Source organism: Piliocolobus tephrosceles, chromosome 11 (genome assembly GCF_002776525.5).
Source record: "Piliocolobus tephrosceles isolate RC106 chromosome 11, ASM277652v3, whole genome shotgun sequence".
NCBI classification, from domain to species: Eukaryota; Metazoa; Chordata; class Mammalia; order Primates; family Cercopithecidae; genus Piliocolobus; species Piliocolobus tephrosceles.
The window spans coordinates 37,447,604-37,519,692 of record NC_045444.1 but is presented as its reverse complement, the minus strand read 5'-3'; the positions used below and the strand labels follow the sequence as shown (position 1 = coordinate 37,519,692).

Sequence of the window (72,089 nt, the reverse complement as noted above, 5' to 3'; positions counted from 1 at the left end):
AAAACAAAGATCCAAATATCGAATGAACACTCTCACTTTTATATTAATGTCCACATTTGTTCATGGAATACTGTGTAACTCTTCACTTGACCCTAACTTTAGAAACAGCCCATATAGCACCTCAAATTTGATATTAGCGAATAGCTATTCAAAATGCTATTATCTGTGTTAAGTGGAATTTTAGGTTTCATTGCCTAAAACCTAAAATGGAAGTAAAGTGGATTTTCTTGTCATCTACAGGAAATGTTTGATGTTATATTGGATGAAAATCAGCTTGAGGATGCATGTGAACATCTAGGGGAGTACCTGGAGGCATACTGGCGTGCCACCCACACAACGAGTAGCACACCCATGACCCCACTGCTGGGAAGGAATTTGGGCTCCACGGCACTCTCACCATATCCCACAGCAATTTCTGGGTTACAGGTATTGTCACTTTTTTGCTCATGCTTTTTACAACCTTACATGTAAGATTCTATGGGAACTTGATTAGGATGGAGACTGGAGTCATCCTTAATCTGAAGAGGGAATTGTGCACGTTATATTTAAAAATCTTAAATATTATCTAATTATGATCTATCCTAGAGAAAACTACCCAGAGACTGACAATTTCCTGAGAACTTTGCTCTCTGTGAATTTATAATGGATTTTACTTAGGTAAATTAACTCCTCCTATGTCTAAACTCTGCTGGGAAACTTAATGCCTACTCAATGTACCTGCCCATTACTTTTTTTAGAGACATAATCTCACTCTGTTGTCCAGGCTGGAATGCAGTGATATGATCATAGCTCACTGCAGCCTCAAATTCCTGGACTCATGGGCTTATGCAGTCCTGCTGCCTCAGCCTCCCAAATAGCTGGGACTACAGGCACATACCACACATGTGGATAGTTAAAAAAAAAAATCTGTAGAGACAATGTCTCACTTTGTTGCCCAGGATGGTCTCAAACTCCTGGCTTCAAGCAGTCTTCCCGCCTTGACCTTCCAAAATGTTGAAATTACCATCATAAGCCACCACTCCTGGCCCTTTCATTACTTCTTAATGCCACTTCTCAAGGATTACACAATAGCTAAGTAAGATGTATAGGTGCAGATAGGCCTTTCGACTGCCCTTAACTAATCCTGCCCCACCCAGGTTGCTAGGTCTGCTCTCTACCTTGCACAAGACAGTGTGGATATAAGTAGAGCTGCTCTGTTCAGAAACAGTAACTGATCCCTGAGTTTTCTCGGGGCTGTGCGGGGGCCCACCTTTGTAAGTGGCTGTGGCACATGTCTTTTAGGGAAGCTGAGGATGAACACAGGATCAAGAGGTTCTCTCTTCTGCTGTTCTGGTGCTGTACTCAGAGGTAGAGATAGGGAGCCAGAGACCTTATGGTACAAAATGGGCCTGCCTTTCTACATCAATTATTATTTACCATTCATCAAGTAGCTACTGGAATGTGGCCAAACCTGCAGCAATCTGAGGAACATGTAGTCAATTGAGCCCTCTTGTATGATGATGAGTTTTGTTTTAATGGATTATAATGATAGTCGTAATTGTCGATCATACAGAGTTAACTCTGAGATAAATGGCACTCTCTGAAATGCTATTATAGCTGTATTACTCTGTTACAAAATTGCATCTTTGTAAGCAGAAAAACTGCCATGCAAATGAATAGCTTTTGAAACTAGAAATGAACATGAAAAATGTACTATGGTAATGTACAGTACATATGCATGCATTGGGACTATTTCATGCCTTGTTTCACTTCCTGTGGGCTGATCTGAGTGTACATTACTGCTGACTAGTTTGGATTGGCTCTGAATTGTACATTACGGAGTGAGAAATAGATTCATGAAGCAATGCACTTCTGTAATGTAGGTGGAAATGCAGTGTTGCACTTTCGTATTGAATACAACAATCTTGACTCATCACTGCTAAGACATCCACCTAGAGTGGCCCTCCCTGTTTCACTAATGAGTTAATGTATTGCCCTTTATTCTGTGGCCTATTTCTTCTCCCAGTAACAATTGACACTTCATTGTGAGGCACCTGACTGAGGTTAAAGGCACAGTCTGTGACCTGTCAAATGAATTTCCTTCTGCCTGAATCTGAGTGTACTTTAGATGAGATGTGTCGGCCCATGATTTCACCGGGATCCTGTGCCTTAACTGATGTGACCTACCTAAACCGGTAGACACAAGTAGATAAATGTTTTCTCATAGTGAAGAAAAATGTTAAATAACATTTTCTGAGCCTTCAAATAAGTATCTTAAAATACTAATTTCAATTAATGGTATTAGAGGAATTTAGTTTATATTGGAAGATTATTTTGCAGGACATTTTAGTTGAGGAAGCAGATTTATAAATGTATCAATTAGCTGGCTTCATAATTATTGTATATACCCTTGGAAAGATTATTACATTAATGTAGGATGCAGAAACACTTTATTTTATGAACAGCACAAATAATAATTTTATTAAAATGTTTTAAAAGGTATAAGGAATACTCAGATCAAGGTGAGGTGTGTTACTTTAGAAAGAGAAATATTATATCAATTCAGGAGAGAAATAATAAATGCTATTCTGAACTTTATTTTCCAATAGTAAAATAATTTTCATTTTTGCAATAGAAATGGACTTATTAGACCTTCCTAAATATATTAAGTTCCATTTAACAGTTAGCTTTCAATTCTACATTTGTAATAGGAAGCATAGTCATTCAGCACTGTGGAATTAAACTCATAAACTGTCAACACTCTGGCATCTTTTCATGTTGTGTCCCAAATAAATAAGACCAGATATTCTGAGCAGACCATTGGTGCATCAGAATGCCTTATTAAGTCAGATATTTAGCATCTTATTGTACAGATCCTATGATTTTACATACATTTACATGTTTAGATGAATGAAGCTGACATTATTTAATCAATGAACTATCTGATATTTTTAGAGTCAGCGAATGAGGCACAGCAACCACTCCACAGAGAACTCTCCAATTGAAAGACGAAGTCTAATGACCTCTGATGAAAATTATCACAATGAAAGGGCTCGGAAGAGTAGGAACCGCTTGTCTTCCAGTTCTCAGCATAGCCGAGATCATTACCCTCTTGTGGAAGAAGATTACCCTGACTCATACCAGGACACTTACAAACCCCATAGGAACCGAGGATCACCTGGGGGATATAGCCATGACTCCCGACATAGGCTTTGAGTCTGATGAAACAAAAAATATTCATCTGTTGACAATTTGCCATAGCAGTGCTAGGATAAACCAATCATCTTAACTTGGCTAACATAGCACAGTATTTACTGTGCTAATGGGCTGCTGTCATTTTATGCTAAGTAAGGGGCAAAAAAAATTACATTATGCCCTTGAGTCTAGATGGATATTAGATGCCCGATCATATAGATATTTTTAAGTGCAACATTTACATGATAACAGTACATTTTGTTTTCTTCATAGATTTAGACACATCAATTTGTAATTTAGGGTACTTACAAGGCACATATAAAATAATTTCCCATGCTGGAAATTCCAAATGACCAGTTCCAGTTGGAACCAATTTATAAACCAATTCCTGTTGGAATTTGGGTGAATTGACTAGAAAGTCTACTTGAGCATGTTGTAATCAATTGAAAAATCTGGGAAAAAAAAAACTAATAAGAAAATAGAAATACCGATAGAAGCCAAATCCAGCTTTGGTATTTATTTGCTGGAAGCTAAATTTACACTTGAAGTTGGAGTGTATAAACATTTTAATATATGTTAATGTTGCCAGAATGACTTTTCAAACTTACCAAATGTATTGATAGTGCCAAAAAAAACTCAGAAATCTTAATGCAGAAATTACATAGTCTCCTCAGATTTTAATATTTTTATTTCTTTCCTGGCACAGCTGTTGTATTCAAAGTGTTTTGCTTTTTGTTTAGTCAGTACTGTTAGCTCATTTGAGGTTGGCAAAAACAAATACAAACAAGCAAAAATCCTCAAAATGTTTTCAGCAGTGAGAGAGAATAGTAAAGAGAAGCCCAAGCATAGCTGGTTATGTGAAATATAAAATGGGGTGTTGTTCTCCCTTTAATCAATCTGAGCACAACTACATACATCCAGGAATCTAAAGTCAGATAGTAAGGATGTGGTACCAATCCTCCCGAGTGTAATGCTAAGCACTTCCAGACGGGAATTCATCTATTTCACTTAATACAAACGCAGGGTCAGTATTTCCCGCCAACAAGATTGAGTATCTTTCCATTGCTTCTTTCATTCTCTGTCTTTGGATATCTGAATGTTCTGGCCCTTCAACAAATTCTTTAAATCATGCTAAGGATTTTTGTTTTATGTGGACACACTCAACTTTGATATTCAGGAGGTGTTTTTACAAAATGACTAATTGAAAAAAGTTGAAACAAGTGATTTTGAAAGCTTGCACCAAAAAATAAACTCATAGATTCAGAAAATATTTGTTGACTAAAATTGTAGCATTTTAATGCAGAAAATTATAAGGAATTTGGAGATTGAGCTGCCTTATTTCTAATCAACACTCCTCTTCATCTTATTAAGTCTTCACCATTTTTCCAGTGGCGATAATTATGGAATTGGTGACCTATGTTTTATATTATCAAGGAAGCCTTAGATTCACTATGATCCAAGAAATTATTGAAATTGACCCTTTTTACATAAATATCTTTTTAAAAATTGCTCTTGTTTCTAAATGTCCACAGTGCATGCATTTTCTAAAACTCCAATAAGTCCAGCCATCGAAGTCCTTTTCTGCTAGCACATGTCATGAAGCCTATTTTTGAAAATGATGATAATTAATTTTATAGTATCTTCTTTTCTCCCCAAGCCTTTCAATATTTAGGCACTGAAAGCATGTACCAGTTCAGTAATCTTGACCATGGAAAGAAGTTCCATATTACTGATGAATTATATATATATCTTGAACCCCATTACAACCTCACCACATCCCCCCTGCCTTTATGTTCACTATATGTACCCCATTATGAACCTGTTTAGCTGATAATGAGGATACCTATAATTCTGTAAGTCATTTCAAATATTTGATACAATTAAAAAATATGGGCTTAGTAAATTTTAAAAGTTAACATGTGATACTGGCTTGTGAGATTCTTCTGTCATCTAGTGAAGCTTATAAAACTTTCAGTTAAGACATTTTAAAAGAGTTATATCCATTAGGCACTTTAATAAACATATAACCTGCCATTACTGAATACTTTGTTAGAACACAGAAGAGCATCTTCCAGCAAACAAAAATATATTTATTACATGTACAGCACATACTTGCATGAGAAAGAAAACATTAGGCAAAACATTTTTCTATATGCTTTACTGGTTTCTTGTTTGTGCGCATTAAAGTATTTAATTGCAAAGAGTGCACCAAGGTGTATAAATTTAGACTAGACAGCTGTTCAGCTTTTTCTGTAGTAGCATTAGCAATTTGGTCATTTAACTATTTTAAGATATTTACATTTTATGGCAGGTAGCTGTAACAGCATTTACATATATTTCCTAGTCATCAAGATTACCATCTTCTTTCAACTTTTTAAAAGTCACTTGTTTTTAAAGGCCTCTTAAAGCCTTGTTTTTAGTCTTCCATGTCATGCCAATAAAGAGAGGCTCATTCGATACCTGTGCACAAAACCAATCTATCATTTACTGTCAGATGTCCATACCTGTTTTGCTTTGCATTCTTATTGAAAAGCTGACAATCTTGGAAAGGGTATAATGTATATTTTATTGATGGATATATTTAAATGTTTACTTTAATTTGTCATATTCTTTCCCCTTCCTTCTGTAATAAGTTTATCTTCCTCAAATAAGGGGATGTACATCTTATTTTTTTTAAAGACTTAAGAGTTTATTGTGTAAATGATACTTAAAATCTAGATATATACTAAATGAAAAGTTTTATTTTTGCCAAGCACACCAAGCACCTTTGAAAAATACATATTCCATAAATACTTTGTTTTTAATTAATTTCATTTAAAGATAGCAAATGATTATAGGCAGGAGAAACAAGTCTTTTACTGTTTGGAGGCTGTTTTAACTTACAGTATAAGCCACATACTAGAATTCTGTAATTTCAGTCACAGACATATAATAATATGGACTCATGTGACAATGTGGAAATGTAGTTCTGGAAAAAAAGGAATGCAATTTGTCGATCCTGATGTTAATTCTGAAGGGCATAATGTGACTCTAATAATATAACCAACAATATTATCTTGTTTAACATTTAAAGCAACACTTAGAAATGTTTATAAGTGATGGTTCTCTCTTATCTTTATACAGTTCTATTCGAGAGAAGGTTGAAATTGTTCACAATTTAGACTGATGGTCTTTCCTACTAAGAGTCTTAATTTTTTGACTATATAAGTCATTGCAGTTAGTCTTTAATGAAATTAATTTTATTAATGTGAAACAAATTCTGAGACAATTATTTGTTCCCTTTAAATGATCTGCTATTTAATTGTTGTTGTTGTTGCAAAATGTATTTTTGGAATGTTAACCTCTTTTCATACCTGCATACTTGAACTTGTCTTTTGTGTGGGGGCCTTAAAATTCATAATAGGAAGTGGAGGCAGTGAAAGGAAGTAAGAAAAGGAAATTATTCTAAAAGATGGTTTGCAAATTTAAATTCTTTAAATGAACATATCACAAAATGTTGTTAAGACCCAGGATGTCCATTAAGAATGTTTCTTGGCAACCTTAATTTGCATGTTAGTATATATTTTCTTAGTTATGCAGTTTTATTTTGGTATTTGCTTTAAAAATGTAATACCATTATAGAAATTACCCTATGTACTGATATATTTACTACCTCTTCTCTAGAGAAGACAATCTGTCTTTAAAGGGAAAAACACTGGTCAATAAGTAGTGATCAAAATTATCACTATTCTGGCTAACCTTGCTGCAAAACTAAATGCATAGAGTGTTAAAATATGCCTTCCCTTTAGATTTTAAACTGTTTCCAAAATGCTCTTTGACACCCCTTCATTTCTTCCACGTTAGTGAAGTTTTCTTTGAATTGGTCCACAGTTTATCATGAGGCAAGGTTAATTTAACAAGTAAGTCATCATAGGGAACAAAACAAACTGCAAGGGAATTGCCTTTGTGTGCAACTTGTTATAATATCCAGTTCTAAGTCTAAAAGAGTAGAAGTCCAGAGACTTCATGTTTAAGAGCAGCTGGTTTGCAAATTCACATTTTGTTGGTCCTTGACTTCTACAGAGACCCAGAGCATGACTTAGCTATTTACTGGGTAAGGATATGCATTATCTTGGACTCCCATGTAATTGGAATAAACTTCATATCAATGTTTCAAACAAATGCTGTGTACCCCTTATTCCTTTTATATTTCTGCCTTTGTCTTTTATGACAATGTTGCATGTTGTGTTTTTTTTTAAATTATATAAAACTCATCCTTGAATGACTATATGAATGAAAACTTTATAGGAAATTATGTAATAAAATCTGTTTTATTAGTTTCTTATACTTTAAATACTGTCAATATTTAAAATAACTGTTACTAAGTTACTTTCTCAAGCTGTGTCTATGGGGCAGAACAGTCCTCTTCTTTAAAATCATAATCAAACCAGTCAAGTCAATCCAGTTAGCTGTTAGACAGACAATAAGGATAACCTTCTTTTTGACTCAAGCAGTCAAGTTAGTCAAAACAGTAAAATTGGCTTATATGGGCCAGAACTACAGCATTCAAAAATTACTTTTAAAGATTTCTTCTTTTATTAAAATGGACTTTCTTAAATAAAATACATCCTCTGATAGCAACTATCTCTTTTTACTTATAGATGATTAATTCTAAATGCTTCATGTAATTGAGGGACATTATGAGAAGACTAGAAAGTATCTCATCAGATAATCCTAAGGGCTGTAACTTCTACTTGCCATAAACAAAGTATAATTAAGAGTGAGTAGCAATTGGTTTGGGGAGTCATAGTTATGTATGAAACTTTCTTTTGTTTCTCATGATGTATGTAAAATGTTTGCAGAAGGATGGTAGAAATTGTTACTAATGAATTTAGAGTGGTTTGGGAGAATACACTGATACTTCCTCATTTGAAAATTATAAGGAGTTAAAAGGGGAACTAAGAACCAGTAGTGGCTGGCCTCTAGCTTTTCAATACTTTGTAAGTGTTCTTGGTTATGTTTCGAACACTTAAATTTCTCAACAAATGGCTATGTCTATATTTATGTAGGGGCCACTCTTGTCCTACTTGCATGCCACTTTCACACACTTTTAACTGAAATCGGTGTGAATTCTGTATGCACAAGGGGTGTATTAAAGATGTGGGATCATTAACGCTATGTTGTTGCATACTATTTTTCATATGCCTTACAATATTTTCTGGGACGTTATTAAAATGAAAGCATTTTATTGCCAAAATAAATCTATGTTGTTATTTATAATCTGCATTAGCAGTAGACAAATAATGTAGCAAAAACATATTGTACAGTACAAAATTATAAAATATATATTTTGCCAATATAAAAAATAGATTGAGGAGAAAGAAGCACATTTGTTATAGCACAAACTTATAACAAAATCCACTGTTAAATTTGGCAGTCATATTTTTTAAAAGTATGTTGATTTAGTTCTATCAGATTTACTTCATCTACCATCTTTTTAACTTGCTGCTTGATACTGTTCCAGCAATTTATTTCATAGCCTTGCAATCTGTGGATGTAATTTCTTTTGTTTTATTCCCTTCCATAAAGTTTATTAAATTTTATTTTGTGATAACACTCATACTATATTTTCTCTTCTTATTTCTTCTCTTTCAATAACAACAACAGAAAGTCACAGCAAGTGAGCTCATAGGGCTCCTCTGAATTTTGGACATGTTTGAAATTTTCACATTTTTCACAGCCTCAAGTCAGAAAGATCAATAAAGATGTCCCAACCACAAAGAATTATATTACTTAGGGATTCTTTAATTTGTTTTGTACTGAATACTACTTTGAAACATAATTTAAAGCCATTAGCTGTGTTTTTGTAGGGATGGTGGGAGGGAATAAAAAAATAAATGTATTAACATAAAACATACTAAAACAGAAATATGGCAAAATGATGTAAAAAGATTTTTCCTACTATTCTGAGGGCTGTTGAAATCCCAGGCTATTGCTATATCTCCATTGACAACGTGGGATAAAAAAATGCCTTTGTCAAATAATTTTTTTTCTTTCTTTCTTTAAATTTTAATTATTTTAATAATGTGTCCCCTTTTATTTTTCCTATCTAGGTATGTGTAGCATTCTACAAGGCATGCTGGGTAAAATATACTATGCAAATGTGTACAGTGCTGCATGTTTTGTTCTCCCTCTGCTTTAGTGGCTTTAAAGAAAAAAATGTGGTGTTATTTTTGTGAATAAAAACATTTAACAAAGAAAATGCAGAGTGCATGCATAGAGTATCCTCATTTCTATGGATTTGTTTTATGGAATTTAAATGTGTACAAAACAACTGCATTACTTTTTTTCTTTTATATAATAAATGAAAAACACTGAAACCAGCGTTATACCTCTCCTTTATATTATTCTAGAAATATATTGAAGAAATACTGGAAATCAGTAGGTAGCCTTTTATGAAAAAAAAAAAAGTCTAAACATTTATCCTAAAAATGGATTAAATCAAATGACGATTTTCTGAATACTCTGCCAGGTGCTATGAGTGATCACAAAATAAGCACTGTATCTGGAAAGAGTTTATAAGTTAAATACACACGCGTGTGAAATAAAATATATTAGAATACATGTGCAAAATAGGATTGAGTATAGAAAAATATACTAGATGAAGTATTGTTCACAAGTCATTCACTCCAAAATGATTAATATTGCAGTTAATCAGACATTTCCAAAGCTATCTTGTACCTATAAGAATTCCATGGTATGTATTCGGGGTCAATTGTCTATGTTTAAAGACTTGATTGGAATTTGACTTTTCTGTCATTGCACTGTATAGGAGATTCAAAAGAAATATGGACTGTGTTGATTATTATCACTGCATTAGGATTATACAGTGATTTATTAGAGTCAAGTTATTTCACAATTATCACATTTAATTCATCTGATCACCCAGGAAAGTAGGCAGGGCATGGATTATGAGATACAAATACAAATGAAGAAACCAAAGCTTATTGAAACTTCTCTCTCAAAAGAATTTTTCTTTCTTTTTTTTTTTTTTTTGAGATGGAGTTTCACTCATGTTGCCCACGCTGGAGTGCATTGGTGCGATCTCGGCTTACTGCAACCTCTGCCTCCCGGGTTCAAGCGATTTTCCTGCCTCAGCCTCTTGAGTAGCTGGGATTACAGGCATGCGCCACCACACCCAGTTAATTTTGTATTTTTAGCAGAGATGGGGTTTCTTCATGTTGGTCAGGCTGGTCTGGAACTCACGACCTCAGGTGATCCGTCTGCTGCGGCCTCCCAAAGTGCTGGGATTACAGGCGTGAGCCATCACGCCCAGCCTAAATTTTTTTTTTTTTTTTTTTTTTTTTGAGACGGAGTCTCGCTCTGTTGCCCAGGCTGGAGTGCAGTGGCCAGATCTCAGCTCACTGCAAGCTCCGCCTCCTGGGTTTACGCCATTCTCCTGCCTCAGCCTCCGGAGTAGCTGGGACTACAGGCGCCCGCCACCTCGCCCGGCTAGTTTTTTGTATTTTTTAGTAGAGAGGGGGTTTCACTGTGTTAGCCAGGATGGTCTCGATCTCCTGACCTCGTGATCCGCCCGTCTCGGCCTCCCAAAGTGCTGGGATTACAGGCTTGAGCCACCGTGCCTGGCCCTAAATTCTTAATTATATTGCATTAGTCATTTCCCTCAACTGGATATTTTAGCTTATTTTTCTCCATCATTGTGAGCCTACATAATGGATCCATCTTCATTGGTATCTTTTGCCTTCACCTCCACTGTACCTGACTATGAGTACATATTTTTAAAGAAAAATTTTAAATGTTAAAGAAAAATTCTTGGCTGGGCATAGTGGCTCACGCCTGTAATCCCAGCACTTTGGGAGGCCGAGGTGGGTGGATCACCTGAGGTCGCGAGTTCGAGACCAGCCTGACCAACATCGAGAAACCCCGTCTCTGCTAGAAATACAAAATTAACTGGGTGTGGTGGCGCATGCCTGTAATCCCAGCTACTCGGGACGCTGAGGCAGGAGAATCGCTTGAACCCGGGAGGCGGGGGTTGCAGTAAGCCGAGATCGCACCAATGCACTGCAGCCTGGGCAACAGGAGCGAAACTCTGTCTCAAAAAAAAAAAAAAAAAAAGGACTCATATGTTACTTTTAAGCTAGGTAATCATCTGAAGCATACAAAACAATGCCTGGAATATAGTAAATGTTGACTGAATGAACAGTACCTCAGTTTTTGAAGAGGTATTATATAAGGCTATCTCAACTATCAAAGTATTTCAGCCAACAATTTGAAACTCATCCACCAGCCATATGCCTGAAGCTACTTCTCTTGTCATCAGCACATTTCCAGTAATAAAATGGACTCGGGAGAGAAACATCTCATTTGTACTTTCATACAACATGCAGATTAGCACAGTGGTTTGAGTATGGATCTAACCTTTGTCTGGGTTCAAAGTCTTGATCCAGCAATAACTAGCCGTGAACTTGTGGCAATCCCTTAATGTCCCCATGCCTGGGTATTTCTGTAGAGTGATTTTCTTTTGATTATGGATCACATTTTCCTGTTTCCCTGCACGTCTAGTGATTTTGTACTGGATTTAGTACAATGTAAAGTTTACATTGCTGATGACTTGATCTTGTATTCCTTTAAAGAATATTATACTTATTTTGGCAGGCAATTGTGAATTAGTTTGGCCCTTTCAAGGTTTGGTTTTAAGCTTCTTTAGAACTGGTCTTATGTAGAGCTTATTCTTAGGCCAGTTAGCTCCTCTTCTAAGGTCTCTGGGGGTGTCCACTCGACTATATTGAGTTTATCCAACCCACAACCTGTGGGCTGCAAGCAGCCCAGGATGGCTTTTTAAAAATTAATTAATTAATTAATTAATTAATTTTTGAGACAGAGTCTCGTTCTGTCGCCCAGGCTGGAGTGCAGTGGTTCAATCTTGGCTCAGTGCAATCTCCACCTCCTGGGTTCAAGCAATTCTCCTGCCTCAGCATCCAGAGTAGCTGGGATTACAGGCGTGCACCAACATGCCCGGCTAATTTTTGTAGTTTTAGTAGAGATGGGATTTCATCATGTTGGCCAGGCTGGCCTCGAACTCTTGGCCTCAAGCGATCTGCCCACCTTGGCCTCCCAAAGTGCTGGGATTACAGGTGTGAGCCACCACACCTGGCCCCAGGATGGTTTTGAATGTGGCCAACACAAATTCGTAAACTTTCTTAAAACATTATGAGTATTTTTGCGATTTTATTTATTTTTTCACTAATCAGCCATCAATAGTGTTAGCTTATGTTATGTGTGGCCCAAGACAATTCTTCTGCCAGTGTGGCCCAAGGAAGCTAAAAGATTGGACACCCCTGTCCTACATATTCAGTTCTCTTCACTCTGGCTGAAGGGAACTCGAATGATTCCTGACCCGTTGTAATCTCTGGGAATCATTTGCATTACAGTTCCCTGGTACTTATTTTTCCTCAGGAATTGTGATTGGCCAGCCTCCTGCAGGTGCATACTGTATAAGTACCAAGTGATATGCAGCCAAAGACTCAATGGCCCCTTAACAGGTTTGTAGAGCTTTTCTCTGTGTAGCTCCCTCCTTCCAGTTACTCTGCTTCACAAATTCTAGCCACCTTGATCTCTGGGAATGCTGATGTGCATCTTCAGTTCTAGGAGGTTCCCAAATTCTCATTTAGGTTCCCATTCCTCCGCAGTTGACTGGGAATTCCTTTTAGGGATAAAGTCCAGGAAATGGTAAGACTCCACTTGTTTCTCTTTTGCAAAGAATCACAGTCCTGTGATGTGTTTTTCAATATCTGAAATGTCGTTGCCTGTACTTTGTGCAGTTTTCTATTTGTTATTGGTAGGAGGATATATTCAAACCATCCTACTCTCTCATGCCTGAAATCAGAAGTCTCTCTAAAGATATTCTGCACTTCTCTCTAATCATAGATAAATTGGTCTTTAAACTCTCTCTCTCTCTCTCTCTCTTCTTTCTTCACTCGGAAAATAACCTGGGAGACAATTTCCTTAAGGTAGATTGTAAAACATGAAGCTCCAGCATCACAGGTTAATGTGTATATGACATCCATTTCATAAGCTGACATCTGCGTGGGAGTCTGCAAAAGTCTTAGAGCTACCAAAGCATTACCTACGGCACGCAAGAATGGAAATATTAAAGAGTTAATGCAAATTGCTTGTACAAATTACATTGTTTTTCTAAACAGCATACAGAATATTAAGTAAATCCAGACATGATAATCTATAAATTAATATGGATTACTATGATTTTCCTTCCCTTCATGTATGGCTCCTCTAAATTTTGGCTTTTTAACCATAAAGCCCCAAAAGAAGTCAAAGAAATTACTTTTCTATATTTTGAGGTAAAATTGTGTGTAGTTAGGAGAAGTGAGATGGGAAGGTGCAGTTTATTGCTGATTTTGCTTAATTTCATGCAGCTGTTGTGGATGGGCGTGCAAAGCAGTTCAAATGGCTCCTACGTCTCCCAATTTTTCTTTCTTTTCCTTTTTACTAAGGTTAAGGAGAACAGAAAGGGACGGAGCTTTAGTGGCCACTAAAGGTTTTTAAACAGGGGAGTGACTTGATCAAAATCGTTGTTTTGGGCAATACTGACCTGAGAGTGAAGAGAGATTGGAAAGAAAAGAGCCCTGAAGTTCAAAAACGGCTTTAAGGCGACTGTCTAGGTAAGGACACTGACTTCAGCTGAGTGTCAGAGTGGCAGGCTTTTCCCTAAAAGACCCGGGGGGAAACCATGTCTTAGAGGTCAAGACGTGGAACTTTTAGTGTAGTGTGTGTCAAGGGTTGGGGATGGACATGGGGTACTCAATTATATGTTAACATTATGGCGCAATGGAGGAGATTCGAAAGAAATATAAATACTCGGGGACGCAACAGCAAGCAGTCGGAAGCCATCTGCCCCAACTTGCGGCCTTCACAGCCTCCGTCCCAGAGAAAGGTCCCACGCCTTCTGCAGTCTTGGTTATGCAAATAAGCGAGAACCAGGCGGGCGCCCTTTCCCAGGCTCCGCCCCTCTGGCCGCGCGCCTGCGCACTCTCGTCCCGCCAAACCCACCCCCTCGCCTCCCCCGCCCGCGTGGTCGTCGCCACCGCAGCCGCCCGAGAGGAACTGGGGGAGGACGGTGGCCCGCGAGGCTCGTCGCAGACAACGCGGCGGCGATGTCCGCGAGCCAGGCGAGTGCCGCGGCGGCAGCGGCGGGGCCTTGCGCGCGGCAGGGCGGCCTGGGCTTCGGCCTCCCTCCGGTTCCCTGGAAGCGGGCCCGCGACCAGCGCGGGAAGAGCAGCAGAGGCGGAGGCTCCAACGCGTCTCTCTCCTCCCCTTCAGCCTGAGCCAGGGGAAGCCAGGCAGCCCGGGTGTTTGGAGGGGGGGTCCGCTGCCCAAGAATGGGAATTCTCTTCACCAGAATATGGAGACTGTTCAATCACCAGGGTGAGGAGCTCGGTCCGCGGGCGTACGGGTGGAGGAGAGGGTCAGCTCGGGCCGGCTGGGTGGGGGTCTCCGAATACTTCCGGAATGTGGGCGGCGCGGTCGGGCGCCGCCTTAGCGCGGGGTGCGGGCTGCGCCAATACAGGCCCGGGATCGTTCGGTCCCCGCTCCCGAGCTTCGGGATGGTTCCTAACTCGCAGCTTAGGGGACCTTACTAATAAGTCTTTTCCGCAATACACCCATTGCTCCGATTTCGATTGAGAGTGGAAAATGTTTCTTGCCCTACGTCCAACGTCCCTGAGTATCACGGCCTGGCCTTTCGGCCCTTTCTTTGCTCACCAATTGGATTTGGACACCATATAGAAATGCTGGGGTCTTCTGGAATGAAGGTTATAGATTGTGGCCCTAACCGCACCACTGAGCGACCGCTGTTGCAGAATGCGGAACACGGGAGGAATCGCTTGACCTGTCCAGTACACCTCTGGTTTATGAGCCTGCCTTCCACTGCCATCCCTCTATGTGTGTGTTGGGGGCAGCGGGGGTTCTTCTGCCTCCTGAATTGAGATGGACTTCTCTCCATTTGTTTTACTTATTATACCTGTGTTTCAGGTTAAGCTTAAGGTCATTTTTCTACTCGTGTGGGTTATTGGCTTAGACAGTTTTTGTTTGTTTTGCTGGGTTAAAGTGTTTCACTGAAAGTTTTAAAAATATACCATATGAAACATTTGTTAACCATAGGTAACTAGCAAGTTACTAAGTGTAAAGTGTGTTATATAGGGATGCCTAAGTTAGCCAACCTCAGACATGGCCATGAAATACGTATCAGGCTTATTAAAATTTGTTACAAAATGACTAAAACTGGGGAAAGAATATAATTTGAACCCAAAGACTGGATACTTATTAAGATATAGTGGCGTACTTTTGTTTCTTTTTAACTCGTTGGGTGGTTCATCATCCCGCTGTCAGTAACTTAGTTTGTGTTTTTCTCTTGTGTAAGCTGGTTGGTGGTGTTACATCCCAGTTTTCCAATAAAGACTTACGTGAATGTTGGTATCTATTATGTACACGTACTACAACCACCTCCTTCATGATCTAGCTACTCTTGTAAGAAGCTTAGGGGAAGCAAGCATAGCTAGAACTTGTGATCCCTAATGTATCTTTTACACACACACACAAATGTGCAGATAACGTGATACCGAAAGAAAGGGCAGTATCAATTTTTCTGAGAAGAAGAGTTTTATGTAGAGAAAATCAGTTCTAATCAGCACTGTCTCTGACTGGACTGGCTGTTTGTGTTGGGAGCAAGAGAGTGGGAACCAGTCACTTAAACTGTGGTTTTCTGGTCTAGGTTTTCTCACCTAGAACATCAGGGTTCTGTGGAGCCTACAAATCTTGCAAACTTTATTTCTACATTTCAAATATTAAAACTTACATTGCTATAAGACTGGTGGTACTTATAGTAGATAAGATCTATTTTAGTTTTAACATCCATCATTTTATATTATTTTTAGCAAAGCTAGTATTTCATCTGCTGTGAGGTTTAGAAAGACTGCTTGTTAATTGAGCTCTAGTACTGCCAGAAAAATAGATATCACCACTTTCTGTTTTGAGTCAATGATAAAATTATTTGTTTCTGTAAGTTAAGAATAATTGAGAACTTTGCCAACAGCTCCTTGGAGTAGTAAATAATAAGGATGTGTGCTCTGGTATCACCACAAATTGCTAATAGTGTTTTTATAACCTGTGTTTTGTGGTACTTTTTGACGGGACATTTATGTCAGTTTGGCAGAAATTAATAGAGGAATTAATGAAGTTAAGTTCTAGAAAATTATATGTGAATATTGTGAAAATGTGAATAAATTATTTCTCTTCTGGTAAACAATGTGGCTGCCTTATCAATAGGGTCACTTTTCAGAATATCCACCATTTAATCTAATGCCAGATATTTGTTGGGTTTTTTTTTTTTTTTTTTGAGACGGAGTCTTGCTCAGTCACCAGGCTGGAGTGCAGTGGAGTGATCTTGGCCCACTGCAACCTCTGCCTCCCAGGTTCAAGCGATTCTCCTGCCTCAGCCTCCTGAGTAGCTGGACTACAGGCGCGCGCCACCACGCCCAGCTAATTTTTGTATTTTTAGTAGAAATGGGGTTTCACCATGTTGACCAGGATGGTCTCGATTTCTTAACCTCACAATCCGCCCGCCTCGGCCTCCCAAAGTGCTAGGATTACAGGCATTAGCCACGGCAGGGTTTTTTTTTTTTTTTTTTTTTTTTTTTTTCTGTATAGGACATATTTAAGTTAGATATGTGTTGGATGCACTTGTTTTACCTTCAGTGGATTCAGAATACAATCTTAATATTCTTTTCATAGAAACTCTTGGAAAGAATGTTTCGGGAGATTACAGTATTTGCCATCTGATGAAACTTTAAGCAGTATCTCCTGTTTCTGAAACCCCCTTAGAACAGCTTTTTCAGTTAAAGCTCAGATTGAGTGCACAGTGAAAGCTCTTTGTATACTGTTTGAACTAGAAAAACCGGAGGTCAAATTTAGATGATACTGAGCTTTAGTAGAGTACAAACTTTATCCTAGATGCTGTCATTTAAATCATTTTATTGTATTTTATGTTTTAACAATGTTTTGAAGTAGTTATTTCCCCTGAAAAGGGAAAACTGAGGCTCAAGTGGAATGATTTTTTTTTCCCCATGCCATACAACTGGTATATGCCAGAGTCAGGCAAGTTAAAACACTGAAGGAATGTGCTGCTGATTTTTGGTCTTTTGAAAGAAGAAATCGACATCATTTTTTCCTCCCTCCTCCTACCCCCGTTAACTCTTTTAGTTGCTAAACTCTAGGTTGTCTTTAGAACTTCGAAAAGTTGCCATTAGTAACTTTTTTTATAGAAGAGCTTGTGATCAGTGGTTTACTTGTTTTCAGTAAACAAATATTTAAACACCTATTTAGTCCAGGAACTGTTCTAGGTGGTGGGAATAGCAGACAAAACAGACAAATTCCACTGCCTTTATGAAGCTTTCATGTAATGTGGGGAGACAGGAAATTAACTCACATTGTCTCTACAAGTAAAATAATAGTGGTTAACACTTGTGCAAGGTTCACACAGGTTGTTTGACTTAATCTTCACTTAGTTGATTTACTCTTCACAACAACCCTACTAAGTAGATATTATTCCCCTTATTTTACAGGGGCAAGGAAACAGGTAACTTGCTTAAAGCACTATAGTTAAAAGTGATAGACCTGGATTTTAACCAAGATTATCTAGTGCCAGAATTATTTCTCCTACATACACACACACCCCCCCCCCCTGGATTTTAACCAAGATCTAGTGCCAGAGTCAGTTCTACACACACACACACGTTTTCCCACAACTTCATATAAGAAGGACTTTGTATAAGAAGGACTCAGATAAAAAGAACTGACTCTGATGTGAACTACAAAAGAAGTTGTGGAATTTCCTCCTTAATGGCCTTGTATTGCTCTCTTGATTGGTTGCTAGAAAAGGAATTGTAAGTATCAGTGGGTGCAGGAGAAGCTGCCTGTGGTTCAGGAACCTGATGCTGAGGAAGCCACCTCTGCCTCTGGCTTATTATTATTATTATAAGGGAGTTCAAATGTGTAGAGAAGAGTACATATGGAAGCTGAGTAGCCAAGGGGTAGACTTGCCTCTTAGCTTCTAATATACGTTCTCCTCAATTTATGATAGGATTATATCCTGGCAAACCCACTGTAAATTGAAAATACAGTAAGTAAAAATTGAGTTTAATATGCCAGACTTCCTGAAAATCATGGCTTCAGCCTAGCTTGCTTTATACATACTCAGAACATTTACATTAGTTTACAGTTTGGCAAAATCTAACTCAAAGCCTATTTTATAATAAAGGTTGAATATTTCATGTAATTTATTGAATACTGTTCTGAAAGTGAAAAACAGAATCTTTACATGGGTACTTGAAGTATGGTTTCTACTGAATGTGTATTGCTTTTACAATATCACAAGTCAGAGACCACTTGTAAACCCTTTTTGCACGCTCTGTGGAAGTGGAGCTGGGTCCTTTAAACGTTTTTCTTTTACCACTGGGCAAAATGTTAAGCTTTGTTGATAGGCTGCACTGGAGGGGCATTGCAGGAGGAAAGGGTGTTTGTATTTAGTTATAGTGTGCTTTCTTGACGGGCTCTGCTTGTAGCATGAACACTTTCTCCAAGGCCTGGCTCTTGTACTGCACAGTGGTCAGCAGCAGCCAGCAGCGTCCGCTAGTACCCGTCTTAGTTGGTTTCATAATGGAAGGTCTCCAGTGAAATACCTCTCAATAAACAGTTTTTCCCAGCACCGAAGAGGGAGGATTTTTGGGCAGGTCCCACCAGCTGCTTCTCTGCCATTCAGTCAGCCAGTGTTTGTGCCCTCCAAGGAGGTCTGCATCTAAGTCTGAAGGGAGTGGGAGGACCTTTATCTCAACCTTAGGGGTAGTGAGTGCTTCTTATGTTTGTCATTCCCGTAATCTTTTAGCCAATCTCTCATTACTCCAGTCCCCTGTAATATTTTTTTGATGTTGAACTTTCCAAGTTCAGATTATTGTGTGATTTCTGCCTCCTGATTGGATCTCTAATTTTGCCATGTATCATTGCTTTTTTTTTTTCAGCAACCTCATAGTGCAAAAGAGGTTTGATTATTACCCTGAAACTTCATTTGCCATTACTGTAATAGCAAGTTTACTTTCAAACTTTCTTTTTATTGATAAGACTTTTAAGTTTTAAAAATTGAACTTTTAATACAAAATGACTTGATCAGATATCTCCCTCCTAACCTTTATATTTTCCAGATCTGATTTACTTATTCATGAAAAGTATTAAGCTCATGCTTTATTCCAGGATCTGCTCTATGGACTGAGAGAACTTTAGTGAACTTGACAAATGGAATTTTTTGCTCTGAGAGACAAAGAATTGATAGGGCTTAGTGATAGTTCAGATATGAGGTTAAGAATGATGAATTAGGATGACTCTCCATTTATTTTCCTTGGTGTTTTTGTGTTTTCCGATGTTGTATGATTCACAGAGATAGTAATTCTCTACAATAACAATTATTATTATGCTTAAGTTATTGACTGATGAGTTGGGGGGAGTATATATTAACTTTTAAAGACTGGCAATGAATGGAACTGGTAGACTGCCTGAGTGCGTCAAAAGGAAATGAAGGAGAAGGGAAACAAGAAGCATTTTCATGACAAAACTGTAAGGTATTGATTGGTACATTGAAGCCTAATTGATAAACACAGTTCCATCAAAGCATTAGAACAGTGTGGTTGTTGTGGCTTATTTGAGTAAATACAGGAATGCTGTGACATAGTCTAAAAGAAAAATCATACTAAGCAGTAAACTTCTGATGATTTGCATTCATCAGAGTTGGAATGGCTGAAAGTTTTATTACATTTGTCCATAATAACATTCTCATAGTAGGCATATTGAGATTTTATGGGGTCTTTATTTTGAAGTGCATTATAGCACTTTTTGGCTACAAATTTACATTTTGTATAGATGCTTTTCCTTCTTGCTAATGAAAGGAACAGGCTGTGGTGGTGAGAGTAAAGATGTTCAAAGAAAGTTGATCTAGTATTAAAAACTTTGTGACTAATCTGACCCTATCATTGAGTTGACATGTTTGTCTTTGAGCCCATTGCAGAGTTTGGTCTTAAGTTTATAGTTCTCATTGTGACCTACATGCTATGTCTTAGATTTAGGAAGCTATTAAAAATGGTCTTTGGTGGCCGGGACACAGTAGATCGTGCCTGTAATCCCAGCACTTTGGGTGGCCGAGGCAGATGGATCACCTGAGGTCAGGAGTTCTAGACCAGGTTGGCCAACATGGCAAAACCCCCGTCTCTACTAAAAATACAAAAATTAGGCCGGGTACGGTAAACTTCTGATGATTCATGTACAGATGGCTTACGCCTGTAATCCCAGCACTTTGGGAGGCCAAGGCAGGTGGATCACAAGGTCAGGAGTTTGAGACCAGACTGGCCAATATGGTGAAACCCTGTCTCTACTAAAAATGTAAAATTAGCCGGGCGTGGTGGTGCATGCCTGTAGGCCCAGCTACTTGGGAGGCTGAGGCAGGAGAATCCCTTGAACCTGGGAGGCAGAGGTTGCAGTGAGCTGAGATCACGCCATTGCACTCCAGCCTGGGCAACAGGGTGAGACTCAGTCTCAAATAAATAAATACAAAAAAATTAGCCGGGCATGATGGCACCTGCCTGTAGTCCCAGCTGCTTGAGAGGCTGAGGCAGGAGGAGAATCGTTTGAACCCAGGAGGTGGAGGTTTCATTGAGCCAAGATCACACCACTACACTCTAGCCTGGGCAACAGAGCGAGACTGCACCTCAAAAAAAAAAAAAAGAAAAAGAAAAAGAAAAAAACTCATTGGTGCTTTATTGTAAAAACACACACAAAAATAACTCAAATAGAGCTATGTCTTGGGAGAGAGCAACTAGAACTTGGCAATGAATGTCGTTTGTAGGTGTTTGGGTGGAATAAGGAGGTAAAGATCCTCTGAATCATGGATTCTTCATTGGAATGGCCCTCCAGAGATCTCAGACTACATGTGGTTTTTTGGGATATTTTCCAGGTTCTGTTTATGTTTGATTGGAGTTTCTTTCTTCCTTTTTGTTTTTCAAGTATTTTAACCATTTGTTAAGAATATGGTTTGTTCAAATGTATTAGTTTGGTTTCCCTTGATTGACTTTGGAAATCTGCTTAGGTCTTAAGAGTTTGGGGGCATGGTTGCATATTTATGCATTTGTAAGTATATAGGAATTCATTGAGTTTGTAAAATTAGGCAGAAGAGTAAGGTCTGCAGTGTGGAGAATGGCGTGAGCAAAATTAAATGATCGGAAAGTTTATGACACGTTCTAGAGACCGAGTAGAGCAGCTTTTCTAAATTTTAGTAGGTAGGTCAAGAAGAGTTAGGGGAAGATTTGGGCTAAGGCTTAGCTTTCTTTGTCACACTCATCCTTTTTCATCATATTTATCTAATGATATTACCTCAATTTACTCACTCACTTTCAGGTGCAGACAGAAGGTTATGGGTCCTCCAAAGCTTCAGACCTTGGTTAGTTTCCCTCCTCTTGTTCATAGCCATTTTACCTTTCATCTTTCCTGTTCTACCGTAATAGTAACCTAACCTTTCACCTACTAGGACTTCCAGCCATTTCTAACTTTGTAGGGCAGGACTGGATTCCTTTCCCTGCCCAAATTCCACGGCTAGCCACTTCATTTCTTTCTTATCACTGGCTCTGATGCGCTTTTCTCTATTAACATTTTCCACCGTGCCAGACATGTGGATTCTGTTTATTTATTTATTTTGGAGACAGGGTCTCACTCTGTCGCCCAGGCTGAAGTGCAGTGACACAATCTCGGCTCACTGCAACCTCCGCCTCCCAAGTTCAACTGATTCTCATGCCTCAGCCTCCCAAGTACCCGGGACCACAAGTGTGTGCCACCACACCCAGCTGATTTTTGTATTTTTGGTAGAGACGGGGTTTTGCCGTGTTGGCCGAGCTGGTCTTGGACTCCTGACCTCAAGTGATCCACCCGCCTCAGCCTCCCAAAGTGCTGGGATTACAGGTGTGAGCCACTGCGCCTGGCCGAGACATGTGGATTCCTACCCTGTATCATCTACTATACCTTCTTTCTCCAGTGTGCTTTATTTCTAGGCACTGTTAAAGAAAGATTTAAAGCAGTTTAAATCCTAATCCACCACAGGATAGGTTATCTAATTTCAGCTTATTGATTCTCTAGTTCATTCCATACAGTGGGTGTAAAAGATGATGCATCTTGAAACAGTTAATCTTTTTCCTTTCCTCAGTAGGCAACTAACTTGTGTTATAAGATGAAATTCTGGAATGAGTAATTTCTGCCATCTGCTTTATCTTAGACTTGTCTCTGTGTTGTTGCACATGGTTTTGTTCAGAGCAGTTTTACCTTGGTGATCATGTTCAACTAGCGGCCAGGTATGATAAGGAATCTTACCTCTGCCTCCTGGGTTCAAGCGATTCTTCTGCCTCAGCCTTCTGAGTAGCTGGGACTATAGGCATGCGCCACTACGCCTGGCTAATTTTTTTGTATTTTTAGTAGAGATGGGGTTTCACCATCTTGGCCAGACTGGTCTTGAACTCCTGACCTTGTGGTCCACCTGCCTCGGCCTCCCAGAGTGCTGGGATTACAGGTGTGAGCTACCACGCCCAGCCTAAGAGTCTCTTTTTTTTTATTTTAGTAGTTTTCGCCTAGCTAGTTTTTCCTAATAGAACTGTTAGAAAGCACCAGGTTTGGAATTAGGACATAATAACCAAGTCCTAGGGACATGGCTGAAGTAAGGAGACCACTTTAAAAAATACCTGTACTAAAGCCAGATGAGGTTTTACTTTAAAGCTATCATTTTAGGAGGCTGTATAGTTTTTTCACTGATATGTCCTACTGTTATTCAATGTATCCTTTGAAACTCCTTTTAGAAGTTCTTTGGAAACAAAATTTTAAATAATTTTTCATATTTCACTTAACAACAAAAAGCCCTCATTTTAGATACCTTTTACCTTATGACCAAGATGATATCAGGTGGCTCGTCTCCCACTTTAAAGTCAAGTTCATCTTCAGAGTTTAAAAGATTTGCCAACATTAGGTGACAATATTCAAAATGGTGTACCTCAGGCTCTGAAAGCAGTTATGAAAGAAGCATAGCAAACTATTTTGAAAAAATGGTAACATGGTTGGAATAAGTGTTTAACCTCCTTAACTGATTAAGGACCTTGTAAGAAACTTAAGAGAGTACTGTTTTTTACTTCGTGGTCTCTGTCTACATTATTTGTACATATACACATTTTTTACTCATTCTTTATTGTTATATATTATAGATTCTTGCCTATATTTTTGTTTCCTTTTGGACTTTTCCTGCTAATTTTGTTCTATTTTTAGGGTACCATTTCTTTTATTTGTCGGAGTAATTGTATTTTCTTCCTGTTATTGACAAGCCCGTCTAAATTCTGGCCTGTAGCTAATACGTTGGGGGAGTGGAGAGGAGGCAGGGCGGGATATATTCCTGGAACTTAAAAATAAGCTGACATTTTGAGAATGCTATGATTAAAAATCAGTATTCACCTGAGAAGCTAAAAACTTATCCAAGTCAGAGATAAGAGCATAGCTTGATAATGAATTCTAGTTGTATTAAAAATGTTTATGAGTGCTTGTATTAATAAAACTGTAGAGCAGTTATGTCATCAGAAAGGGAATGCTTAATTTTGGGACATAGAAAAATGGAGTTAGGCAGAATTGCCATGCTATTTAAAAACTTTGTAGGTGCAAAGGTACCTTTTCCCAACGACTCAATTACCTGGCCCTCATGCAGGCATGGCCTTGCTCTAAAGATGAATTCAGACCAGGTACAGGGGCTCACACCTGTAATCCTAGCAGTTTTTGAGGCTGGGGTGGGAGGATTGCTTGAGCCCAGGAGTTTGAGACCAGCCTGGGCAACATAGGGACACCCTATCTCTACAAAAGAAACAAAATATCCAGGTGTGGTGGTGCACACCTGTGGTCCCAGCTACTCAGGAGGCTGAGGTGGGTGGATCGCTTGAGCCTGGGAGGTTGAGGCAACAGTGAGCCATGATTGTGATACTGCAATCCAGCCTGGACAACAAGAGTAAGACCTTGTCTCAAAAAAAAAAAAAAAAGGATTCACATCAGTCATTGCAGCCTGTAACACTCCTTGGGTTGGGATTCCATGCTCCCCAAGTAATCATCTGATTTTAATTCAGCCACGATGTAACATTTCCTCAGGGATAGACTGCCCTTGTCTCTCATTTTTAAACATTTGGTCTTATCGTATGTTACTCATTCACTGTTCTTATTTATGTCTTAGTCATTTCCATGAATTGCCCTCTCTGAGTCCTGTCTATTCTGGGATAGTAGCAGAATTGTTTGTGGATCTGGGAGACTAAGGGCCACAGACGGAGTTTCGCTCTTGTTGTCCAGGCTGGAGTGTAATGGCATGATCTTGGCTCAGTGCAACCTCCGCCTCCTGGGTTCAAGTGATTCTCCTGCCTCCGCCTCCCAAGTAGCTGGGATTATAGGTATGTGCCACCACGCCCTGCTAATTTTGTATTTTTAGTAGAGATGGAGTTTCACCATGTTGGTCATGTTGGTTGTGAACTCCTGACCTCAGGTGATCCACCCGACACCTCAGCCTCCCAAAGTGCTGGGATTACAGGCGTGAGCCACCACATCCAGCCTGGGCCCTAGGTCTTTAAGATGATTCTTAATAACTCACAAAAGGGACAGGTGGTCATGTCATTTAAGGACCCTAGTGGTTCTAAGCTGCCTGCTCTTTCTTACAAAGAAATAGATGACTGGATAAAATGGATTGTATTAAAATGTTTTATTTACTTGATCTTCCTATTTTTGTATAATAGCAGGTGCCTATAGATCATTAGGAATTTCCTCTGGTAAGTGGCAACTATTTGGAAAACATCTACCATTTGAATTATAAAGATCTTACTCTGAGGTGTTATAATCCTCAACCTTTATTACTTATATTAATTCAACATTTATTGGGTACCTTCTTTATGCCAGGAATAGTTGTAGTCACTAGAAATGTAAAGATGATTATTATGTATTCTATATGGTTGAAGATGCCTTCTTACGCTGAGATTAGTGCACATGTAAATAATTAGGATAAGTGGTAGATTAGAGGTAGTGTGGGAAAGCAGGAGACATTGATTCTACATGGAAAGCTAGACTTTAAAGGATTGGTCTAATTCCCTAAATGGATAATTAGGATAATTCCAGCATTTTGTGATACCACGAGTAGCTGTAGAGAAATGTTTGCTGCAAACATATGTGTAGCTTATGTAGGGAGAGTGACTTGAACTTTAGTTTATAGATGCCTTTCAACTTATGATGTAGTTATGTGCCAGTAAACTTGTTGTAAGTTGAAAGTAACTTAAGTCAAAACATTTTTATTACATCTAACCTACTGAACATCATAGCTTAGCCTAGCTTGCCTTAAATGTGCTCAGCACACTGACATTAGCCTCCAGTTGGGCAAAACCATCTGATAGCCCAGTATATACTATTATGCAGTATTGGTTGTTTACCCTTGTTACTGAATGGCTGACTGGGAGCTGCAGCTCACTGCTACTGCCCGGTGTCTTGAGAGTGTTGTACTGGATATCACTAGCCTTGGAAAAGATCAAAATTCAAAATTTGAAGTACAGTTTCTAGTAAATTTTTATCTTTTCCTGGGCTAGTAAAACAGGTTAAGAACTCTCTCCTCTTCAGTGCTAGGCACTGCTGTGTGCTATTTTAATTGTTAAACAACCCTGAGTGATAGGTAGTATTTCCCCTATCTTACAATGAAGAAACTTAAGGTCAGAGAAATAATAAAAGTCATTTGCTCAAGGTCTTATAATACCATTAATATTTCCTTCAATTATCTGTTTCTATGTAGTAAGCCACTCTAATTTTATGACTTAAAGCAATGAGTTATTTATTTATTTATTTATTTTTTTTTTTTTTTGAGACGGAGTCTTGCTCTGTCGCCCAGGCTGGAGTGCAGTGGCCGGATCTCAGCTCACTGCAAGCTCCGCCTCCCAGGTTCACGCCATTCTCCTGCCTCAGCCTCCCAAGTAGCTGGGACTACAGGCACCCGCCACCTCGCCCGGCTAGTTTTTTGTATTTTTTAGTAGAGACGGGGTTTCACCGTATTAGCCGGGATAGTCTCGATCTCCTGACCTCGTGATCCGCCCATCTCGGCCTCCCAATGATTTATTATTTTTCATGTTTCTTATGAGTTGACTGAGCTCAGCTAGGAAGTTCTACCTTGGGGAGTCTCCTTTGGTTGCAGTCAGATAGCAGATAAAATTAGAGTACTCCGTAGGTTCGACCAGGCTGTATAGCCAAGATGGCTTCTTTACTTGTCTGTCTGTCATCTCAGTTAGAATGGCTGGAAGAGATAGGGACTGACTGGTCATCCCTTTCAACAGGGTCTCACCATATGATCAACTTGGGCTTACTCATTAAAAGACACAGCAGTCTTGGGTATCTGACTTACCGCAGGAGGACTTGTCCAAGACGGCCAGGCAGCAACTGCAATGTTTCTGATGATTTAGGCTCAGAAATCATGCCTGGTCATTTCTGCTGCATCTATGGGTTAAAAGTAAGTCACAGGGCCAGCCCAGATTGAAGAGGCGGCGGCTACATAATGGCATGACTATCCAGAGGCCATCTTGGACGCTAGCTTCTTCCACATGCTGTGCTCTCTTTGCGGATTGCTTTCAGACAGCCTGGAAATAGATGGGTCTTACAAGTGCCTGGCTGAAATGTGAAGAGGGTGCAAGAAAACATCTGGGGAACGTGAATGTTTGAAAGAAGACCCAAGGAAGAGGAGTCATTGAAAAAAAAATGAATGACTAGAGACAGGAAGAAAACTTGGAGAAAGTGGTGCCACAGAAGCCAAACGGGTGGAGGGAGTCACTGCCACCATAGCCATAGGTTCTTAGATTTGTTTTTCATGTTACAGTGGCCCTGTGGTTTTAAGGTACTCATAAATTACAATTACCCATTTAAAAAATGGTCCTTTTTTCCTTCCTACTCATTCCACTCCACATACACGTACCCAGTTGATGCCTAAATTTCTTGTTAGAACCTCATTGACGTAATCCATTGTGAAACATTTATTCTTTAGGTCATTTGTAGATCGTTGTGATTATATTTGGTTTACTTTACTGAGAGTAGGCTTGCCTAGGAGTAGAGGAAATGTAGTGCTGTGACTTCCTAGAGAGGAGGTTGGAAAGATGAGAGTTGTCTCTAGAATAATGGCAATGGGGAAGGTGAGTATAATGGCACACTTCTGATGGTCTTGCTAGGATGTTCTTTTGACTTCCAAGAAAGTATAAAGTGCCATGCACTGAATTGTGCCATAGATAGAAGGGTGAAATACGGAATATATTTTTGTCTATAATCGAATTAATCTTTTTTTTCCTTTTTTGAAGAAAAAATCACTGGTGTTTTCTCTATTTCAGAGCACAAAGTTATCATTGTTGGGCTGGATAATGCAGGGAAAACTACCATTCTTTACCAATTGTAAGTATTAACTGTCTTAAAAATTATTTTATTTCTAGTTACTTTTTTGGCCTGGGTGATATTCGATCAATGAATGCAGTAAGAAATTACATGAAACCTAAGTTACCCTGTAAGAAAGCAGGTTGACTATAAACCTGGAGCCAAATCTCAGCAATACTTTGTAGAAAGCAAGAAATTTATATGATATTGAGCATATAGTTGGCATTGAGTTGTCCATTTGTTTTGTGCTAAAGCTCTTTTGTTTGTAGAAAGTAGAAAAATATGGCCAGGTGCAGTGGCTCACGCCTTTATCCCAACACTTTGGGTGGCAGAGGTGGGAGGATTACTTAAAGCCAGGACTTTGAGAAACTGCTTGGGCCACGTAGTGGTACGCCATCTCTTTATAAGATATATGTGTGTGTGTGTGTATATATATGTGTATTTTAAAATTAGCTGGATGTAGTGGTGCACACCTGTAGTTCCAGCTACTCAGGAGACTGAGGTGAGAAGATTGCTTGATCCTATTGAGGAGGTCGAGGCTGCAGTGAACCTCATGCCACTGATTATGTATGATCACGCCACTGCACTCCGGCCTGGGTAACATTTTAAAAAAGAAAGTAGAAAAATATTTGTTTTTATGGTTTCCTGGAATGATCTAGTATATGCCAGATAGCCTACGACCTAGTTCTAGCCCTGTTTAAACCCTCACTCATGTTGTAAACTAGTGGGAAAAAGATATTTAGGTATAAATTATAAAAGTTCATGCTGATTTGTCCTTGATTAAAAAATTGTTCAAGCAGGTTAGCTTCCGTGCTAATTGTAAAATATATATAAACTTTTTCCCCCAGTTCTATGAATGAAGTTGTACATACATCTCCTACAATAGGAAGTAATGTAGAAGAGATAGTGATTAATAATACACGTTTCCTAATGTGGGATATTGGTGGCCAAGAATCTCTTCGTTCTTCCTGGAACACTTACTATACTAACACAGAGGTAATGTTTCTTACGATATTTAATGCTTGGAAAACAGAATGCTTGGAAAACATCTAGATTTGAGCCCTTATAGTTAATCTTTTTGAAATATCACAGTATGTTAATATATAGAGTTTAAGCAGAGTAAAATCTTTGATTTCCTATTCCAGGGTCATTGTTTAATATGTCCACTATCATTGAACCTCTATAGGGAGAATTGGTGGTTAATTATGTTTTGATTGTGTATTGATCCCAGAACTTGTCTTTAGTAGTTTTTTTTTTTTAAATGACTTCCATCTCATAGTTTATAATTTCATTTCTCTCTATTTATGTTTGACTGAGTTTAGCTCACCAAATGAGAGGGTTTTGGTGGTTTGAATCCTAGCCAGTTTTACTATTTTCTTTTACAAAACACAATTGCACATTAAATAATTGTTTTTCTTTTCATTATAAGGCATTTTAGACATAATCATGTCTTTTTATTTACACATTATTTTCCAAAGGAAATTTCAGACCTTTGACATTTAAGTGCTTCATTGCATAGACCTGTGAATTAGAAGACTGACAATTGTTTTTGTAGTGTTCATTATAAGTTAATAAAGCTGGTTTGTATGTACATAAAGCTAACTTTTAAGTCATTAAGAAACCATTAAGTGTATCTAACAACCTGATTTCCCAACACTGCATTAGGCATGTAATCTTTTTTTTTCTAAGGGAAGTTATGTATGATTATAAAGGTATATATGCTACTGTATACATAATGCTATAGGTTTCAAATTCTTGCCAACACTCTGAAAATTAGCAGCTTTATTAAAATACCTTGGAATAAAATGGGCCTTACAGTGATAAAGTCACCTATCAATAAGCTGTCAAGTGAGAGGGGAGGTAAAGTCGCAGTTCTCTCATACATCTGCGTTTTGATTGATGTAGTCTGAAGAATAGAAAAGATCCAGAAAATCGTAAGAGTTTATTTAAAAATTAAGATCTAGGTCCAAAAAATAAATAGTGCATGTTACTAAGAGGCAGTCAGAACCAACTTGGGCATCATAAATGCTATCATAAAGTGAGTAAGTTAAATCTCCATCTGTTCCTGCTGATCTGTTGCTTTTGGGTGCTCACGGAGTTGAGGAAGCAGTGCGGTGGAGCTCAGTCCTGCACAGCAATCACAAGTCTTTCATTGCACCTTCTGATCCCAGTCTCACCAGTTCATGAAGGGGTTGTGCTTGCAGGTAGCAGGTGATGCTTATGTAAGGAAGAGAGCTTGTTTTTAGATAGAGATTTATTCTTGCAGTTGGTTGATTTTTTTTTTTTTTTAAATTGATTTCTTTAACTGTCACATTACTTTACTCCCATACCCATGCCCTTTTAGGATTTCAGATTGATATTAACAAATAATATCTACCTGGAAGTAATAAATTCAGGATCATATTGTATGTTTTTCTTACTGATTTGTAGTGCACATAGATGGATATAGGCCCATTAGCATTTAAGATACTGAAAACAGATATGCGTTATATATATTAATTGGAATGTTAGTATCATATTCTCTTTTCTCTAAAAATTAGTTAATATATTAAAATTGATCAGACCTTTTGGCTTCACAATGTATAGGTAGCTCTGATTTTCCAACAATACCATAAGATTCCAATTTCTTGATATTAATAGCCTGTATATCAAATAAACACATTATAAATTTTACAGATACCAAATTATATAATCACTAATAATGTTTTTGTAATTATTTTAGTTTGTAATAGTTGTTGTGGACAGTACAGACAGAGAGAGGATTTCTGTAACTAGAGAAGAGCTCTATAAAATGTTAGCGCATGAGGTAAGTAAGTAGTCTTTTTACATTAGATATGGGGAAGGGTATGTGAATGGCTATTTTGTTTTCTAGTTTCTCATGAGGGTGCTATCAATTTCAAATTTTTAAAAATATTTAGTTATTGCTGGCCACGCCTGCTTGATTATTTTGACATCTCCCAATTTGGAATGTATCTGGAAGCAGCAGAAAGATTATGGAATAAGTTGCAGAACTTTATTTTAGTTATCGTAGGTACATTTGGTTTCACAATTTTCCTGGGCAAAAGTAATTGCTATAAGTGGCTGTCATTTTGCATTTTGAATAGATTAATTATACAGAGAATTATCATTGGAAATGAAATTTTAAAGTACCTGGGTGCTTAGCAATTCTTGATTGTTACTCAGCAGATGAATATTTAAATGTAATTGCTGTTAGATTTCTCTAATACGGTCCCTTTGACTAAACAAAACTACATGACTAGCCACATTTTCTTAGTCCTTGAAAAATACCGGCCGGGCACAGTGGCTTACTCTTGTAATCACAGCACTTTAGGAGACCGAGGTGGGAGGATCACTTGAACCCAAGAGTTCAAGACCAGCTGAGCAACATGGCAGGACCCCATCTCTACGAAAAATAAACAGAAGTAGCCAGGTGTGGTGGCATGCACCTGTAGTCCCAGCTACTCGGGAGACTGAAGCAAGTGGATTGCTTGAGCCCAGGAGGTCAAGGCTACAGTGAGCTGCTCTTGCCACTGCACTCCAGCCTAAATGACAGAGTGAGACCTTGTCTCAAACAATAAAATTAAATTAAAAATAAACAAGTAGAAATACAAATAGATTTAAAAATTAAATTTTTTTAAATAGAAAAATATTACGGTAATATAAGCTTAAAAAACAATAATATAGTCAACTTCATAACTATAATATTATAGTGTTTATATAGTATTTAGTAAAATTGAGTATTTTTGGATATTGCAGAAGCTACTTTCTCAACTCATATTTATAGATAGGAATAGAAAAAATATTTAGATATATAGAGTTTTTTTATTTCAGTGAAATTTTTTGCAAAGCTTAGGAAAACAGGGATATCTTTGTAGTGAAGTTTTATGTTAATTTTATTATTGATTTGATGATCTGCTTTTGAGATTTGCTTTAAGAATTTTGTGTATTTCAGGCAACCTTTCAGGGCTTTAGGGAACCTAACCTAGTAAAGTAGTTCTGTAAGTTGAGGTTCCTCATTTCCTTATGACCACTAAGATGCACCTTTTCCTATTTTGGACTCTAATTCCGGCAGCTGTGTTTAAACCTCGTGGAGATTTACAGAAATACATCTTGCCATTCTGTGTTCATTTGCCAAATTCCATTTCTAGTTGGGATAAGCAGTAAGCCATAACAGAGGCAGAAGACAAAGGTTTTTTTGTTTTTTTTTTTCTTTTCAACTGCATATTTTGCAAAAATGCAGCATTTTTCAGTTTATTCCAAAGGGTGGTTTTATGAAGAGTTTGGAAAAAGAAAAATTGATACAAATGTTATTTGTCTCTGGGCTATATCTTTTACTTTGTTAACAGGTAGTCACCCTATCTGATTTTTACTCTAATTGGCCAATATGCAGCAGGATCAGTATATGAAGAGCTCAGTAGCGGGGTTCAAAGTCTTTGATTTTTACTAGCTGAGGGCATTAACTTACATAGGTCACTTAACCTTATCTGTTATGGGTGAGTACACTGGGACCCAGAAGGGTTATGTGACTTGACTAGCTTTTTAAAATCTAGGTTTTGAACTTGAGTATTCTCATTCAGACTCTTTATTAGCAGAAGAAAAAAGAAGACATAAGTAGGGCCTAGTTGGAAAGTGAAAGGAGACTGAATGAGGAGATGACCAGAGAAGAAAGGAATTACAGATGAAGTTGGGAGTTTGAGCAAGCTACTCAGTAGGGTCAAGAAGAGCCAAACAGGCAGAGTTCTGGAGAGAGACAAATGGATCAAAGAGTGAGAATGTGTGAGTGAAAAATAAATGTAGACATGATGTTAGTTGGATGTTTCATACATACTACATAAACCAACAAAATCTTATTGTCATTGCTGATAATGATTCTTTACATTATTGCAAAATACAAAACTAAAAATTTTAAAATAATTTTCAAAGTTTTATCATAAATGAAGTGTTCAACTTTAAAACTCATTAATTTTAAAATGGTTCCAAACACCAAAGTCTGAAATTTTATTCAGAGTGACTCAACTTCTAGGAGTTACCTTCACAAATGAAGTGTTTTTGCTGTTGTTGTTGTTGTTGTTGTTGTTTTGTTATGGAGTCTCACTCTGTTGCCAAGGCCGGAGTGCAGTGGCACTGTATCGGCTCACTGCAACCTCCATCTTCTGGGTTCAAGCAATTCTTCTGCCTCAGCATCCTGAGTAGCTGAGATTACAGGCACCCACCACCACACCCAACTAATTATTTAATATTTTTAGTAGAGACGACGTTTCACCTTGTTGGCCAGGCTGGTCTCAAACTCCTGATCTCAGGTGATCTGCCCGCCGCAGCCTCCCAAAGTGCTGGGATTACAGGCGTGAGCCACTGCACCCATCCACCAAATGAAGTTTTAAGAAACAAATTGGCAACTATGTATGGTATATAGAAGATACTAAGTAAATGTGTCTTGCAATTGCTGTTACTCATCTCCTTGATAAAACTAAAATATATCTTAGACTTAAAATTTGTAGCAGAAATGGTTTTAAAGTGTTTGAAATGGCTTATGTACAAAAGATCACCATTGTTCACGTTATACTTTGACCCCTTGTTAAGCCGAGTTGATGAACAGCCTTAATTTAATGTATCTATTTTCTACTGTTCTAATGTATACATTTTAGTTTTGGGGTTATATAATAGAAGCAAATGAAGATTTTCTTCTCTTTCTAAATATTTAAAAATTGATAAAATAACTTCTTAAAAGTCAAGAACTCTAAAGTTTGAACATTTGAGATCTAGAAAAATTGATTTAAGGTATTTGGAGACCTTTTATTAAATGGCTTTATTTTTTGTATTTTTCAATTTCCAGTTTAGGGGATTCTACAAATCATTTCATCATTAAGAATGAATACAAATTACTTACAATAATATAAACCATGTGTCCTAACTTGTGCAAAGTATTTGTCAGAAGGTTGTTCTTTCAATATGTCAACGTTAGCAGACTTGACCTATATAAGACTTCAGCACACACTAGCAAGACATACTGAAACTGAGAAGATAGAAAGATAGGAATTAAATCCCATGGAAAGTCCATCTACTTATTGACTCAGCCACATAACGACTACTGATAATGGTTTCTTTTATTTGTGTTTTTTTGAGACAGAGTCTTACTCTGTCACCCAGGCTGGAGTGCACCAGCACTATCTTGGCTCACTGCAACCTCCACCTCCTGGGTTCAAGCAATTTTCATCACTCAGCCTCCCAAGTAGCTGAGAATACAGGTGTACACCACTACACCTTGCTGATTTTTATGTTTTCAGTTGAAACGGGGTTTCGCCGTGTTGGCTAGGCTGGTTTCAAACTTCTGGCTTCAAGACATCCCCCACCTTGGCCTTCCAAAGTGCTGGGATTACCGGTGTGAGACACCACGCCCAGCTGATTAATGGTTTCATTTTCTGTTTAGGAGAAAAGAAAAAATATTTACTGTGTATCCTTGATAATGACTATATGTATACAAGTTATACTTTATCTCAATTGTGAACATTGTAGCAGTATTCCTTTCTGACCATACTTATTCAGATAACTGTATAAACTGTGGTAGCATTACTAGCTACCATCCTGCAGAGGGCACTGTAACTAAAGTCAGTCTTGATTTTTTTTTTTTTTTTAAATGGAGTCTAGCTCTGTCACCCAGGCTGGAGTGCAGTGGTGTGATCTTGGCTCACTGTAAGCTCCACCTCCCGGGTTGACGCCATTCTCCTGCCTCAGCCTCCCAAGTAGCTGGGACTACAGGTGCCCGCCACCACGCCCGGCTAATTTTTTTTTTTTTTTTTTTTTTTAGTAGACACGGGGTTTCACCGTGTTACCCAGGATGGTTTCGATCTCCTGACCTTGTGATCCGCCCACCTCGGCCTCCCAAAGTGCTGGGATTACAGGCGTGAGCCAATGCACCTGGCCTAGTCTTGATTGCTATATAAAATGTTTTATGTAACTCCTTTAACCAAATAAGAAATACAAATACACTACTACTGTTTTTATTTGCATCAGAATCATCAAAACTATATTCTAACGAGTCATTTGTATCTGCTGAAGATTTTATTGATTCAAACACATACACACATTATTAAAACCAAAATATCTCAGTAAAATCCCTAAGAAGACAGATGCCATTCAACAGTTGTGAAAATTTGCAAGTGTGGCACCAAAACCTTAATTTTATATCTCTTAATATATAACAGGCAGAATTTTATGAGAATTTCATTTGCTAATTGAGTACATCCTTCATGGATTCCTGGCCCAGTATCCATGTAGGGAATTTAGGATATTTATTAACACTCTAAAATTGTACATAAACTTTAAAAAATTTTGTGTATATGCATATGTGTGTTTTCGGGGGAAAGGTCTGTGACTTTAAGCAGATTGTCAAGGAAGTCCCTGGCTTTAAAACTGGCAGGTAGAGAGGAGTGGGGCAGGAAGAGACTAAGAACCTTTGGCCTATTTTGTGAGTAAAACATTATACCTGTTATTTGGAGTGTGCACAATTACATTTGGAAAAGGGTTAATGCAGTGGGTGTTTTGCTCAGATCAGATACTCAAAAGATAATGAGGAACAAATTCAGAAAGCCTAAAGAACTTGCCTGTGAGTCATAGCATTGAAGAGATAGAACTTCTAATTGGGGAAACTTGATAAGTTTAATGCCACTCCAAGATGGCCATATTACATATTCAAATCTAAGAAATCTTCATATACAGTGACAGAAATTAGGGTGAAGAGGATTGGTTTAGGATAGAACTTCAACTGAGAATTAAGCCCTAAGCTTTAAGGCATATATTGTAATGAATTCATTTATTTCCTATGCAGCTAGAAGGTACTAGCTACGTACATTATTGGAAGATTTGCAATGTAGTCACTCATCGTTTTCTGTGGAGCTTAATTCTCTTGTGGAATCATGATTGGGAAAGGCTGGTTTAGGAGGTTGGAGGGAAGGAAATATATGCAAGAGAAATGATTTGAACAACATAGAGATGGCAGTGCCCAAAACTGTGTAGAGAACAGTAGGGTAGGTTGCTAATTACAGCAGAGGACTTATATAGGAGTGATGTAAGGTAAAACAGAAAAGTATAGGCAAGGTAGAATTTTGGAGAGCTCTCAAGTATTAGGCTAAAAGGTAGTTCTTTGCCATTTAAGCCTAATTTTGCATTTAGGGGGTGGGTAGTATATATACCAGAAAACATGACTGTTAAATACAGCACTTAGGACCATAAAAAATGGTAGTCTAAGACTACAAGAAATATGTAAACACATACAAGTATAAAAAATGTGTTATCAGCCTATGCGCTATGAGATGCTTTTATGTCACATAGTTGAGAAATTCTTGTTTACTAAGATTGTGAAAAAGATTCTGTTAATTAAGTTGAAAAATATGTGGAAAATGTATTGGCCTTCACAGTTTTATTTGCTTTAATAGGACCTAAGAAAAGCTGGATTGCTGATTTTTGCTAATAAACAAGATGTTAAAGAATGCATGACTGTAGCAGAAATCTCCCAGTTTTTGAAGCTAACTTCTATTAAAGATCACCAATGGCATATCCAGGCATGCTGTGCTCTAACTGGCGAGGGGTAAGAAGTCTTCCTCTTAGATGTTATCGAACTTGTATATTGCTTAGAAACATGTATATCTTCTTTAAACTCCTAAATATTTAAGGCTCTTGTGTACAAAACATTGTAAGGGGCAGACGTAAGCTGTAGTTCATGTCTATAATCAGAGACTTTTTAGGGTGGTTCTGTAAATAGTAAAACAACGTAAACATAATACACATAAACCTACTGAACATGTAAGCATGTAGCTGTTAAAATTGCTGTAGGAGCTCAGAGAAATGGGAGTATCAGTGACAGCTGGAGAAGTTAGGAAATACATTTTACGATGATAGTGGAACTGAAGACCTGACACTTGCTGAGCATGTCCTGTGTCTGGAGTGCTTTCCATATAGTGCTTCATTTAACCCCCATAACAATCCTACAGAGTAATTGTTTGTAAGTGATATTTTATGCATAAAGAAGCTCATATCAAAGATAATTTATGTCTGAGACTACTTTGGGGTTACTGACTGTTGGAACTGATGCACTTAAACAAAAGAAGGATTGAGGGAATTGGAGAGAGTGTAGCAATGATGGTCCTTGGTTCTGGAATGATAGGTGTTGGAAGAGAAGTGTGTGCCTAGAGTAGAAATTTGCCCTGTCTAGTGCCCACAGTTGAAAGTACTTCAAGAAGGAAGTGGTGTGGTTGGCATTGTCAAATCTAAGGTCCAGGAGATGGAGGATGCCATTGAATTAACAACAAATGAGTACATTCAACCAGTTTGTCAGAACAAATTCTGTGCATTGGGAGAGTGGGCATGAGGTAAGTGTAGTTTAAAGAGGAGGTATATTTTAGGAAGCAAAAATAGCTTTGTAAACTCTTGAGTGTGGCAGATGAAATGGAGGAGGTTGGAAATAGGATAAAAAGGCAAAAGACGGATCAAAATAAAGTACAATTTTTGTTGTTGTTTTTCCAAAGTGTGGTGGATCTGTATATACAGTCATGCACCCTATAATGATGTTTTCGTCAGTGATAGACCACATATATGATGGTGGTCCCTTAAAATTAAAATACTGTATGTTTACAATAACCTGTTGTATTTTTAGATATGTTTCAGTACAAAAGTTCTTACTATTGGGTTATGGTCATCTGCAGAATTTAGTACAGTAACATGCTATGTAGGTGTGTAGCCTGGGAGCACCAGACTGTATAGCACGGAGCCTAGGTGCATACTAGGCTGTACCATCTAGGTTTGTGTAAGTACACTCTGTGATGTTCACACAGTGATGAAATCACCTGACACATTTCTCAGAATGTATCCCTGTCATTAAATGATGCATGATTGCATTTAAAAGCAGAGGAAAAAAGAAGTAAGCTATAAAGGATTCTAAATAGAGGTCTTAAGTTTGGGGTTCTTGAGGTTTTAGAAAAGGACAAAAGCGTGGGGTATAGACGAATTAGCTCAAGTGGGAGAAATTGTTTTCCTTTCAAGACCACGATGAAGGGTAAACCAAATATAATGAATTATTGAAGCCAAATCTTAATTGAAGGCACTATTACCAACATTTGGAAGAGCATAATTAGAACCTTAAAAAAGGTTTTTTAATTAAAAAAAAACCTGTTCATTAAAAAAACACAGATAATACCAATTATCCATGTATTCATTTAAGTAAAAATATGTTAAATATTTGTCAAATAGTTTAATATATATATCTTTGTCAAGCAAAAGCGTGGATTTATAATATTTGGCAATAAAGACAAGTCATCTAGGATTGACATAGATTTAATTTATATACTTTGATAATTGTATGGAAAATGTATCATTGGTATCAACTCAATTTCATTTTAAACAGAGATAAAACAATTTTGTTTTAAAAATAGGAAGGTAGTAGATGAGTTTGGTTTTGAGAGAAATGTTCTGTTTTTCTTTTATAGTTCAGCTGCCTTGATCTAAATTATTGGTTTTAGTATGCATTAGCGTTTTGATTCAGTGGATTGGAGATCACAAACTTCGGTGCGTGACTTCATTTGACTCCCACTTTTCCCATTTGCTAACATTGCCAACCCTGGATTTCCTCTGTAACATTGGAAGGATTCTGATCTCAGTGTTGTAAAGATTAATTAAGAGAATGGATGTTAAGTCAGTTTCTAGTTTGCTATTAGGTAACTGCTATTCATTTATCAGTTTGGAGTTAAACAATCTCTTCATCTATTATTTTTATGTACTATTTCCTGTCAGTTTAAAAGTAACAAATCTAGTCACAGGAGAAAAGTGTGGGACAACCACCCCAAAACAACCATTTATTTACCTCATTGCTGTCTTTTTTCTATTTGTGTCTTCTTTTACATTATTAGACTCATACTTAACAAAAATCTGAATTGAAAAAAATTTAATATTGTAGCATAGTTTTTTTATGTCTACAAAAGCTTGTCATAGATAATAGTTAATACATATTAACAGTTCTTCATTTTATTGTAACTTAATGTGTACAACCATTTCTCTTTTGCTGAACTTTTAGTTTCTTTTACCAGAATGAACGTCCTTTTCTGTATTTTGGGTTATGTTCAATTACCAGTTGTTCAGTGATAACTGATACTACCAATATGAAATTTTATTGCCTTCAAAAGTTTTATATACTTACATTTTATAATATTTATGTAACATATTATGTGTATACTTTGTTTTAATAACTACAAAATATATATTTTGTTTAATATTCTGCCATTTGTCATTTATATCATGAGCATTTTATCCTATTATAAAATGGTTTTATTTCCTCCATATCCTGGTGATGAGAATTATGAAATCATTTTTGAAAGGAAAATTTTAAATATTTCATCATACAAATGTCTTGTAATGAATTTTTTTCTGTATTTCTAGACAGAAATTATTTTCCTATTAAAAGTACTTTAATGAACAGTTTTGTATGTAAGTCTATGTTTACGTCTGATTTTCTTTTTTAGGATACATTTCTGGAAGTAGAAAAAGATGCAGACTATTGATATTTTAAATATTTTTGATACATATTGCCAGATATATTTTTGACATATGTTGCTTTCTGTGGGCACTCATTGTATACTTATAAAGCTTTTTAAAAGTGTCAGACAGCATTCTGGGGACTAGAGATATAACGGAACCAAAAGAGCACAGATGTATTAGCTGGGCGTGGTGGCACACGCCTTTACTTCCCGCTACTGGGGGGCTGAGGTGGGGAGATCGCTTGAGCCCAGCGGTCATGGCTGCCATTTATTGTGCCATTGCAATCCAGCCTGGGTAACAGAGGGAGATCCTGTCTTAAAAAGAGGAAAGACAAAAAAAGCACAGGTATATTACGTATGAGAATATGGCTTCACTGCAGCAGCCCAAGCACTGAATATTATTGATTTTTAAATCTTTGTTATTTAGCTAAATGAAAAATACTGCCTTTTAGTTTGCTGTTCGTAGCTTCTTAGTTCAGAATTTAATCAAATGATTTTGTTTTCTTTATAGATTGTGCCAAGGACTTGAATGGATGATGTCACGACTTAAGATTAGATGATCTCTACTGACCTCTTCTCATAGACTTTGTATAAATGAAGTGCTGGACTTTACCTGAAAGCTGCAAAAATTAATGGTTTAGATATATTTATAATAAACTGATTTAAACTTTTTCTATAAGAAGAAAAATTAAGACCACTTATTTGAAAACAAAGATGAAGTCTCACCTTCCAATTTACTTTCTTATTAGTTTTTTCCAAAGTTAAGTTATTAAAGCTGTGATTGACATTTTTCTCATAATGAATCCTCTCAGGACATTGTGTGGCCTGTGGTAAGTACAAAGGGAGAGGAAGACATTTTGAATTTTAAGAGCTTTATTATCAGTATAACCCTCCCTAGTTGAATGTTGTTTTCTTCTTGTTCCATTAAGTCAAAATACAAATCAGCACAGATATTCAGTTTCCAATATTTTAAAATGTAATGTTACTTATGAAAAGTATTTTGCTTAAGGTTGTGTGTGTATTGTGTATATACCTCAAGTTCAAGTTAATGGCATTGATTTATGTTCCAGAGAAAAATAACACAAATATTAATAATATCCTTCATTATAACCATAATGAGATAAGTATTGGCATTGGTGTTCAGTGCCATTTTATACTTTCTCTCTATGTTCTCTGTATTGTACTAACCAATCTCCCAAATCATTGAGCTGCTTGTTTAAAAAAAAAAAAGGAAAAAGCATGACATTGCGTATTGATTTTTTTTTTTGTTGACCAAAATCACAAACATGGAAACACATAATTCAACAGAGTGGGATAGCTATCATATTCTTAGCTTAGTATTACTAATGGGCAGGATTGTACAATGAGCAACTATCAGATTATTCCTTTCAATGGTTCTTATGGCATCTAAATTACTGAATAAATTTTTAATCCATTAATCAGTGAGTCAAATTATGATTAAAATTATCAAACGAATGCTCAGCATTCATTGAAAACTGTTGTGTGAAACATGTCTACCCAGAAAAGTAATATTCTATAAATACTATTAAACAACTTAGCTATATTATTTTTAAGCATTAAATTATACGTCAAGGAGTTAAAGTGAATTTCAGAGTAAAAGTAAGGCATGTTTCTGAGCATCATTGATAATTTCTTAATTTGCCAATTTCCTTCTTATTTTGGTACTTGGAATATAGTGTGAGATTTTTTATTTCTTAAGTTTTGTTGTATTATCTATTACATAAATGCCTTGACAATTATAAACTGCAAGTGTTTTTTGAATGATTTTAAGAATTTGGCTTAAAAATTGATTGCTACAATGTATTATTTGTACTAAGAAGTAACTTGACCCAAAACACCCTGTATGTTTGCTTAGGGTATTTTTTCCATGTCTGAATGTTAAAGGTATTCCTGTCACAATTGTAAACAAACTTATTCTAAATGTGTTAAAACATATTCTGGGGTACTCTATGTATCTTTCATGCCTTGAAAACCTGAAGGTTAATTCAAACTCACATGTTTTAGCATATTTAAGAAAAAAAAAACTACTTTTAATATCAGCCTTTTAAGTTTCATGAAGATTTTGGTGAGGAATAATAGTATATACTTTAAATATTGACAAAACTTTGAAAGTTTTCTTTCTTTAAAATGGGAAATACTCAATATCTAAATCCAGGTCAGGCATGGGAGATCAGTATTTAACATTGAATGTTTTGTGTTTTATATTTATAATGTTCAAAATGCAAGCATAACATTTAATCTTTGTCCACATGGTTTTACAAAAGTAAATCTTAAATTACTAAGCTTTTCTCATATGTTCTCATACTTTTTCAAATCATTATAAAGAATTACTTGTTATCTATTAAAAATCTCCTTCACCCAAATCTGTATTACGGTTTCACCAGACAAATATTCTGTGATGTAGCCCAGAAAATCCACACCTTTTGTCCTTTTTATTTTTTAATTTGAATAATCATGTGCTTAGTAATCCCTTGGATTACTGCCACATCAGTTTAACACAGTATCAGCACATTACCTTGTCATCAAGATGTTGGCTCAGATTTATTCTTAATTGGATGTTTAAAGCATGCACTACCTTGTTACAGTTGGTTTAGTGGATTATTGACTTGACGTCATGAGAAGATGTGTAATTTTATGCTACATTTATAAAACGTGATTTTGTTTTCTACCCTTCAAGGTAAACATTAAAAATAAGGTGGTATTTGTGTACTTGTACATAAAACCAAAATTATAGTTGGGAAAAAATAAATTTATATATGAAAATGTCAAAATCATTTTAACAGTATTATTTTCAAATAAGATGGAGAGGCTGGTGAAAAGTCATATTGGCAATTTGTAGTTTAAGTGGAATTAAGCAAAGGGAGATGCTTTTGGGTTTTCAGTATGCCACTTTTGAGTGAAAACATCTCATGGAGTCATTGTGTTCAGCTCTGAGAAGAACAAAGATTCATACTTCTGTACTTGTGGTTGGATTTAAATATCCTGTTTTTGATACTAATTTTGAAAGTCATTTAACTTCTTTTGATATCTGGGCAAAAGTAACCATATGTTATAAGCATTTGAATATGTTTAATTTTGTCATAATAGCCTCTGTGAAAGTATATCTTACACATTATATAGAGGGTTCTTGTTTGAAATTTTCGGTTCTCTTTTTTATCTTCCCAGTACATCTTGGTCCTCATAATGGGCAAAGCATACAACGAAGGCAGGTGGCTTAGGGGTTATAGTGGGGAAGTGGGTAGGGCATTCATTTTCTTATATGACATTTTGCCTTAAGAATATAAAAATGTTTTAGCACTGCTGGCTGGCATTTTTAATATAGTTAGTGAAAATGACTTTAGAAGCACGGGATGAAATAGAGGGAAGAAGAGTTTTTATTTTCTGGCCTTTAAAAAGTGCCTAGGTCATTTGAGACCTAGAGAAGTGCACAGAGCTTGAGCAAAGGCATGAAGTCCCTGACATTCTTTTCCTTTTTGTCTCAGTATATAGTATTAAGATGCCTAGAAACATGACTCTATTGTCCCCTCTTGTATAGGCACTTTATGTTTCTTGCTGTCACTACAGCAACCACATACAGTACAGACAACCTCAAAACCTGTTTATATTAGTGTAAATAGAAAAACTAACGACAACTTTCTAGATTTCTCTGCAGGCATTTTTGGGAATGTATGTATAATAGGCTCTGCTTTGTATATAGGAGATAGTACCACATCATCGGTTATCTCCAAACTCCAGTCTTCCCTCAATTGCCCGGTTGTATCTTGTCATCAATCCCTTTTTCAAGGCTGGGGAGAGACAAGTTTCTCCATGTAACTTTGACCCCTCCCACTCTCCAAATGTAATCTGGATCTCCTTGCTTTCAAGATCAGCTTCCCCATAGCTCAGGTATCCCCTTCTCTCCTGTGTCTTCATTTACTATCAGTGAAGATACCACTGTCCTGGAGGTTACTTTAAACTTTCTCTATAACCATTGTTATAGGCAGTGGTTTCCAAACCAGTAGTTTCTATGCAGCTTTTCTAGTTCCTTGCTGTCTTCTCACCACTGACTTGAGGCAGTGATTTGGACTTTGCTCATTAGAGAGCATTATCAGAGATGTGGAGTCCATCAGAAGACCAGCTTGCAGTGTGAATAGCATATAGATGCCAATATTATAATTCTTTATGTTTAACATTTTCATGCTTCTTAATTTAACCTCACATGTTGGGAAGTAGATTCAGAAACTTAGGAGAAATACCCAGACTGTGCCACTTCCTTGAGCTACTAGTTAGGCATGGGCGGGATTAAGTTTTATGTGTATTATCTTCCCACTACCAAGAATGGTTATGTTTCACAGAATACCAGTTCAGTTTGAGTTGGAAAAAGATGCCAAACCAAATTTATATGTAGCCTATAACCTAAGGGCATTCTTGAAGCTGTCGCTCACATCCCATTTTTTTTCTTCATGTTTACTTACAAAACAGAGATAAGCATTAGATGTCTAAAGGAGTGAGTAATGAAAAGCCTATCCTTACAAAATAAACCTGTTTAAATGGGCTTTAAAAGACATCAAAATAATCACTTGTCATGCATTGACTGTAAATGTAGATAAATATGTCTTTAAAGCTCCACTTATACAAAAATAAAACTTCTATATCATGTTCCCTCAAAGAACGTATGATAGTTTATTTTAAGACCATGATAATAGAGTAAAAAGGAAAGAAAGCCAGAAATTAGAATTTTGGATGCTAAAAAGTAACTTTCTAGTTAACCCTCAAGCCCTGTCAAATTGGGAAGAAATGTTCCAGGATACACCTGGATTAGTTATGCAGTATTTCTTATCAGTTGTCTAGCCCTTGTGTATTGTTCTGAAAACTAAAGTTTAAATCTTTATGCTGTTACCTGCTAGATATCCCGTTCTTTGGTAAAAATTCCCATAGTCTATACTCAAGAAGTGCCTAAAAATGAATTTGTGTTGATTTTAAGCCTATCGAATAAATTATATATTTTTTCTATGGTATCGTATGTGCTTGTCTTAACTGATGACACAGCCTAGAGGGTTTCTGTCACAATTTGTGCTTTATTTGAATAAAAAGTCTTTTTTCTTTTTCTTTTTCTTTTTTTTTTTTGAGACAGAGTCTTGCTGTGTCGCCCATGCTGGACTGCAGTGGCGTGATCTCGGTTCACTGCAACCTTCACCTCCCCGGTTCATGCCATTCTCCTGCCTCAGCCTCCCAAGTAGCTGGGACCACAGGCGCCCACCACCACACCCAGCTAATTTTTTGTATTTTTAGTAGAGACGAGGTTTCACCATGTTAGCCAGGATGGTCTCGATCTCCTGACCTCGTGATCCGCCTGCCTTGGCCTCCCAAAGTGCTGGGATTACAGGCGTGAACCACTGTGCCTGGCCTGAATAAAAAGTCTTGAAATTTATAATCCTTTGGGTATATACCCAGTAGTGAAATTGAAGACACTCACCTAACCCTCAACAAACCAGGATGTAATGAAGCACAAGCCACACCATTTTATCTCTTTACAAATAGTCGTGTCCCTGGCATTAGTTCATGCCGAGACTAGAAAACTGAACCCTACTACGGTTTTTTAAAACAGTTTTAACAGAATATTAAACTGTATGTTTGAAATCATAAGTAAAAGTTTGTTGCTTGCATAAGAGTAGCCTCTTGATTCTCATAGTTAGTGGTAATTTTGTATCATATCATTTAGATGTTTAGCCATTTGTGCATGTGTATATGTGCCCAAATTCCTCCTCTTTGTTTAGATTCTACTTACAAATCAGACTAATAGAATCTGAATACATTTATCATATATTCTTCCAGGGTTTTTTTTTTTTTTTAACTGACTGTAGAGTGTGGCTGTAAGTTCTGGAGCAAAGCTTGATTGTATTTTCAGTGATGTATAGTTACATTGTTTCATGTTAGAAATCATCGTGCATGGGAAGTGAAATGTGCATATGATTTTAAATTATTGTAGTATGTACCATGCCCTTCCCCTAAACTTCTTTCATTGATGATACACAGAATTCCTCTATTTTTGCTTGAAAATAGTCCTTTAGATTGGAGTAGCCTTTTCTTACATCCCTCTGTGGTTCCATGAGATGAGGTGATACCTGCAAAGCACTTTTAAAGATACTTTTTAGGCTAATGTCCAGGATACAGCATCGAGGAGGCAGCTATGTCTAATGAGGGCTTTCTTGGTTGCTAGAGATAAGAGAAATGTATACTAATCATTTTAATTTGTACGTAAAATACATTTTACTAATCATATTGATTTTAAATATGACATTCTTCTTGTAGATATTAATCTTTCTTGTTTATCATATTGTCCTAGAGAAGCCTAGATAAAAATGGGTTCCACCTAGTCTCTTTGTGTAACACCTTCCCCCCCTCCGCTCCCCATCCCTGCCAATTGAGCTCTATGCATACTGACAAGCAAATAAGAAAATCTTAGGTTTCTTGTATTTGAATTTCCAAAACAATAAAAGGTTTTGACTTAAGATTTGCATGCAAGAAGAGGCATAAATTTTGTCTCATCTTTTTATCATTTTGCGAACTTGTGTTTCTCTGTATGCTAGGAAAATTTTACACACAAGGCATGTTTGAAAAACAATTTTAGAGTGCCTGGGTGGTTTTTATTTGGTCAGTACTGATGTGTTGGGTGTCTAGGGAAATAATGCTTCAGGACCTTTTTAACAACACAGCTTCATGAATGACTGGGGGATATTTATGTTTGTGCTGAGAAAAGGGAGGGAGTGGGCAGGTTGGAGTGGGGACCTTCATTGAAAGCAGTGCAGTCAGCTACTTTGTAGATGTGGTTTTTCATTATACTTGTAACAATGTTCTTGTGTCCATAATTGACTGAAATGTCAAGCTCCAGGAATGCAAGGTGTTTATCAGGTGACCAGAAGTAGACCTTGTTGATTATGAAATGGAAGAATAATGTGAAGGTAGTTGGGGTAAAATGACAAACAAATAAGATTTTACTGGTGAATTTCCATGCTTAATATGTACATTAACCTCTTTTTAAGTTGCATGTTAATCTGGTATAACGTATTGTCTCTGGTTTATGCTTTGAGTAAAAAGGCAAAAAAAAAAAAAAAGACTTGAGTTACAATTGTTACTCTGTTACGTACTATTACATATACCTTTTCTTTTAGAAAGGGTTAATTATAATTACTATTCACACCTCTGTGTTGTCAGTGTTTTTATTCTGGTTTATTCTCTAAACGTGCAGATTCAGTGTCGGAAGACTGGGATCCACATGGTAATTGAAAAGGTATGGCAGCTGCAGTATACAAATGACAAAAAGATTGTCCTGATCTTCTCTAGAAACTTTTCTGGCACTGGTCAATTTATAGAGAGCTCGCTCTCTTTTATTTCTGAATGTTAGAATTGGAAATGAGCCTGACAAATTATGATTAGTTTGCATAGTTGATTTCTTTTAAAATCTGAGAAAAGTTCAGTCATTTAAAATGAATATTATTAAAGTGAACATTCATGAGCATAGTTGATAGTAAACAGAAGAAAAAAGGGAAAAAGGGAGAGAGGAGTCAGCCCCAGTCACATGCTGACTTGAATATTGTGTTTCTCCCCTCCACTGGAATGTAAACCGCAGGATGGCAATTATATCTCTCTGTGCTGAACACAGTGCCTGGTATGTAACAGGTGTTCAATTTATACGCGTTGACGAATGAATGAATGGATTACTAATGTTTTTGTTGTTTTTTTCTACATCTTTTGCTCTCATAGGTAGGTGTTTTTTTGACCTATGTGATTGCAGCATACTGCCTCGTTTAATTCTTAACACTTACCTCAATTCTCATTTAATTCTGCCTAATTTCTAAAGGGTTTCTAGGTGACTATGTTTTTCTCATTCAGTCTTTTAGTAGAAATAGTACTTATTTCCTTAAAAATGGCTTAAAAGCATCATGCAGTGGCAGATATGTAGAAATTTTATGTATTTGAAATCTGTGTGGACCTACATCAAGGAATGTAAGTAACATACCAGAGTTTGTTGTCAGCATCTGCAGACATTGAAATAGTAAATGGTACACCAGCTTTTTTGGAAAAACAGCTTTGTCTTATTCATCTTTTATGCTCATTCTTCCTTCATTTTTTGATATCTGGAATATCCCCTTTTTGCTGGCAAATAACTTGTCCCATGAAGTTGATGAGATTTTCACAACATTAGAATAACCTCTAACAGTCCTTTTGAATGTGTTCCTTATGATTGATTACCACCCTTTTGGGATTCCATGAGTTGGGATGCCTAGGTGACCCATTATTCTCATCATTACATACTTTGCATTCTAGCAAATTGTTCCATACCAAAATTGATGTTTACCTAAAAAATCTTTTTGAAACAGTTCCAATACATCTAGATCCCCAAATTATATTCTACTGTATCTCCTATATTATTACAAATAACATTGCGATGGACATCTACTTAATGTGTTTTTTCATATTTAAAATTACTTCTTTTGGCTATAATCTCAGGTGAAACTACTAGATTAAATGGTAGGATGGGATTTGAGGGTGCCTATTTCAAATTTTCACTAATATATGAAACAACCCTTTCCAATTTAACAGAGGGATAAGCATATTGTTATATTTTGCACTTATTTAGTTAGTAAGACTATTTTTCTTTGCTGTTTTAATTTCCTCCGAATTGTTCTTTTGCTTTATTCATTTATCATAATCTTGGTGTTCTTGTGAATAAATTAAATTCTTAAAATAGTAAATATAAGTACCGTGTGCTAAAGAATTTCGCCAATGGAGCTCTGTTTAAATAGTGAATATATTATCTCTTGTCATGTTTTTGCAGATGTGTGTGCAAAACACATCCTAGTATGCCACTTAAATTTTTATAATTATCTTTTCAGCATATAGAGTGGTATGTTTTTTGAGACAGAGTCCCACTCTATCACCCAAGCTGGCATGCAGTGGTGTGATCTTGGCTGGGTTCAAGCAGTTCTCCTGCCTCAGCCTCCCGAGTAGCTGGGATTACAGGCATGTGTCACCATGCCTGGCTAATTTTTGTATTTTTGGTAGAGACAGGGTTTTGCCATGTTGGCCAGGCTGGTCTCGAACTCCTGATCTCAAGTCATCTGCTCGTTTCAGCTTCCCAAAGTGCTGGGATTATGGTTGTGAGCCACCACTCCTGGCCTAAAGTGTTTGTTAATGTAAAAAAATTACAGCCAGGTGTGGTGACTCACGCCTGTAATCCCAGCACTTTTGGAGGCTGAGGTGGGTAGATCACTTGAGGTCAAGAGTTCGAGACTAGCCTGTCCAACATGGTGAAGCCCTGTCTCTACTAAAAATAGAAAAAAATTAGCTGGGTGTGGTGGTGCACGCCAGTAATTCTAGCTACTCGGGAGGCTGAGGCATGAGAATCGCTTGAACCTAGGAGGCGGAGGTTGCAGTGAGCCAAGATCACACCAGTGCACTCCAGCCTGGGTAACAGAGTGCGACTCTGTCTCAAAAAAAAAAAAAAAAAAACCTTACTGTGCACCAAGGTGGCTCACACCTGTAATCCCAGCACTTTGGGAGGTCGAGGCGGGTGGATCACCTGAGGTCAGGAGTTCAAGACCAGCCTGAGCAATGTGATGAAACCCTGTCTCTACTAAAAATACAAAAATTAGCTGGGCATAGTGGCACATGCCTGTAATCCCAGCTGCTCAGGAGGCTGAGGCAGGAGCACTGCTTGAGCCTGGGAGGTGGAGGTTGCAGTGAGCCGAGATTGTGCCACTGCACTCCAGCCTGAGCGACAGAGCGAGACTCCATCTCAAAAAAAAAAAAAAAAAAAAAAAAATCACATAAGATATGCATGACTCCTTTGAGTGAAAATCAGAAAAGAGATATAACAAGCCAAATTGAGATAATTAAAATTATCAATTTTCCCAACATTCTAAGAAAACCATTATCAACACTTTGGGACATATAACGGTGTTTCAGTTAGCAATGGATGACCTACATGGTGGTGGTCCTGTATGATTGTAATGGAGCTTAAAAATTCCTATCACTTAGTGATGTTGTAACTGTTGTAACGTTGTGGCACCGTTTGTTTTTAAAATAAATTTAGTATAGCCTAAGTGTAGGGTGTTTATAAAGTCTACAGTACTGCACAGTAATGTTCTAGGCCTTTACTTTCACTCACCACTGACTCACCCAGAGCAACTTCCAGTCCTGCAAGCTCCAGTCACATTAAGTGCCTTATACAGATGTACCATTTTTTAATCTTTTGAAGAAATTTTGTATAAATTTATGGGGTACAAGTACAATTTTGTTAACATCTATAGATGGCATAGTGGTGAAGTCAGAGCTTTTAGTGTATCCATCACCCAAGTAAAATATGTTGTTGCTGTGTTCAGTTATGTTTAGGTACACAAATACATAACCATTGTGTTAGAATGTCTACAGTGTTCAGTAGAGTAACCGGCTATACAGGCTTGTAGCCTAGGAACGATAGGCTGTACCATGTAGCTATACCATCTAGGTTTGCATACATACACTCTCTGATCACACAATGATGAAATCACCTACAATGCATTTCTTAGAACACATCCCCATCATTATGCAATGAATGACTATATATTTCTTAGTTTGTTTTGAATATAGAATTCCAAAAAGCTGTTTATTTTTCCACCATATACTGTAAACATCATTCACATATAAAACATTTTAATGGATATATTGCGTTTGCTGTTTGGACATGACATAATTTATTTAACCAGTCTAATGTTGATGTGCCTTGTTGTTCCTTATTTCTTACCATTGCGGTAATTTTACTGTAGTTAACATTTGGATTTATTTTTCGTAGAATGAATTCTCACAAGTCCAATTGCTGTGTCAAAGTGTATGGCCTTTTAAAAGGCTTTGGTGGCCTACTGCCTAATTGTCTTGCCAAAAGATTCCCCACATCCTGGTCAATTCTTCAGCCATATACATGGCCATCTCTATATTAAGACATTTTATATTAAGATTTGTAAACCTGTTTACTGTTACAGGCCACCACCACTCTGGGCATTTTCAGGTCATGTTACATGTTCACCAGTCCTTCCAGCAGTGGGCAGTGCAAAGCTTCCCTCCACCCACAAGGTTTCTGTGATCTTTAGCCTTTATTGTGCAATTTACTTGTTAATCCGCTTATAATGTATTCAGCCTATGCTGATCATTGACTCCTTTTGGGAAGGATAGAAGGGAAAAGACATATACAGTCTCCCAGCTGACCTTTTTTTAATGTTGGGGAAGAATAATGAACAACTTTTATTATCTAACATAGACGGCCAGTCTTCTGCTTCTAGGATGCTCTCCCACCAATGTGTCCATCTACACTGTCAACTCTAAATGCCAGTCCTGTATAGGAAGTCCTGTGTTCATTCTTTCAGAAAAGTCACCCAGTGTCCATCCATTTATGTTCATCATATTAAAAACAGTTGAGTTATATGATAAAACATGCTACCATTAAATATTTTAACAGATTTCAATAATATGAGGAAATTATTAATGGTTGTGACATGTTAAACAGGACAAAAAAAATGCAAACTTTGACATCTATCATCTCAATTATGCGAGAACAAAAAACATAGAAAAAAGGGAAGTAGCTTGGGAAGCTGAGGCAGGAGGATTGCTTGAGCCCAGGAACTCAAGATCAGCCTGGGCAACATGGCAAAACCCTGTCTCTACAAAATATTTTTTAAAACTAGCCAGACATGTGGCATGAACCTTAGAGTCCCAGCTACTCAGGAGGCTAAAGTGGGAGCATCAGTTGAGCCCGGGAGTTAAAGGCTGCGGTGAGCTGTGTTTGCAGTCCAGCGTAGGTGTCAAGAGTGCGACTGTGTCTTTAAAAAAAAAAGAAGAAGAAGGAAAGAAATGTATTATAACATTAGGAGTTGTAGGCAGCAACATTAAGGTCAATATTTTTCTGATTATGCTTTTGTGTGTGACAAATATTCTATATTGAGTGCATTATACCAATAATCAGAAAATACTGCTGAATCATTTTGTTCTTAAAGAATCATAGGGATGGAGGCTTGGAAAGGAATACAAAAGTTGTAAATAAGGAAATGGGATGCAGCTCTCAGTTTAAAACTGAGATCAAGATGATTGGTAAGTGGAATACTATGCAGCCATAAAAAGGAACAAAATAATATCCTTTGTGGCAACATGCATGCAGCTGGAGGTGGTTATCCTAAGCGAATTAACATAGAAAACCAAATACCACATGTTCTGACATAAGTGGGAGCTAGACATTGGGTACTTATGGACATAAAGATGGCAGCAATATTGGGGACTACTAGGGGGAGGGGTAAGGGAAAGGGGGCCAAAGGTTGAAAAACTATTGGGTGCTATGCTCAGTACCTTGGTGATGGGATCAGTCATGCCCCAGACCTCAGCTTCATGCAATACACTCGGGTGACAACCTGCACATACACCTGCTGAAGCTAAAATAAAAGTTGAAATTAACAACAACAACAAAAGATGATTGGCAAAAATTCGCTGATGCAATGCCATTTGCAACCTCCAGTGCAAGTTTGATTTTGACAAAGTTCTTACCAAATATTGCAGATGTAGAGATTACCCTTTTAGCTTATGCCTTGATAATATGTGTTTTGCTTTAGATGGTTTGGTGGTTGGTTGGTTTGTGGGATAGGTTCTTTTTGGCTGTGTAGTAATGACATCAAATGCCCACAGAGAATTAGTTGTAAATGGTAATGGCTTTTTTAATGGTATAACTGCTGTACTCAAAATACTCTTCAACTAACCTGATACGGTGTCTTAAAAGTTTAGTACTTCTAATAAGATCTAACATTTGGTTGCATTCGTTATAAATACAAAAGATTTAAAAACACCCAAAGGGGCTGGGCGTGGTGGCTCACACCTGTAATGTCAGCACTTTGGGAGGCCCAGGCAGGAGGAGAGCCTGAGCCCAAGAGTTTGAGACCAGCCTGGGCAACATAGTGAGACCCCATCTCTACCAAAAAAAAAAAAAAAAATTAGGCATGGTGGCATGTGCCTGTTGTCTCAGCTACTTGGGAGGCTGAGGTGGGAAGATCACTTGATCTTGGGAGGTTGAGGCTACAGTGAGCCCTGACTGCAACATGCAACACTGCATTCCAGCCCAGGGAACCATGAGACTATCTCAAATTAAAAAAAAAAAAAAAAAAAAAAACTCCAAATGTAAAGTGAATAGTTCAGATCAGGTGTACTGGAGGCTATGTGAAAAGAGACAGTGATAGCAAGAGTCAACAGTCCTTATAGACTAAAATGAGGTAGTAGTAGTAGTAGGCATTGGGGAACCACTGAAGGTTTGGCAGCTGGGGAGTAACATTTTTGTTTTATTTTGTTTTGAGACAGGATCTTGCTCTGTTTCCCAGGCTGGAGTGCAGTGGCATGATCATGGCTCATTGCATCCTTGACCCTCTGGGCTCAAGTGATCCTCAAACCTCAGCCTCCCAAATAGCTGGGACTACAGGCACATATCACCATGCCTGGCTAATTTTTTTTTTTTTTTTCTTAGAGATGTGGTCTTGCTATGTTGCCCAAGATGGTCTCAAACTCTTGAACTCAAATGATTCTGTCACCTGGGCCTCCCAAAGTGCTAGGATTATAGGTGTGAGTCACTGTGCCTGTCCTGGTAATAACAGTTTTAAGACCAGCCTCTTAAAATGAAAGTTATTGTGGCAACTTTTAAAATATGGGTTGAAAAGAGAGGAAACCGGGGATAACATCATAAATAGATTATTATAGTATCCCTGGTGAAAGAAAAAATGAAGGCCTGAAGGCAGCGAAGGCAAAGACAAACTTGATATCTAATGGAATATGGGTAAGTAACCGTATAAGTTATCAGCCAAAATGGAACACATTTAAGAGTCAAAGAAGGCATTATTAATAATTACTCCAGCATATCAAAATACCACATTATACCCCATAAATATATACAATTTGTCAACTAAAAATAATTTTTTTTTTTAATTCATGAAAAAGGGGAATAAGAAGAAAAACATTCCTCCAGAACTAGTCTGGGCAGAAGAGTTGTGGTAACTAGATATGAGGAGAAAGAGGAAGGAGGCACAGAGTAGTTGGAGCTTGCTGCCTGGAAGAATGACTGTATGATAAGACAAAGAGGCGGGATGATGTGAAATAATTCACATTGTTAATTATGAAGTGTGTTTTGAATCAGCTCAACGTTATCCATAAATGACACTCAGAAAGATACTGTGTTCAGATAGGGGACAATGTGTTTTTGCAGTGATAGCAGTGGAAGGGAATGGTCAGCTTAAGGGGCAGTTGGTAATTGTGTCATCATCAAATGAATTAGTAGCAAGACTTGACCAGCATTCATGAATAATGAAGCTTTTCTTGCTGACAGACTGCTGATGTTTACATTGAGCCATTATAATAGGCAATTTTATGTCATTAATGACCTTTATATCAAAAATAACTCATGTGAATGAATGAATGAATGTAGTGAACATTAAGTACTGCTAATAGAAAAAAAAAAAGGCAAGGCTTCTTTAATCTACAAAATTGGCAGAATGATCATCAGTATTTCTGCCTGTTCTTTACCTCAGTTACACACATCTTTATTTATTATTTATTTATTTATTTATTTTATTTTATTTTATTTTTACAGACAAGGTCTGACTATGTCACCCAGGCTGGACTTGAACTCCTCAGTACAAGTGATCCTCCTGCCTGAGCCTCCTCAATAGCTGGGACTACAGGCTTGCACCACCATGCCCTGCTCTAGTTACACAAATCTTAATATGATGCTGTTAATTCAATGAAGAAACTAAACTAGTTCTATGATCCAAGCACATGGTTGTGACTCAATTCATGTTGTTTTAATCCTGAAATGATATTGTAAAGGAAGAGCTTTGCCTTAAAGTTTTTGTTTCTCATCTTTTACATTTGAGGTAAGAAGGCAAGTGGCAGGGAAGAATGATTAGCAATAAACCTTTTTAAAAGTTATTCAGAAGCCGTAGACAATTGGTTGAGTCAAACTGACCTATAATGACTATTCCCAGGAATTTCCTAATTCTCATTCCTTTGGAAGGAATTGTAACTGCCTTATGCCACGTACAGAATGCTGCTATTTCAAGTTTATTACAAAGATGTGCCTACAGATAAGAATCAAACTGGAGAACTTTAAAAATGTTTTAACTTTACCTGATCTTTTTCTCAGAAAGCTAACTGTAAGTAGGATATGGTGCCAAGAAAAATCATCAGCCTGATACCATGAAAAAGACACCCTATTAATATGCCCACAACATTATCAGCAAGCTAAGTAACATCCCTGGACCTTAGTTTCATTGTATTTTTAACTAAAATATATATCAGAGCCCTTAACACAAGCCCGATATATTTTGGAACCTCAATAAATAGTGATTTTACTGATTGTCTTTTTAACAATTTCTAAAATATTGAATACTGGTTATTATAATTAAATGTATTCTGAACATCTCTTTCTGTCTCATGCCTCGATCTAGTCTGTTCCTTTCAGCTAGAATGCCTTTTCCTTCCTTTTCTCACATAGCAATCTTTGACATATCCTTGAAGACTGAGCTCTCCCATCACCCTGGGAGGTCTGGCCTGGTCCGGAAGACCATTCAGCACATCTTTCTCTGTTGCCTAGTGTGGGATTTTTGTCTGTTTTCAGCAGGTTGTTGCAGACTACAAGCCTCTGGAGGGCAGTGACTCGATTCCATTCAGCTCCATATCCCGACTACCAGCATGGCATGCATTGGGGGTGTCCATGAATACATATACAGAACAGAAACTTTCAGGGTTTGGCCAATTTTACTTTTCCTTATCATGTATTATCATAAAGTGATGCAAGTACTATATGTCTGGATTTGTCTTATTACTACATCTATTTGTTAGTAAAAGGAGATTACATGGTACCTTAGTGGTTTCTTTGCATTTAAATATTTTTGAAATTATTTGGTTCTTGGCTGGGAACTGAGTTCAGTATATCTGCTAAAATATTTCCCATTCGTTGCCACCTCTACAATAGTGCCATAATTTCCAAGTTGATTTTACATGTATCATCTTTATTCTCACAATCCTGAGAGGTATGTAGAGCAAGAATTAAGCTCTACATTTAACAAAAGAGAAAACACACAGAGATTGATAGGCTCTAGGTTATATAGCTAACTGGTAACAAATCAATTTTTATTAAAATTAATTTAAAAAATTTAACTGTTTTTAAGTTTATCTTAAATGATGAACATTGCTTGTGTTTTTCTTGCATGTAGTTTCTATTTTAGGAGAAACAATTTGCCTAGGGGTAGTTTTGAAACCAAGTAAAAGTAATTGCACTGTGAAGGTCTTCTACCTTAAACTAGCTGTCAAATTTAAACTCAACAGTTTAATAATTAAATTTAAACTTTACATTTGTTTAATTTAGTAATGTTTCTTCACATTAATCAATTTTTTCAAATTAGGAAAGTAGCAAATGACAAAAAATGGAAGAACATTTATTAAAGATAGAAAAATAAAATGTTTAATGGTCTTGTACATATAAATGGTGTTAATGTTTTGGCTTCATTTTAATAAAGCTTTTATTAAATAGTGTGGGAGAGAGTGGTGGTTATTTTATAAAGAAAAGGTAAAATATTTTCTCAAATTACAGAATTACTTATTTTCATACGTGGTGAGAGCCAAATTAAAATTATTTATAGTTTAATGGACTACTTTGCTACTATTTGCCAGATGAGAACTTCACTTGAATAAAAGATGTGACGTAAATTTGCACAACATTTTTCATGGTGAATGTGGTTCTCAAAAATTTTATTTCTAAGTTGGAATAAAAATCTAAGAAATATAAATATGTATAATATAAATTGATTTCTTAATACTTTCTGCTCTGACTTAATATCAAAATTAATAATAATTAATATGCTCTTTGAATCCTAGAAAAAAAGCTAAGAGTTTAAGTATTAGCAATGTGCTAAAATTTAAATGACCTTAAAAAGGGATTCAGGTATTTCATGCTAAATTTTCCTTTGATTTTAAGTTGCCAACTGATAGAGTACAAAAGTGATAACTTTCTGAATATTGTTGCTGTAAACAAGCGTATATTCAGTTCCTGCTGTGCAAAAAGAAGCCAAATGTAATGATTGTGGTCTTATTCAGCGACAAAGTGCTGATGATATTATTTCCACAGACAGTACAATTCTGCAGCTGGCTCTGTCAGTCTAGGAAGAGAGCTCACTAAATAAAGACCATGAAGTAATTTGCAATTCAGGGGCAGCATTTTAAAGGAAATGAGCTGAAAGTCTACTCATTAAAGTCAAAGGAAACCTTGTGCTTTTTTTTCTTTTCAATATATTTGTTTCTTAGCCCATATTGGGAATTCAGAAAAAGGTGACACTGTTAAAAATTTTACTTTTTGGAAAAGTTCCTTTGGAGATAGATCTTTTGGGGTAAAAAAATTATTTGGGTGTCTGGAATTTAAACCTACGTTGCTCGTTTCATTTCAGACATATAAGAAATGTACTTCAGAGGCATTTGTTAGTCGTCTGTTTCCTCACAGTGTAAGACTGTTACGCATATAAATGCATGAGCCCCCATGGGCTGAAAGCAGTCCTACCCTCCTTCTTGGCTAAATGGAAATGCAAGTGAACTATACAGCATTCGATGGACCAATCAACAGGGCAAAAATCAGTAAGTGCATGTCCAGTTTTCTGAGGACAATATTTTAGCTACAAATGATTCTTTTGATGCTGTATGTATCTCCTCACCCCATCACCCTTAGGGAATCCAAAATTGTGTCATTTGGCTTCTTATGTATAATAGCAAAATTTTATTTATAGCAAAATAAAAGTAGACATTTGAGTAGCTACTCTGACTTAGAATCAGCTAGAGGTCAGGGATGTAGAGAATGAAACCATGTATGTTGCCAGTTTGCTTAATCTGGTGGGGCAGATTTATGAACAAATAGCTTATGTGGTGTTAGAAATATATCACAGGTAAGTATTTCTGCTTCTAGTAATGAAATTCCTGACGTACATACTTTTGGAATAGCCTAAAGACCTGTAAGAAATAAGTCAGTGCCAGGGCATCTCCACTTTTTATTAGATGTCAGTAGCAAGCTTGGTTCTTCTATTGGGGTAGGTTTGTTTTCTTTTTTTCTTATTTGTGCCTACTACTCTTTCACCTCTATATTGTGGGGCATTCCTTATAACATGCCCCCACTTGTTGCTACCCCAAGTCACTCAGGGTTTTACCAAACTTCCCTCTCCATCCTTGACCTTTCAGTGTCTGTTTAGACCCTAGTAACCTACAGATTCGTGCTGCCTCTGTGATTATTCAGATGATGTCTGAAAGGTAATGTGTATGTCAGACAGTGAATTCATATTCCCTACCCTCCACCTCCTGCCTGCTTCTTTCCCATTTCTCAAATTTCGGTAGCACCGATCTTGGCCCTGCAAAGTAGCAACACCCTTAAATGGAGTGTTCACATATGACTGAGATCATGTGGTAGTCCTCTTTATGTGCCTGGCTTATTTCACTTAGCGTAGTGTCCTCCAGGTTCATCTATGTTGTCACAAATGACAGCATTTCCTTCTTTTTTAAGGCTGAATAGTAGGGAATCCCATCTTTCACAGTGTCTCCTGAAACACCTCTCTCAGCACACAGTGGATGCTCTTCCTCCCTGCCCGCGTGGGGTATTGCTGTACTTCAGTGGACTCCTCAGGTCTTCTCCATATTCCTTTCCCCATCCCCAGCAGACAACCTTGCTTCATAATTTAAAAGATGATAAAGGCTATGAGGTGTGAACTCCTGGACTTCTCTACCATTTTATCTCCCTTTGCTCATTTTCTGGGAGTTTCCTCTAGTCACTGAGGCTGATTCAAGACTCCTTCCATAACTATACTCTTAGTTCCATTTCCCTTTGCATTCATGCCTTGTTTTTTTCCTTCTATAACAGTTTATGGAACACCTACTATATGCATGCCACTGTGCTGATGCTGGGAATGTAGTCATGATAATTAAGATGGTCAAAGTTGAGCTTCCATTCTGATAAGGAGAATCTTTTTTATTGGTTTTTCAATCCCTTTCCCTCAAGTTGTCTATGTGATCTAAGACATTTCCAACTTTTCCCCTGTATAAAGGAAATAAAATCCTAAATTCTTTTAACTTTATACCACCTTCTTGATACTACCTGATTCTTCCCTTCCCTTTTCAAGCAAGCTCCTTGAGAAAACATTATAATGTTTCTGAAACTTGAGTTCATGCAAACTGTTTTTAAAGAACCTTGTTCCATATCTTGTAACCTATACAAAAATTAACTAAAAATGGAATATAGACCTAACAGTAAAACTTGAAACTATAAAAGTTCTTAAGATAACACAGAAGAAAATCTTTGTGACTTTGGGTTGGGCAAAGATTTGTTAGCTATATAACCAAAATTTGAGCCATAAAACAAAATAAAACTTCATAAAAATTAAGTACAGTAGTCTCCTCTTATCTGTAGTTCACTATCTGTGATTTCATTACCCGCAGTGAATACCATGGTCCAAAATTGTTACATACAGTAAGATGTTTGAGATAGAGACCACATTCACACAACTTTTAAGAGCATTTTATAATTGCTCTGATTTATTATTGTTAATCTCTTACTATGCCTAACTTGTAAATTAAACTTGATCATAGGTATTATATATAGGAAAAAAACAGCGTGTGTAAGGTTCAGTACTATTCCAGGTATCTGCTGGACATCTTGAAATGTATTCCTCCTGGATGAGGGGGAACTAATTTACTTCTGCTCTTTGAAAGATGTGGATAAGAAAATCAAAAGATAAGCCACACATTGGAACAAATAATATTTGCAAATCACATATCTTATAAAGAACTTATATCCAAAAATCACAAGAAAATAAACTCAGTTAAAAAAAATAGGACAATGTGCTGTGTCTCACGCCTGTAATCCCAACACTTTGGGAGGATGAGGTGGGCAGATTGCTTGAGTCCAGGAGTTTGAGACCAGCCTGGGCAACATGGCAAAACCCTGTCTCTACAAAAAAAAAGAAAAAATCAGCCAGGTCTGGTGGCATGTACCTGTGGTCCCAGCTACTCAGGAGGCTAAGATGGGAAGACTGCTTGAGCCCAGGAAGGGGAGGTTGCAGTGCGCCGAGATCGTGCCACCATACTCCAACCTGGGTGACAGAGCGAGACCCTGTCTCAAAAGAAAGAAAAAAAAAAGGCAAAAGATCTGAACAGACATTTCAACAAAGTAGATATACAGAGGACAAACAAGCACATGAGAAGATGCTCAACAGCATTAGTTATTAGGGAAATAATAAGTAGCTTCTCAAAAAGTTCAACCTATGCCTATTGTATGACCCAGCCATTTCATTACTAGGTATTTACCCAAGTGAAAAAGCCCGTTCAAAGACTCGTACACAAATGTTCATAGGAGCTTTATAATAGTCCACAACTGAAAAAAACTCAAATGTCCCTTAGCACATGCAAGTACAAACAAATCGTGTTATGTCCCTACAATGGAATACTACTATGCCGTAAGAAGGAACAAACTATTGATACACAAGACACATGAATATCAAAATTATTGTGCTGAATGTAAGCCAGACAAAAAAGATTGCATACTGAATAATCCCATTTATATGAAATTCTAGAAAATGCCAAGTAATCTATAGTCATAGAAAGCAGATTAGTGGGAATGGGAGACCAGGGAAATATGGGAACTGGGATTACAAACGGGCGTGAGGAAACAGTCTGGAATGATGGATATATTCATTATTTTTATAGTGATGATGGCTTCATGAGTGTTTACGTACATCAAAACTTACCACCAAATTGTATCCTTAAATATGTGCAATTTATTATATGTCAGTTATACCTCAACAAAGATTTTTTTGTTTTTTAGAAGGCTACATAATGTTCAAGTCCATTAATGTGACATTCTTATGAAGGCAAAACTACAGAGACAGAAAACATATCACTGGTTGCCAGGAGCCAGGGTGATAAGCAGGGTTAACCACAAAGAAGCATGGGGAACATTTTTGGGATGATGAAATTGTTTGACATTTTAATTATAGCGGTGGCCACATGACTATACATGTTTGTCAAAATTCACAGAACGGTACACTAGAGGGTACATTTTACTATAAATTATACTGTAATTTTGAAAATGGAAAAATTAATCAAATAATTCTATGCATACCTGAGTTTTTTTACTAAATTTCCACATCCGAGTACACTGAATAGTGCACTGTTACCTGCAAGGGTTATGTTCCAAGATCCCCAGTGGACGCCTGAAACCATGGATAGTACTGAACACATATATATTATGTTTCTCCTGTACAGACATACCTATGATGAAATTTAATTTATAAATTAAGCACAGGAAGAAATTAATAAAAAAATAGAACAATTATAACAATTTATTACGATGCAAGTTCGTGAATGTGGTATCTCTTTCAATGCCTTATTGTATGTAATAGTTTTGGACTTCAGTTGTCTGTGGGTCAGCAAAACCACAGATAAGGGAGGACTATATAAAGTCAAGTATATTTTTATTTATAAATCAGATTTATTACTGATACATTTAAATGAAAATACATTTACAAATTAAATATTAAATACCACAAATTTAATGCCATTCAAAGAAGCAACATTTATTTAATAAGATGGACAATGTTATTTTGCTGGATGTAAAACATTTGTGGGTACAGCTGCTTCCCCAGGACCACCTTTCTGGCCACCCCTCAATACCTGGCACCAAGTGTAGTTCTCTCAAGGTCTCTCTCCCCTCCTGGATGGTCTTTCCCTTCTCCTGGATCCCCGCTGCTGTCCCCTGCAAAGGTTTGCTGTCTGCTGTGTCTCAGCTGCATGCATCTGTCTCCATTTTCTGCTCCACACAGGTCTCCTGTTAGATACATAGGAAAGGTAGCTTCTGCTTCTAAAAATGGAAAAGAAAGGAAAAAGGAAGCACCATATAGGTCTGACCTCAGAATACAAAGTCTGAAAAACAAATGGGGAAGGTTGCACACTTGCTGACACAATCCTTTCTCTACTGCTAAGAATATCTGCATTTCTGCCACAGTACCCAAGGACCCCTTCTATTATCTTAGCCTTGAAGGTGCCAGCTTGAGAGGGCAGAGTCGGGAAGAGTCCCACCCTGCCAAGCCTATGGTCCCCTTCTAGGCTCTGAACTGCTTGAAGACAGGTCCAGTCTCATGAATCTTTGTATCCTCAGTGCCTTGCCGTACCTGGCATGTGTCAGCTAATCAATGAATTAATAAATTAGTAAATGAATGCATCAAATTCATTCCACTGTGATGACTTGAATAAATATTCAATGATTAAATCGGTGCAACCAAAACTAAATTAATTGCTGCCCCAATTAATTTATCAGTAGGTGTGGCAGTGGCCTCTGGTTCATACACCAATTCTCAGTAACACCCAATTGATGTTTGTCTTTTCTAGATGTTCTGTTATCTGGAAGAGGCTCTGAGGACCAATGTTTCTCTCCAGGTTATCTTACAAAAAATGCTCCAGCAGTTCATGTGCTTTAAAAATAAAACATCTAGACTCTGTGATCTTGTGCACGTTGGTAAATTTGTCTGAGACTCAATTTCTTCAGCAGTAAGATGGGGATACCAGTAGGAACAACCTCACAGAGTTGATGTGAGAGTTAAATGAGTCAATGAATGCAAAGTGTTTGGCGCGGTGCATGGCACCAAGTGACGGTAAATGTTGATGACAACGACTCCTCCCCCTCCTCCTCCTCGCACCAAATGACAATAAATGTTGATGATTCCTCCCCCTCCCCCTCCCCCTTCCTCTCCTCCTTCCCCTTCTCCTTCTCCTCCTCCTTCTTTCTTCTTCCCATTATCACCACCACCACAGCCTTTGCAATTTTTTGTTTTCTATTTCCCACTAAGATTCTAGTATATCCTTGCCTAGTTGGAGGAAGTGTTCTGAACTCTGACTCATCTCTTCCTTGCTTAGAATTCAAAGAATTCTGTTATAATTTCACCTGGAATCTCCATGGGTGACTATTGCTTTTTATTGAAATAGAATAAATTCGAGTGACCTACCAGCTCCTGGGCACACAGAGAACTGTGCTTTAGAGAAAACAACAATATCAACCTTAAGAGGAAAAATGGCACTAAATTAGAATGTGGTTTTGGTTATACAATTTCTGCAAAATTGAATCTTGAGTCTCTAGTCATCAAGGTGAAAAGTGGCTTTCCAAAAAGGAGAGGGAGTAGGTGGTGGTGCTGTGAGGAGATAATAATGACCTTGCCCTTGGGCCCATCTCTGCAGGGGAGGTGGTGTAGGCTGGCGGTGATGGGTCCAGGGTTTCAGCTGGATGCGGTTTTTAATCTTTTCTTGATCTTGTTGTATAATTTGGAGCAAATTAGTCTGCCACCTCTCTTAGCTTCTCTTTTCTGCTTCACGACATCTACTTCATATGAGGATTAAATGAGGTCATACAAATGTGGGAGAAAGAAAATTCTCTTTAAAAACCTAATTTCAGATGATTTCATGTTAAAGGGACTCAACCAAGGAACTACTTGAAGACAGGTACAGTCTCATGAATCTTTGTATCCTGAGAATGATGATTTCAAGCTTCAGCCAAGGAAAATGTATACTGCTTTGGAGCCATGTACTTCTGGAAGGCAAAGCCCCAGCTGCATCTGGATGCGAGAGGTCAAGAGAAAGAGGGCAGTAACCCTAACTGGCTCTGAGTAGGAAGGAGGGAGACTTTTACATTTTCTCTTCGAAACTCAAGAAAAGGAGTTGGGACCCTGGAGCTGGAGGAAAAGAAGAGAGGAGGAAATGCCCAAAGTGATCTTTACCAACAGGCACTGATGTGAAGGCTGTTTTCTCTTTCACACTCTGTTTTTTTTTTTTTACCTTTTCCATAGTCCTCAGTGAAGCTTTACTACTTCCTTAGACTTGTATTAGCACAGCCTAGACTTTTATGAACACGGGAAGGTCACATTCAGAGCAAGCCGAACAGAGAATCAAGTACAGAGTTTAGAGCGGAGATCAGGAGCAAGGATGAGAGATCACCGGGAAAATGTAAGTTCCTCTCTGGAGCTCCTTGGAAACAGTAGAGAGAGAGCTGAGCTTCTCCTAGTTATTAATTTATTTATATTTTCTTGTCTTTGTTTTCATTTGAGCCCAGAGAACTGGAAGACTGGGGACAGGTGAAACATACTTCCCCACTGAGCACTTCTGCTGATACCACCTTAGTACAAGTTATCAACACCTCAAGCTTGAATGACTGCGATTGCCTTTTAACTAGTCCCTTAAATCTTTTCATTTTTTTATTTTTTATTTTTTATACTTTAGGTTCTGGGGTACATGTGCAGAACGTGCAGGTTTGTTACATAGGTATACATGTGCCATGGTGGTTTGTTGCACCTATCAACCCGTCACCTACATGAGGTATTTTTCCTAATGCTATCCCTCCCCTAGTCCCCTACTCCCTGACAGGACCTGGTGTGTGATGTCGCCCTCCCTGTGTCCATGTGTTCTCACTGTTCAGCCCCCACTTATGAGTGAGAACAGGCAGTGTTTGGTTTTCTGTTCTTGTGTTAGTTTGCTGAGAATGATGGTTTCAAGCTTCATCCATGTCCCTGCAAAGGACATGAACTCATCCTTTTTTATGGCTGCATAGTATTCCATGGTGTATATGTGCCACATTTTCTTAATCCAGTCTATCATTGATGGACATTTGGGTTGGTTCCAAGTCTTTGGTATTGTGAATAGTGCTGCAATAAACATATGTGTGCATGTGTCTTTATAGTAGAATGATTTATAATCCTTTGGGTATATACCCAGTAATGGGATTGCTGGGTCAAATGGTATTTCTAGTTCTAGATCCTTGAGGAATCGCCACACTGTCTTCCACAATGGTTGAACTATTTTACTCTCCCACCAACAGTGTAAAAGCATTCCTATCTCTCCACATCCTCTCCAGCATCTGTTGTTTCCTGACTTTTTTTGTTGTTGTTGTTTCCTGTTCTTTCCATTCTAACTGGTGTGAGATGGTATCTCATTGTGGTTTTGATTTGCATTTCTCTAATGACCAGTGATGATGAGCTTTTTTTCATATGTTTGCTGGCTGTATAAATGTCTTCTTTTGAGAAGTGTCTGTTCATATCCTTTGCCCACTTTTTGATGGGGTTGTTTGTTTTATTCTTGTAAATTTGTTTAAATTCATTGTGGATTCTGGATATTAGCCCTTTGTCAGATGGATAGGTTGCAAAAGTTTTCTCCTATTCTGTAGGTTGCCTGTTCACTCTGATGAACTCTTTTTTTTTTTTTTTTTTTTTTTTTTTTTTTTTTTTTTTTTTTTTTTTGAGACGGTCTCACTCTGTCACCCAGGGTGGAGTGCAGTGGTAAACTCTCTATTGCAATTCCCCTGCTTTGATAAATTGGCTCTATCTGGGAAGTCAGCAAGAAGAACCCACAGGGTGTTTACATTACTATCTGTCTTCATGAAGGCAAAGACTTTGATTTTTTTCATAAGCCCCACCATGCAGCTAGCACTTGGCCTAGTGCCTGAACCCTTGTAGGCACTCAACAGACATTTGAATAAACGTGTCCTGAGCAGTGCTGTCCAATAGAAGTAAGATGTGTGCCACATATGTAATTTTAAATTGTTGAGTAGTTACATTCAAACGTAATAAGAAACAATAACATTAATTTTAATAATACATTTTAATTACCCAATATATCTAAGATGTTATCACTGCAACATATAATCAGTATAAAAATTATTGATATATTTTACATTGTTTTGTGTTAAGTCTTCAAAATCCATTGTGTGTTTTACATTCAGAGCACATCTCAATTTGTATTAGGTGCCTTGCAAGTGCTCCATAGAGTAGCTAATGACTCCTGTACTGGACAGGGCAGGTCTGGCGCCTCCTAGTGTTCAATATATGCTAGCTGATAGATAATAACATAATGCAAGATGTGGAGAAAGAAAGTTTTATTCTGCAAGCTGCTGTACCCACTAGTTGACAGGGTGACTATGAGACTTCATTCACCTGTTAACATCTGGAGCAGCAGAAAGACCTAAAGTGCCCATGATGAATGAGTAAGGACACTGGACCAGGAGTGAAGTGAATATGCAAAAGCCTATGTCTCCCAGAGCCCCAAAGAGACAGGAGAGCAGAGAACACCCAAAGAGCAACAGGCTTGTTGCACCAGTGGGAAGACACAGCAGACGGCAGGCTCTGCTGAGGAGTCTGCCAACAGAGCATCTCTAAATGCAAACCAGGCTGGGCACAGTGGCTCACACTTGTAATCCCAGCACTTTGGGAGTCTGAGGTGGAACACCTGAGCTCAGGAATTCAAAACCAGCCTGGGCAACAAAATGAAAAATCTTGTTACTACAAAAAAATGTAAAAATTGGCCACGTATGGTGGTGTGTGTCTGTAGTCCCAGCTACTTGGGAGGCTGAGGTGGGAGGATCACTTGAGCCCAGGAGGTCAAGGCTGCACTGAGCCACGATTGTATCATTGCACTCCAGTCAGGCTGACAGAGCAAGACCCAGACACCATCAGAGAGCTCACCAAAATATACCAAGAACTAAACTCTGACCATTTTTCTCTCTTGTCTAAATCCCTACCTGAGGGGTCATAGGAGTCATACCCTACAAACATAAAGTCTCAGAAGATGGGTTTTTTTTAACCCTATGTAAAGTGAATTACTTTCCAACTTGATTCTGTCATAACATCACATGACAGATGAAGAGGGAAACCAAAATATTTTACCCCAAAAATATGTTTCATCACCATATTTTGAAATAGCCCTGTAAAGCCTTTTTTTGTGGGGGAAATTTGCATCTGTAAAGAATCTCCATTAACATAACTAGGTCTTTCCTCTTCCAGGTCCTCCCAGTCTTGAAGAGAGTTTTTTTTTTTTTTTTTTTTTTTTTGAGATGGAGTCTTGCTCTGTCGCCCAGGCTGGAGTGCAGTGGCCGGATCTCTGCAAGCTCCGCCTCCTGGGTTTACACCATTCTTCTGCCTCAGCCTCCAGAGTAGCTGGGACTACAGGCACCCGCCACCTCGCCCGGCTAGTTTTTTGTATTTTTTAGTAGAGACAGGGTTTCACCGTGTTAGCCAGGATGGTCTCGATCTCCTGACCTCGTGATCCGCCCATCTCGGCCTCCCAAAGTGCTGGGATTACAGGCTTGAGCCACCGCACCCGGCTGAAAGGCCTGCCACTTATAGACTACTGGAAACTGCCTGCTTCACTACATAATAAGAACCTTGGAGCCACAACCCCTTAGCTTAACCCAGACACTCCTTTCTATTGATCCCAGGTTTTTAGATAATAACTTAACTCTCAGCCAATCAGAAAATCTTTGAATCGACCTGTGACCTGTAAGTCCCCACCCTTCAAACTGCCCTGCCTTTTGGGACTTAACCAATGTATACCTCACATGTATTGATTGATGTCCTATGTCTCCCTAAGATGTGCAAAACCAAGCTGCAACCCAACCACCTTGGGCACATGTTCTCAGGACCTCTTGAGACAGTGATGTGGGCCATGGTCACTCATATTTGGCTCAAAATAAAACTCTTCAAATATTTTACAGACTTTGGCTCTTTTCACTGACAGTACTATTCTAGGATTTGTCATGGCAAGGTATGTGTCTTAGTCTGTTTTTTACTGCTATAACATTCTAACACAGACTGGGTAATTGACAAACAATACAAATTTATTTCTCACAGTTCTGGAGGCTGGGAAGTCCAAGACCAAGGTGCTGGCAGGTTCAGTGTCTGGTGAGGGCCTGGTCCCTTAAGCCCCCTTTTATGAGTGCCCTGATCCCATCCATGAGGGTTCTGCCATTATGACTTGATTACTTTCTGAAGGCCTCACCTCTCAACACTATCACATTCGTAATTATGTTTCAACATATGAATTTGGGGGGACATATTCAGACCCTAGCAACATGTAATGTAGTTTTTTTCTTCCTATAATACTTTCTTTGACTAATTTGTGGCTAGCATGCTTTCCATTGGGATGTTGGTACTAGCCAACTGGGCTGTCTACTGAAATGAGTTTGTCCCAGGTTTCTGGGTAGGAAACTGTCTCCTTAAAAGTGACCTTTAGGGGCCAGGCATCATGGCTCATTCTTGTAATCCCAGCAATTTGGGAGGCCAAAGTGAGGAGATCACTTAAGGCCAGGAGTTCAAGATCATCAGCCTGGTCACCGTAGCAAGACCCCATCTCTGCAAAAAATAAAAAATAAAAAAAATTACCCTGGCATGGTGGCATATCCCTGTGTCCCAGCTACTCAGGAAGCTAAGGTGGGAGGATCACTAGCCTGGGAGGTCATAGCTGCAGTGAGCTGTGATCATGCCACTGCACTCCAGCCTGGGAGACAGAGCGAGACCTTGTCTCCAAAACAAAACAAAACAATACAAAAAGTGATGTGTGCCCCTCACTAAGTAATATTCATCATACTGATGACACAGTAGTTGGGAGAAAATCCACTGTGCATGTTCAAAGCTCCATTTTAATGCCACAAGGTTAAAATGTGTGTCGTGCAAGAAGATAAGCCACTTACTTTGGTATCCAAAGCAATAGCTGCCTCCTACCCACATTTGACTAATGTTAGTTTCATTGCTTGGTGCTCTTATCTCTTGTCTCTATGAGTTTCTGAATCAGGGACTAGAGGGCAGTTAGTGCCACGTCACCCAGCCCTCCTCTTTGCTCTTAGGGAGCAGTCTGAGTGGTGGATTCTGAATCATCCTGCACAGAGAGTTCCCAAAGGTGTCAGTGGGGATTTGTAAGCAGGAAAAAGTTCTCGATATTTAAGGGAGAATTCTGCTGTGCAGATCTAAGAACCCAGCCCACAGCTCAGAGTGAACAATTTTTAACTTTTGACTTCTCCAGAAAATGGAGACCTACCCTCTTAGGTTTCAAAGAATATCTGCCAGTAATATTTTGCTGGAGACCCATGTCTTACAAAAGATCCAGTAATTTTGGTGAGAGATCTCCAAGGCAGGTGAGGAAGGTAAGAGGTTCATGGGGCTATTTCCCCAGCACTACTAACTTAATAAAATATCAGCTGCTGTTTGACAACAAACAGAGACACGCTATAAAACCACAACTGTTCCTTTCAGACTGTATTAATAGAAAAAATCTGGTAAACAAGAAAGATCAGTACAAGAATGTTCCACCAAGTAGATCCAGTTTCTCAAAGGAAATGTTAATCCCTACGCATGACAGGCTTTCACATTAAAAAAAAAAGTGAGTCATCATTGTATCACTGATTATTTTAAGCAGTTTTATAGAGGTTAACGGGTGTTGGAGTCAAATAAATCTTTCATTTCTTTTTTCCCCCTTCAAATATTTATAAGGAATGTTACAGATATATTCTTAAAAAAATAAAACATTAAAGTATGTTTAAAGATTTATATGTGCCCCTCTCCAATTTCATTCCACTCTTTTCTCCCTAAAATAAACCATATTATGTCTTAGTTTCAAGTATGCTTTCTACTTGCTATATATGTAGTATCAATAGATGAAGTACAGAACTGCCCCTGCATATGTTAAATTTAAAAGAAATGGTAATTACTGCTAATAATTTGTGTCTTCTTACAGAAATGTCTACAAATATACAAATATACATATCTATCTTACATCAAATAAGCTCCTATGTATCTGCACCTTGTGTTGTCCACTTACTATATCTTAGACAACTTTTTATATTCACACAGATCTACCTCATTTGTTTTAATGGCTGTACATTTCATGTTAGAGGTACCTTCATTTATTACCCCAACTTCCTATTGATGGGCATTTAATTGTTTACTTTCCCCTATTGCAATCATTTCTTTGTTACAAATATTGCTGAAGATGTTTCCGTGTGCTAATAAAAGTATATATATGTATATATATATATATGAACTAAATTACTAGAAATGGAGCTGCCAGGTCAAAGGATTTGTTCAGGTTATATTTTTAAAGACATAATTGCACTTCAAAAAGTTTGACTATTATATGCTGGGTATTATCAAATGACTTAACATTAGACAAGCATTGGTGGAAAAATAGCATTTTAATTAGCATTTCTTTAATTATATATGAGATAAAAACTCTTTTCATTTGTTTATTGGCCCTTTCTTTTATTCCTTTTGAACTGCATATTCAAAGCCTTTTCTCATTTTTAAAACAGATTGAACCCCTTTTATAAAGACTAACGGGTGTTGGAGTCAAATGAGTCTTCCTTTTTTTATTCTTTTTTTCTCCAAATATTTGTAAAGAATATTACAGATATATTCTTAATGAAATAAAACACTAAAATATATTCAAAGATTCATATATGCCCCTTTTTCAAATTGCTGTATAAGTGCCTTTATATATTAGGGAAGTTAACTCCATTCTCCTACAAATTGCAATTTTTTTTTTTACCAGTTCATTTTCTTTTAACTTATGATATTTTTAATGCAAAATTTATGTAGTACATTTGCCAATCTTTATGATTTCTAGGTTGTATCTTATTCAAGAAAGTATCTCCTCAGGCCAAGAATATCTCCTTCTAGTACTTTCATGGTTTCATTATGTTGTACTTACATCTTTATTCATCTGGGATTAATATTCATGTAAGAAACAAAATAGGAATCTAACTTTTTTTTTTCATTGCACTAAGTCCTCACACCATCTACTGAATAATCTTTCTTACCCTGATTAGAAATGCTGCTTTTATCATTTCTATTTTATTCTCTATTCTGAGCCAGTGATCTTCTGAGTCATCCTGCAATATCACAAACTCTTTTAAATTTCTGTAGCTTAATAATATGGCTTAATACCTAATATGGCTAGTTTCTTCAGATTTGCTTTTTTTTTAGAGAGTAGCTACTAGCCAGCTCTGGTATACCACCAAATAAAGTATTGTTGTTGTGCTATGAAAAACATTCTTAGGCCATGCTAGGAACACAAAGCAGAGAATAGTCAATTCCATTTGAGGGAGGAAGATGGCAGAGGAAGCTTTATAGAGAGACTTTCAGGTGTTTGAAGGTTTTCTTTAAAGACACGGAATGTAACTCTCTTTTGTAGCACGTGAGGCCTTCCATTTTTGTTCCATTCTTGGACCAGATAGTTGAAAAGTCTGTATTTAGAAGAAGTACAGGCTCCATATCCTCAGTGGCAAGATGAATAACAAAGATCCCAGGTGATCCTAAGGTGCTGCAAGGGACAGAACCAGAGGCTCCTCTGCTGAAAAGCCTTACCTGGCTCATCTTTAAGTTACAAGACTGTAGAATTTGTTTATCTTAAGTTTCTTTCTTACTCTAGCCTGAGTCTTGGCCACTCAAAGATTTCTTATTAAACAATTACAGAACCAAACTGGGGTATTGCTAATAAATTTGCCTCACAAAACTGGGGAATCCCAGACTCTGGAAAAAAATTATCTGATAGGAATGTTGTGTGGAAGCCAGGAAGACTGGATTAGAAGATATTAGAGTTCCTTCCACTTTTCAGTAAGCTGATGGTGTTATGAAGAGTCTGGTTGGAGTCATTTTTCAGTCTTTTAGAAGGAGCATTGCTGAATCCCTGTAACGTCCTGTGGGTAGCATTTGTTGTAAGGGAGATTCTGTCTTGGCTGAGATGTAAGCCCATGTGGCCCTCTGGAAAGAAAACAGGTTGGGGACATGTGACTCAGGGCTGTGGCCAACACACCTCCTTCACACCTCCTCTGTCTCTCGCAGGTACCAGCACCCTGCCTGGTTCAGGTAGGGAATGAGGAATAGGTTTATGTGAGATGGGAGACCTCCAAGAACTATTGTGGGATCATTTGTTGAGCAGCCAAAATGAAATGTATTTCTCTTCAAGACATGTGCAGTGCCTTCACTAGCTCCTTTTTGAATACAGACATACTCCCTTTTTTGTTTACACCGTAAGCACTCAATAAATAGTATGCCTCGGTAGTCATAACAATCCCTGGCTGCTTCCAGAAACAAGCCAAACTCATGAGTAAAACCAGCATTAGTGGAGGCCAAACAACTGTCGCATTTCAGACACCTCAGAGCCAGCTTGGTAGCCAATGACCTTTCGGTGTGAGCTGGCTCCTTGGTGTTACTAGAGGAGAAGCAACTGCTTTCCAGAGGCACGGGGCTGCCCCAGACAGCTGTGTTTGCTGAACTGTTTCATGTCACCTCTCTATTTAGTCCAGAAATAGAGATCTGAGAAAAGAAAAAAAAACAAAACAATGGCAAGGTCTAAATGTAAACATAATAAGGCAATGACAATGGCTTGTTGGCTTAGATCATGGGAATGCTTCATAGTGTCCAGGCTCTAGGCAAGAAAGGGAGGCTAAGCCAAGATTTGAGGGTCTCCATTTCTAAATCAAAGTCTTTAAAGGTCTGGATTAGTTTAACACATAAATTCCTCACTCTACCCTTGCTCAACTGGAGAGTCTATGTCTGGGCTTCTGACGAGGAGGAGCGGCTAGAGAAGGAAGAACAATGGGTACCGGAATGGCCCAATAGAGTATTTGTCCAGCCGTCTTTAGAGAAGGAAGCAAAGGTCCTCTAACATGGTGATGTGGTACAGTGGTAAGGAACCTGGAGCATGTCTGGAGAAGAGCCTCCTAACTCTGGTTCTATGTTGGCCATAACATTTTCTCTCTAAGCCCAGTTTATCTCAGTTTGCTTGTCTGTATAATAGGAAGATAAGACTTCATAATATGATAACTTTCTAATTTTCTAACCTCTGATTCAATAATCTTTGCAAAGTTAAACAGAGACCAAAAACTACCCAGGAGACCCAGACTTCATCCACAAATAGGGCTTATAAAAATTTTTTAATGTCATCTGT

The 72,089-nt window shown here is 37.7% G+C and overlaps 2 protein-coding genes and 1 long non-coding RNA gene across 5 annotated transcripts in view; all 3 read left to right on the top strand.

Moving 5' to 3' along the window:
- Positions 1-8,773, top strand: part of CACNB4 (calcium voltage-gated channel auxiliary subunit beta 4) — a 282,837-nt gene extending 274,064 nt beyond the window's left edge. The window contains exon 13 of the mRNA XM_023217441.1: positions 2,935-8,773. Coding sequence (XP_023073209.1) covers positions 2,935-3,195 — 261 coding nt within the window. The 3' untranslated portion in view covers positions 3,196-8,773. The remainder of the gene's footprint in view (positions 1-2,934) is intronic.
- Positions 8,774-14,219: 5,446 nt separating this feature from the next.
- On the top strand, positions 14,220-42,104 carry ARL5A (ADP ribosylation factor like GTPase 5A). The gene is made up of 6 exons (XM_023217442.1): positions 14,220-14,616; positions 27,687-27,747; positions 28,575-28,722; positions 30,449-30,532; positions 36,159-36,310; positions 39,760-42,104. Exons 1-6 carry the CDS (start codon positions 14,571-14,573, stop codon positions 39,806-39,808), a joined length of 540 nt encoding a protein of 179 aa, XP_023073210.1. The 5' UTR covers positions 14,220-14,570; the 3' UTR covers positions 39,809-42,104.
- Positions 42,105-52,791: 10,687 nt separating this feature from the next.
- LOC111546117 lies at positions 52,792-63,653 on the top strand. Of its 3 annotated transcripts, XR_002732649.1 has the most exons (4): positions 52,792-55,052; positions 56,750-56,933; positions 62,796-63,326; positions 63,428-63,653. It is a non-coding gene; the product is annotated as an uncharacterized LOC111546117 (long non-coding RNA). The 3 variants fall into 3 exon arrangements; XR_002732648.1 differs by having other exon boundaries at positions 62,796-63,653; XR_002732650.1 differs by lacking the exons at positions 62,796-63,326; positions 63,428-63,653 and adding an exon at positions 61,722-62,737.
- Positions 63,654-72,089: the final 8,436 nt, after the last annotated feature.

Bases quoted from the DNA above. Each gene is read 5' to 3' on its own strand.
- ARL5A (XM_023217442.1), top strand. From the start codon at position 14,571: ATGGGAATTCTCTTCACCAGAATATGGAGACTGTTCAATCACCAGG. The intron at 30,533-36,158 runs GTAAGTAAGTAG...TTGCTTTAATAG, and splicing joins ATAAAATGTTAGCGCATGAG to GACCTAAGAAAAGCTGGATT. The intron at 36,311-39,759 runs GTAAGAAGTCTT...TTTTCTTTATAG, and splicing joins TGTGCTCTAACTGGCGAGGG to ATTGTGCCAAGGACTTGAAT.